The sequence below is a fragment of the Triticum urartu genome, chromosome 2A (genome assembly GCF_056163025.1).
Source record: "Triticum urartu cultivar PI428250 chromosome 2A, HENAU_Tu73, whole genome shotgun sequence".
Classification (NCBI taxonomy): domain Eukaryota; kingdom Viridiplantae; phylum Streptophyta; class Magnoliopsida; order Poales; family Poaceae; genus Triticum; species Triticum urartu.
Window position 1 is genome coordinate 8,514,569 of NC_141874.1, and position 72,089 is coordinate 8,586,657.

The 72,089-nt window shown below is 46.9% G+C and overlaps 1 protein-coding gene, 1 long non-coding RNA gene and 1 pseudogene across 3 annotated transcripts; all 3 read left to right on the plus strand.

The window, feature by feature from the left end:
- Positions 1-5,275: 5,275 nt before the first annotated feature.
- Positions 5,276-21,078, plus strand: LOC125534672 (uncharacterized; annotated as a pseudogene).
- Positions 21,079-30,388: 9,310 nt separating this feature from the next.
- Positions 30,389-32,826, plus strand: LOC147982796 (uncharacterized). 2 transcript variants are annotated; one of them, XM_087539350.1, is made up of 4 exons: positions 30,389-30,827; positions 32,216-32,293; positions 32,391-32,456; positions 32,624-32,826. In XM_087539350.1, exons 1-3 carry the CDS (start codon positions 30,463-30,465, stop codon positions 32,413-32,415), a joined length of 468 nt encoding a protein of 155 aa, XP_087395476.1. In that variant the 5' UTR covers positions 30,389-30,462; the 3' UTR covers positions 32,416-32,456; positions 32,624-32,826. The 2 variants fall into 2 exon arrangements, 1 of the variants encoding a protein (XP_087395476.1); XR_015614901.1 differs by lacking the exon at positions 30,389-30,827 and adding an exon at positions 31,419-31,989.
- Positions 32,827-34,959: 2,133 nt separating this feature from the next.
- LOC125540562 (uncharacterized) lies at positions 34,960-36,131 on the plus strand. The gene is made up of 3 exons (XR_007297341.2): positions 34,960-35,169; positions 35,250-35,408; positions 35,817-36,131. It is a non-coding gene; the product is annotated as an uncharacterized LOC125540562 (long non-coding RNA).
- The last annotated feature ends 35,958 nt before the right edge of the window (positions 36,132-72,089 follow it).

Below are 72,089 nucleotides of genomic sequence, written 5' to 3' on the forward strand. Positions count from 1 at the left end.
AACCCTAGAGGAAAATCATGCAAACAAGAAGAGGATTTCGTCATAATACAGGACTTTCATGGGAAATAAGAACTTGATGATGCAAACAAAGAAGCTGTTTCAGTTTCATCGACTAGTATTTGACAAATAACTGTGTTCATGGTGCAATCAGACCAATATACATTAGATTTGCACACCAAGAGATTCAGTAACAGTATTCTGTTCATCCAATTTGAATCACCATTAGTTTGAGGGCTACAATAGCTTTGTTTATCTCTTACCAGCTCAGTGCAAATACTGTATCCCAACAGATGTTGAATGAATTTTCCAAATAAAAGTTCGGTTGCTACAAACATATTCATTTTGAGATTTCAGATGAAAGGCAGCTTCGACGGCGTCTTGGCACTTCCTCAATAACGCTTCCTCGACCGGCCAGCGAAGACGGCGTCTTGCCGGTTTCCCGATCCGTCACTAGAGATGACATGACGGTGCGTCCTCGACCCGCTAGCGGTAACTGCGTCTTGCCGGTCTCCCGATCCGCCACCGGAGACAGCATGACGACACTTGCTTGACCCGCTAGCGGCGATGGCGCCTTGCCAGTTTCCCGACCCGCCACCGGAGACGGCATTACGGCGCTTCCTCGACCTGTTAGCGGAGACGGCATCTTGGCGGTTCCTCGATCCGCCAGCGGAGAGGGCAAGACGGGGCTTCCTGGACCCGCCAGCGGCGCCAGCCTCCGCATCCTCTGATTCTTCCGTCGATGAGGAATCGGTCAAAACGTGTGGGTTCTTCGCCGATCTGGCCGTCGTCGATCCGCCATCGGAGAGGCCTTGTTGGAGCTTCCATGATCCGGACCCATTTTTTGACATGTCCACCTCGACATTTCGTCAAACACGTAGCAGGTCGGCCGGTGCGCCCAACGAGTGCTGCCTATGCTCGGTCGCCGCTGCTCCCGCCCCGCAGCTCCGCCCTGCTACTCGCCCGGTAGCAGCAGCTCGGTTGAGAGAAGCCGCCCGCGCCCACCTCTGCGATGCTCTCAGTTCTCGCTGAAGCTCGTGCCCGCTCGTCGTGCTCTCGCTCACGCGGCCACTCCTCATGCTCCCGCTCGTGCCCGCCAGTGCTTGGGCCACCTAGTCCGGCTTTGGGTGTCAAGGTCACGTCCTGCTGCCCGGAGCTCCGAGCTCGCGTCACCGTGCCGCCGAGCCCAGCCACCATGCTCGTCGGCGCCCCGAGCGCAAGTAGCCGAGCGCCAGGCGCCGCCCCGTGCCCGCAGCTGCAACCGCACGCCCGATCTCGCGCTGACCTGCAGGAGCACCGATGTCGCATGGCGCCGGCGGTGCCAACGGCAGTGAGCGCAGGGAGCATAGCGGGGCGTCACGGCGAGCATGCTCATCGGCTGGGGATGTATGAGGCGCGGCATGGCGACGGCGGGGTTGAGCATGGCGCCGACGAGGATCTGTAAGGCGCGGACGGGGATGGGTAAGACGGTTTGGTTGTTTAATTTACATAGTTGAATCTCCATGGTTATCGTTTGAACAAAAGCGACATAATTACCTTGGACCTACTCTAGCTGGCGTGGACGAACCCTTCACGGATTGTCCGGTAAGATGAAAGATGCTGATCTCACCCCATCTCAAGATCGGAATGTGAGATCGAGACTGATATAGATCGAACGTCTCATCAACCCATACCATGAGTACTTATGTTTCGAGACAAGTGTATAACCTAATAGTTTTAAAGTGAGGGTCGCATGAGGTTTATGTGAGTTGTAGTTCAAAATTGGCCAAATTTTTGCTGCTTTGACCAACATTTGACCAAGGCACAAATATTTGACATATCCCAACCTAAGTGTAGATCCATGATGGAACAACAGTTCCTAACACAATAAATCTCAAAACTAAATTGGTTTGGTTGTTTAATTTACATATTTGAATCTCTATATGGCTATCATTTTAACAAACCCGACATAATTATGTTGGACCTACTCTGGCGTGGACAAACTCTCCAAGAATTGTCTGATAAAATGAAAGATGCTGAGATCAGCCCATCTCAAGATCGGAATATGAGATCGACACTAACATAGATCGACCGTCTCATCAACCCACCCCATCAGTATTTTTGCTGCTTTGACCAACGGTTGACCAAGGCATACATTTTTTTATATATCCCAACCCAAGTATAGATCGATGATGAAACAACACTTTTCTAATTGGCTGTGGGTGGTTGGCGGGTCGGGGTTGCGGCGGAGGGGTTGAAGCACCGTGGTACATCACCTACCCAGTCCGTGCACTGGTCGACGGCGACGACGTCCGTGGACGTCGTGTTCCTCCTTGCAGGCTCCGTTGTGGTGCTCCCACTCCTGCCGTCTTACTCCGAGTGAAAACTTGATATTCGGATCGGACGGTGGAAACGTTCATGGACGTGCCCTTCCTGAAGGCGTCGTCTTGGAGTCCTCGGTCCAGCGTGTCCGTCGCACATCTTCGCGGATAATCGCTCCTCGTGCTGGTGGTCTCCATCGGCTCTAAGCGGATTCATTTTTTGCACATCTTATAGGTGCTTGGTAGTCTTTGAGGTTGTGTGTCGGTGCCCGACATTCATGTATCCTGTCTTGGGTGTGTGTGTGGCATGTGTTTGTATCGGTTGCTTCGATGTATGTGATGGTTGCTTTATAATATAAAGCGGGGAAACTCTTTTTGGTTCGTTAATTGGCTTCCTCAAATGGCGATGACTATACAAATATCGACGATGAGAACGTTACGGGAGAGGGTGCCGGATCGCCCCTCCATAATTCTCGGATTTGGTGGGTTTTTAACCACGATATAACTTTTACAAACAAATTTTAGTATTTCCTCCGTCTCAAAATAGATTTACAAACTAGAACATTCCCTCAAAAAATAATCTATCTATCTATCTATCTATCTATCTATTATATAATTAAGATAGAAGACAAACAAGCTATCACGTTAGTCCACATATGCTAAAAATATTTAATCTGTCGATTTAGATAATAACGGTTGAGATTAAAAGACCTAGATGTTACGTATAACATTAATATGTTGCGTTTTGTAGCATCTGTCACGTTAACAGGAAGGAAAAGACCACGTACATGTTACAAAGCAAAGAGAAAAACTCGTATGTCTTGGTGCAAATCCAATCTGACAAAAAAAAAACAAATCCGTTGTATTCTGGCCGGACACTGATTGATAATTAAGGAAGATGCTATACCGCTGTACATGATGTAAAAAAGCATATAAAAACATTTAGTGGGCCTGGACATGAATACACGTTGGACACTTGGACTTGGAGTCCTTTACGGATCCAAAGGAAACCAGGCACATTCAAATAAGAAAGTATGCTCACATCCACTATTAAAAGATGAACGCTCGGCTCAACAATAAAAATAAAAGTTGAACACTCAGCTCAAAATAAAAATAAAAGGGAACACTTTCTCACAAAAAAAAGAGCGCAACACATGCATGCGTATTAAAGAGAAGGAAAGATGAAAGATAAGCTAGCTCAGTTTTAATCATATTTTGGATTATTTTTATTCGTACAAACAGATGCTCATTACACATATGTGCAGAGATTTATATAGAAGTACACTAAATAATTCATGATTTTTTTAGTACATACAGATGGTCATGCATGTGTTGTATTCTGGCCGGACACTGATTGATAATTAAGGAAGATGCTATACCGCTGTACATGATGTAAAAAAGCATATAAAAACATTTAGTGGGCCTGGACATGAATACACGTTGGACACTTGGACTTGGAGTCCTTTATGGATCCAAAGGAAACCTGGCACATTCAAATAAGAAAGTATGCTCACATCCACTATTAAAAGATGAACGCTCGGCTCAACAATAAAAATAAAAGTTGAACACTCAGCTCAAAATAAAAATAAAAGGGAACACTTTCTCACAAAAAAAGAGCGCAACACATGCATGCGTATTAAAGACAAGGAAAGATGAAAGATAAGCTAGCTCAGTTTTAATCATATTTTGGATTATTTTTATTCGTACAAACAGATTCTCATTACACATATGTGCAGAGATTTATATAGAAGTACACTAAATAATTCATGATTTTTTTAGTACATACAGATGGTCATTGCACGTTTGTGTAGTGGTTTATGAAAAAAAAAATATACAGACACAAGAGAGGCTAGACAACAGAGAGTTACAGTTTTTCTTATACTAAATTCATTTTTTTATAAAGATATTACGTTACATACCTAAAGTCATAAATTTATGTATATTGGACCGACACATGCAATATTCGTGAAAAAAGATAGAAAGAATAGAAGAGTTTGATTGCCATACACATATAGCATGTACAGGGAGCATCATGCAAAAAATAATAATGCTGCAGCTGTTCGCTATAGTTTTTTCCCTTTAGAGGGAAAACAAATCCTGATACATGTGTTTCAGCACATGTACGTGCACAGCACAAACCTGTTCCGACAAGTTCCAAAAAACAAATTGAGATCAGCCGATGGAGATCCGGACAACAACACCTATGTGACCGTGGAGCAGTCCGATTGGTATGGCAGACAGCCAATGGAGATAAACTGAGTTCCTATAGGAGATGGATTCAGGTAAAGTAATGATCTACCATATGCACACAGTGATATCATTGCTCATGTCATCTCCCAGTTAACAAAAGGGCACACGTATTTACTTTGTACATGATTCATTGCAAATTAGGCGAGTCAAATACATGGGTATTCGTATGTGGTCAACGTTTCAAAATCATGCCAAGTAGTCAAACATATAAATTACATCGACTGAACCTTCCATGACAATATTATCCTATCTATCCAGTAGTACATTACAAGAACAAAAATTTGGAAAAAATAGATAACAGCTAGACCAACAATGTAATAATATTTTTTAATAAAAAATAGTATACGGTATATGCTAAAATATGGATGAGTGAAATACCGCGTGCAATACATGCACATATTTTATTGTGATACACGTTCAGGTACATATTGTATGAATGACACTGAATTGTATTCCAGGTGTAACAATAAGGACTGATGGATTCTCGCAAAAAAAATGGTGGAAAGAAACAAAAGCGAGTGGAATAGAATTTATTGAAATTTACAATGATTACACATTGATAATCATTCTGATATTATTTTATCGGTGAAAAAAGGAAGTAGCATGTCATATGAATGAAACGAAATATTGTTGAAGCTGCAACAACAGTGAATATTGGAAGAAAGGAATCATGTGAAGTATGTAACCAGTGCCAGCTGACCGGTCGGCCATGACATGAGAGTCAGTGCATGGCGACAAAGGTGGAGGAGGATCCAGATAACATGGGATTGATAGGGAAGTGGAAGAGGAGGCTTGAATGGGTGATCGCGGCCAATCGAGCACAACTGATGATGTTGGAGATGGTGCATATCACGATCTGCATGATGCAGAGGAGATCACAAAAGGAAGGCTGTATATGTCGCATCTCCGCCATGACCCTGCTCTCTATAGATCAGAATAAAGAGGGCTTTTGGAGATGTTCATCGTGATGAACTATTTTTGTTCATTAAAAGGTGTTTCATTGATGCTAACACAATATGTTTCATATGATTGGATCAAGTGAAAGGGAATTTATAGCGCCAATTTATAATCGTTTCTTTATTAACTGAATAGGAGAGGCAACAACACAAATTTATAATTCAATGTAAAAAATGATTAGACATATAAATAAATCTAGCTGCCCAAATGCGCGGGTGACGATGCTAGTTAATTTTTTAAAATAAAAATAATTACTTCCCACCACCTAATTTAGGTGTACCGTTGTTTGCGCCAATATTTTTTAACCTCCCGCTAAAAGGTCCCAAATTAGCGTCTTTGTTCCCACCAAAAAATAGCTTATATTAACCTTCTCCCTAAATACCCTCCTAACAGAACCACTCCACGGCGTCTTCACGGGAGATTGGATCTGAGCTCTCGTCCGTGGTTCCTCTGTGCTGCCGACGTTATGATGGCGTCAACACGGCGAACCACACCCGAGTTAGCTGCACGGCGTCAGGTTATTCCTCCGGATCTCCTCCCTTCCTGGTCAGGATGTAAATGGACAGCTCGCTGGACATTGTGGGACTTGCCCGCTCTGAGCATCACTTCTTATGTGGGACTATGTCATAGTCCAATTAATTTTTTTGTGGCATATGTGGCGTCCACGTACTACCACATACTACTTGCAAAGAAAATTGACACCGATATACATACAATACAATGCCATTAGTACAGGCCTAACTAGTACCTCCTCCGATCATTCAGTACAGATCAAACATACAGGAAATTGGCAACTCTAAATCTCTAGATTCAACATTTATCTACAGCTTAGATTATCAAAGCTGAACCCGAAGGAGATGATTCTGGCTATTAAGTTGTAATGGAGAGTGACGAATCTGCATCAACGAGGTGTCTGATGTCTGAACCTTTCATCCACCTAGAAGGGAATGGCATGCAATGAGGTGTCTGAAGTCTGAACCTTGCTCCATATCATTCAGTTCTCATGTTGCTGCAACTTGAATGTGCATCAATCCTCACTGCTTACTACTCCGGCGACGTACGGCATCCACCGGTCCCATCTCCCATAGGCCGCATCACAGCAGCGGGGGAGAGGCAGCTGAGCGCCAAGGGGAGCAGAGCAAAGGTACCGTGAAGTCGTTGCCGAAGGCCTCATCCGCCGTCCCCAGCTACTCCTGCCGTCAAAGCCGACGTCGCCGCCGCCGGATCTGAAAACAGTATGGGCAGAATTGCAGAAAGAGTACCCCGCAAGGCTCGGCTCGGTCCCCGGCGCTTCCCGATGGCGGCCTCTTCGAGAAACATGGCAGCAACGACGGCGACATGGAAGAAAGGGGATGGAATTGGGAGGCGGTGCCGGTGGAGGCAGCGGTGACGCGAACGCAGTGCAGGTCGAGTGTTGTGGACTTGTGGGATGCCGCTGGCCTCACGGGCTTTTCTGGGCTGTCCATTTGTGCCATTTATTTTTTCTGGACGTCCACCAACGCCATTTAAACATGGGCGTGTCTAGTGGGCGGCCGGCTGTCCACTAGTGGAACCGAGCGGCCGGCTGAAAAAGGAAACCCCCTGTCCCCACGAAACAGAAAAGGAAGAGGCTCATCAAACAGACCGATCGACCGGCCACCAAACAAACCGATCGAGCCCCCACGTAGCCAGCTGTCCCCAGCTGGCACCCATGCCCCCGCTCGCCCCCACGCCTCAGCCCCTCCCACGCTGCCTTTTTCTTCTTCTCCACGCCAGAAGCAGATCCAACAGAAAATCGCCCCCAACCCTTCTTCCTCCTCCTACACAGCCGCCATGGGAGCCCCGAAGTAGAAGGAGCTGCTTCAAGATCTAAAAGGCAGGGTGGTCAGAGCCATACCAGGCAGTAAGATCAAGCAGGTAAGCCCCCTCTGCACCTCTTCACTTCCCCCTTTCTTCTACTGCATAGGCATATGTAAACCCCCTTCTCCATGGATCCATGGAGAATCTGTTTCAAAAAAGAGGTGAATCTGGCACATCACACCAGCCTACTTGATGTTACTGCTGGATGTGTTAAACATGCCAAAAACTACTTGATGCATGCCAGACAAGTTTCTACCACCTGGATGTGTTAAACAAGCCAACTAAAAACAAGTTCTCTGGCCAATTAAAACATGATTAAAACCAACTCAACAAAGCATTGTAGCCAAAAACTAAACATGCATTCTACCAACTTGTAGTTATTGTTTGCAAAATGAACAAAAAATTGACTGCCCAATAGATATGTGCAATGAAAAATTCATAAATGTGCAACTGAACATGCATCCCAGCCAACTGAACCTATATTCTGGCAACTCGGCATGCATGCTAGCCAAAACTAAAACATGCATTGTACCCCACGTGTTATCTGACCAACTAAAAAACATGTATCCTGGCCAACTAAACATGTATCCTGACCAAGTAAACATGTATATTTCGCAATACATGTTTGTGAGTGAACACTTTGGGAAAACTGTAGTATATGTGCAAATAAAAACATGTTTTCTGGCCAACTAAACATGCATGTTGGCAAAAAACTGAGAAAATGTATCCTGACCAACTGAGATATCTATTCTAGCCAACTGAATGCATTAACTGTCCAACCGAACATGCATGTTGGCCAAAAACTGGAATAAATGCAACCTGGCCAGCTGAGGCATCTATTCTAGCCAACTAAAAACATTGAATGTCTAACTAGATATGTATGCTGGCCAAGTGCAAAGATGCATCTTGGCAATTGAGACGTCTATTCTAGCGAAAACCAGAAATCTGTAGTGCAACAGGAAAAGCACAAGAACTTTTGTCCATGGCTAATGAAGCCACAAACCATATTAACATATTCACACATATAATCTTGTCCCACGCATATATTCTGGTCCCACACCTATTTCAAACCATATTAATATGTTCAAATATACCAGAACTAGAAACATAAACGACGATGAAAAACATATAACTATAATCTGTCCTCCAATTCTTCTTTCTTCTTTCACCTGGATTTTCCTTCTCAAATGTAGCATCCAATTATGTGCAGAAAAATCTGAAAAGAGCTCCTTGCGAAACGGAAACCTACAGATCATTACAACAAAACAAAAAAGGGGAAAGTCAGAAAAACTCTAGCAAAAAGAAGTCATGCTTTTGCCAGTTATTTACTGCAAACTGTGCAACTAACATAACAAATCTGTGCAAACAAAAAATTTCATAACTGTTATAATAAAAGATTATGCTACGGTCATGTTGTTTTTGGAACTAAGATTATCACAAAATGGTGTGCAACTGCCTATTTACTAAGTTTTTAGGTTGTTTGAAACACTCTTTTTCTGTGGTTACCAACTGATGACATCAATTTCTTCTTTTTATATATGTGCAGGGAATGTGTGGCAGCATCCAAGAACAACGAAAAAAATGCTTGATCTCAATGAGTTGCCTCCAGATCTCAATGAGCTTCCTCGTGATATGGATCAGCAGCAACCCAGCATACAACAAGGAAATTGGACAGAAAATGGTCGATCTGTTTACTACACGCAGGCAAGTCGTGATGGTAACCCTACAGGCCATGACAATGTGGCAGGCCAGTCATCAGCCCGTGGTGCACCTGTAGTGGTGTCTTTGCAGTCAGAGATCCATACTCTTGATGACACAGGAACCGAGGCAAATGTTCCTGGTCCAACCAGGACTGAGCTAGAAGCTGGGGCTGTTGACAGAGCTGTGCAAGTAGAAGAAGGAGAGGATGAGGCTGGTTCTCAACCTATGGAACCCTATGTTGGCATGAGGTTTGACAGCCTTCAAATTGCTAAGGATCACTACAACAACTACGGATGGGTTTCTCTATCAAGATGAACACCTCTAGACGGACAGCCCGCACCAATGAATTGATAAAACAACAGTTTTGCTGCAACAAGTTCAAGAAGCCCAAAGCTGATGATGGAGGAGCTGAGGCTCCTCCTGTCCTGGACCCTATTCCAGATCCAAAATCTGTTAACAGTGATGAGGAGATGGAAGAAGAACCTCCAATATTTGCTGAAGAGGAGCCTGGTACTAGTAAGAAGAAGAAGAAGCGCAAACGCGAGACAATAAAGCAGACTGAATGCAAGGCGAAAATGTTGGTGAAGCTGATAGATGGGCGATGGGAGGTGACGCACTTTGTTCGTGACCACAATCATCCGCTTGTGAACAAACCATCATTGTCCAAATACTTGTGATCCCACCAAGGCATCTCACCTGATGAAAAGGAGTTTTTGCGCATCTTGTATAACTGCAACTTGACTACAGGTGTGGTGTTTTTCTATATCCCTTGAAGAATTAAGTTTCCCTCTAGGCAGTCCAGTGTGCAACTGTTATGGTACTACTGTGCAACTAAAATGGCTTAACTGTGCAACCGGTGTCCAACTTCCCATGCTTTTTGTATATCACTTTTGGTGCTTCTTGTGCACCTAGATTGTCTTTACTATGCAACTACACAATGTCCTGTATGCAAAAACTGCAAAGTGTTTTTAAAAAGGTGCAGCTAGGTGTCCATTTTCTGCGATTATCTTCTGTGCCAACACGTGTCCTATTACTGTGCAGCTGGATGTGCCATTTGCGCAACTAAAAAAGGATATATTGTTTGTTTTTGTATTATGCAGGACGAATGATGCATGTAATGGCAGAGTTCTATGGATCTGAGATGATGGTGCCGTTCGGACCAAAGGCAATAATAAATCTTTGTACAAGTTTCCGTAGAGATGACACAAAGGAGGGTGATCTGATTGATACAATTGCGCACTTCAAGGATATACAAAAAACCGATCCAGACTTCTTCTATAAGGTGAAATATGATGAAGATGATAGAGTTGTCAACATATTTTGGGTGGACGGCTTAGCTCGAAAAGCTTATGTGGAGGCGTACCACGATTGCATATCGTTTGACACCACCTACATGACCAACTTGTACAATATGCCGTTCGCGCCCTTCATAGGAATAAACCGACATGGCCAATCTTTCATGCTGGGTTGCGCGTTTGTGAGGCAGGAGTTGGCATCGAGCTTTGATTGGGTCTTTGGAGCATTCCTAGAGGCTATGGATGGCAAACCTCCTGACAACTTCATCACCGATCAGGATGGTGCGATGAGGCAGTCAATACAGAGCATCTTTCCAACCACCGTGCACCGCTGTTGTCGATGGCACGTCATGAAAAAGGCTCAGGAAAAGGTTGGTTGGCTGCTGTGCCGGAATCCAGGACTCTCTGATGATTTCAACAAGTGTGTTGACTTCAGCTTCACTATAGACGAGTTTGAGCAGAATTGGGCTGGCTTAATGATGAAGTATGAGGCTATGACACACACGCACTTTGAGAAGTTGTACGAATACAGGTCAACTTGGGTGCCGTGCTACTTCAAACACAGGTTCTTCCCCTTCCTCCAGTCTACACAGCGTAGTGAGGGGTTCAATGCCGTCCTGAAAAGATATGTGAACCCACACAACTCAATGCTGAACTTCGTCAAGCAATATGAAAAAATCCAGAACCACATCCTTGCCAAGGAAGGCTGCAATGATTACAGGACAGAACACCTTGATATTGAGTTGTGGTCCAACTTCCCAATAGAGAAGCAAGCTTACAAAACCTATACTAGAGACCTTTACCGCAAGTTCAGAGAAGAGTTTGAGCTGATTGGACGTTATAATGCATTCCAAGTTGGTGCTGATGTGTTTGAGCTCAGACCGAACCAGGAATTTGTTGCGAAATATGGTTCTCGAAACTACTTGGTGCAGGCAAGGGTGGAGGATGGTTCCTATTTGTGTGAGTGTTGTAAAATGGACAAGGGCGGCATCCTCTATTGCCACATCCTCAAGGTGTTCACCCATGTTGGCGTTGATGTCATACCGGAAAGGTACCTGCTAAGATGGTGGACACCTACTGCTGTACCTAGTGCGCCAGGGACTGGTTATGAGCAACCGGATAAAATGCCTCCTCAATCAAAGAAGCAGATAAGGGAGAGGAACATGATATACGATTTTGGGAAACTAGCAAAGTTTGCGAGTGGTTCTAATCCAGCACAAGCTATTGTATACAAGCATATGCGTGCAGCACGTACCGAGATCGGCCACCTGAACAAGTCCAAGAAAAAGAAAAAACCGACTGCTGCAACGGGGCCATTAGATGATGGAAACCCTCGAGGACCTCCTCCACCTCCAGGCAGCAATCAGGGGGCTCATCATCCAGGTAATTACCTGCCCCAACTCCTGATCTAACTAGGTGTGTAACTTCAGTTGCACACATTATTGTGCCAAGTTGCACACACCATGGTAGCCACTTGGACAGAACTGTTGGGGAACGTTGCAGAAAACAAAAATTTTCCTACGGTTTCACCAAGATCCATCTATGAGTTCATCTAGCAACGAGTGATCGGATTGCATCTACATACCTTTGTAGATCACGCGCGGAAGCGTTCAAAGAACGGGGATGAGGAAGGCGTACTCGACGTGATCCAAATCACCGGAGATCCTAGCGCCGAACGGACGGCACCTCCGCGTTCAACACACGTACGGTCAGCGTAACGTCTCCTCCTTCTTGATCCAGCAAGGGGGGAGGAGAGGTTGAGGAAGATGGCTCCAGCAGCAGCACGACGGCGTGGTGGTGATGGAGCTGCAGTACTCCGGCAGGGCTTCGCCAAGCTCTATGGAGGAGGAGGATGTGATGGAGAGGAAGAGGGAGGCACCAAAGGCATGGGGTGAGAGGCCCTCCTTCCCCCACTATATATAGGGAGCCTAGGGGGGGCGCCGGCCCTAGGAGATGCAATCTCCTAGGGGGGCGGCGGCTAAGGGAGGAGTCCATCCTCCCCAAGGCACCTAGGAGGTGCCTTCCCCTTTTAGGACTCTTGCCTTATCTCTTGGCGCATGGGCCTCTTAGGGCTGGTGCCCTTGGCCCATATAGGCCAAGGCGCACACCCCTACAGCCCATGTGGCCCCCCGGGGCAGGTGGCCCCACCCGGTGGACCCCCGGGACCCTTCCGGTGGTCCCGGTACAATACCGGTGACCCCGAAACTTGTCCCGACGGCCGAAATAGCACTTCCTATATATAATTCTTTACCTCCGGACCATTCCGGAACTCCTCGTGACGTCCGGGATCTCATCCGGGACTCCGAACAACATTTGGGTTACTGCATATACATATCCCTACAACCCTAGCATCACTGAACCTTAAGTGTGTAGACCCTACGGGTTCGGGAGACATGTAGACATGACCGAGATCGCTCTCCGGTCAATAACCAACAGCGGGATCTGGATACCCATGTTGAATCCCACATGCTCCTCGATGATCTCATCGGATGAACCACGATGTCGAGGATTCAAGCAACCCCGTATACAATTCCCTTCGTCAATCGGTATGTTACTTGCCCGAGATTCGATCGTCGGTATCCCAATACCTCGTTCAATCTCGTTACCGGCAAGTCACTTTACTCGTACCGTATTGCATGATACCGTGACCAGACACTTGGTCACTTTGAGCTCATTATGATGATGCATTACCGAGTGGGCCCAGTGATACCTCTCCGTCATACGGAGTGACAAATCCCAGTCTTGATCCGTGTCAACCCAACAGACACTTTCGGAGATACCCGTAGTATACCTTTATAGTCACCCAGTTACGTTGTGACGTTTGGTGCACCCAAAGCACTCCTACGGTATCCGGGAGTTACACGATCTCATGGTCTAAGGAAAGGATACTTGACATTGGAAAAACTCTAGCAAACGAACTATACGATCTTATGCTATGTTTAGGATTGGGTCTTGTCCATCACATCATTCTCCTAATGATGTGATCTCGTTATCAATGACATCCAATGTCAATAGTCAGGAAACCATGACTATCTGTTGATCAACGAGCTAGTCAACTAGAGGCTTACTAGGGACATGTTGGTGTCTATTATTCACACATGTATTACGATTTCTGGATAACACAATTATAGCATGAATAAAGACAATTATCATGAACAAGGAAATATAATAATAATGCTTTTATTATTGCCTCTAGGGCATATTTCCAACAGTCTCCCACTTGCACTAGAGTCAATAATCTAGTTACATTGTGATGAATCGAACACCCATCGAATTCTGGTGTTGATCATGTTTTGCTCTAGGGAGAGGTTTAGTCAACGGATCTGCTACATTCAGGTCCGTATGTACTTTACAAATATCTATGTCTCCATCTTGAACATTTTCATGAATGGAGTTGAAGCGACGCTTGATGTGCCTGGTCTTCTTGTGAAACCTGGGCTCCTTGGCAAGTGCAATAGCTCCAGTGTTGTCACAGAAGAGTTTGATTGGCCCCGACGCATTGGGTATGACTCCTAGGTCGGTGATGAACTCCTTCACCCAAATTGCTTCATGTGCTACCTCCGAGGCTGCCATGTACTCCGCTTCACATGTAGATCCCGCCACGACGCTCTGCTTGCAACTGCACCAGCTTACTGCCCCACCATTCAAAATATACACGTATCCGGTTTGTGACTTTGAGTCATCCAGATCTGTGTCGAAGCTAGCGTCGACGTAACCCTTTACGACGAGCTCTTCGTCACCTCCATATACGAGAAACATTTCCTTGGTCCTTTTCAAGTACTTCAGGATATTCTTGACCGCTGTCCAGTGTTCCTTGCCGGGATTACTTTGGTACCTACCAACCAAACTTACGGCAAGGTTTACATCAGGTCTGGTACACAGCATGGCATACATAATAGAACCTATGGCTGAGGCATAGGGGATGACACTCATCTCTTCTATATCTTCTGCCGTGGTCGGACATTGAGCTGAGCTCAATTTCACACCTTGCAACACAGGCAAGAACCCCTTCTTAGACTGATCCATATTGAACTTCTTCAATATCTTATCAAGGTATGTGCTTTGTGAAAGACCTATGAGGCGTCTTGATCTGTCTCTATAGATCTTGATGCCTAATATATAAGCAGCTTCTCCAAGGTCCTTCATTGAAAAACTCTTATTCAAGTAGGCCTTAGTGTCGTCCAAGAGTTCTATATCATTTCCCATCAAAAGTATGTCATCTACATATAATATGAGAAATGCTACAGAGCTCCCACTCACTTTCTTGTAAGCGCAGGCTTCTCCATAAGTCTGCGTAAACACAAACGCTTTGATCATCTCATCAAAGCGAATGTTCCAACTCCGAGATGCTTGCACCGGCCCATAAATCGAGCGTTGGAGCTTGCACACCTTGTTAGCATTCTTAGGATCGACAAAACCTTCCGGCTGCATCATATACAATTCTTCCTTAAGGAAACCATTAAGGAATGCCGTTTTGACGTCCATTTGCCATATCTCATAATCATAGAATGCGGCAATTTCTAACATGATTCGGACAGACTTTAGCTTCGCTACCGGTGAGAAAGTCTCATCGTAGTCAACCCCTTGAACTTGTCGATAACCCTTAGCGACAAGGCGAGCTTTATAGATGGTTACATTACCATCCGCGGCTGTCTTCTTCTTAAAGATCCATTTATTTTCTATGGCTCGCCGCTCAACAGGCAAGTCAGTCAAAGTCCATACTTCGTTTTCATACATGGATCCTATCTCGGATTTCATGGCTTCTAGCCATTTGTTGGAATCCGGGCCCGCCATCGCTTCTTCATAGTTCGAAGGTTCACCGTTGTCTAACAACATGATTTCCAAGACAGGGTTGCCGTACCACTCTGATGCGGAACGTGTCCTTGTGGACCTACGAAGTTCAGTAGCAACTTGATCTGAAGTTTCATGATCATCATCATTAACTTCCTCTCTAGTCGGTGCAGGCACCTCAGGAACATTTTCTTGAGTTGCGCCATTTTCCGGTTCAAGAGGTAATACTTCATCAAGTTCTACTTTCCTCCCACTTACTTCTTTTGAGAGAAACTCTTTCTCTAGAAAGGACCCATTCCTGGCAACAAAGATCTTGCCTTCGGATCTGAGGTAGAAGGTATACCCAATAGTTTCTTTAGGGTATCCTATGAAGACGCATTTTTCCGATTTGGGTTCGAGCTTTTCAGGTTGAAGTTTCTTGACATAAGCATCGCATCCCCAAACTTTTAGAAACGACAGCTTAGGTTTCTTCCCAAACCATAATTCATACGGTGTCGTCTCAACGGATTTCGGCGAAGCCCTATTTAAAGTGAATGCGGCAGTCTCTAAAGCATACCCCCAAAAAGATAGCGGTAAATCGGTAAGAGACATCATAGATCGCACCATATCTAATACAGTGCGATTACGACGTTCGGACACACCATTACGCTGAGGTGTTCCAGGCGGCGTGAGCTATGAAACTATTCCACATTTTCTTAAGTGTGTGCCAAACTCATGAGTCAAGTATTCTCCTCCACGATCTGATCGCAGGAACTTGATTTTCCTGTCATGTTGATTCTCAACCTCACTCTGAAATTCCTTGAACTTTTCAAAGGTCTCAGACTTGTGTTTCATTAAGTAGACATACCCATATCTACTCAAGTCATCAGTGAGGGTGAGAACATAACGATAGCCACCGCGAGCCTCAACACTCATTGGACCGCACACATCAGTATGTATGATTTCCAATAAGTTGGTTGCTCGCTCCATTGTTCCTGAGAACGGAGTCTTGGTCATTTTACCCATGAGGCATGGTTCGCACGTGTCAAATGATTCGTAATCAAGAGACTCTAAAAGTCCATCAGCATGGAGCTTCTTCATGCGTTTGACACCTATGTGACCAAGGCGGAAGTGCCACAAGTATGTGGGACTATCATTATCAATCTTACATCTTTTGGTACTCACACTATGAACATGTGTAGCATTATGCTCGAGATTCATTAAGAATAAACCATTCACCATCGAAGCATGACCATAAAACATATCTCTCATATAAATAGAACAACCATTATTCTCGGATTTAAATGAGTAGCCATCTCATATTAAACGAGATCCTGATACAATGTTCATGCTCAAACTTGGCACTAAATAACAATTATTGAGGTTCAAAACTAATCCCGTAGGTAAATGTAGAGGTAGCGTGCCGACGGCGATCACATCGACCTTGGAACCATTCCCGACGCGCATCGTCACCTCGTCCTTCGCCAGTCTCCGCTTATTCCGCAGCTCCTGCTTTGAGTTACAAATGTGAGCAACTGCACCGGTATCAAATACCCAGGAGCTACTACGAGTACTGGTAAGGTACACATCAATTACATGTATATCACATATACCTTTCGTTTTGCCGGCCTTCTTGTCCGCTAAGTATTTGGGGCAGTTCCGCTTCCAGTGACCACTTTCCTTGCAATAAAAGCACTCAGTCTCGGGCTTGGGTCCATTCTTTGGCTTCTTCCCGGCAGCTTGCTTGCCGGGCGCGACAACTCCCTTGCCGTCCTTCTTGAAGGTTTTCTTACCCTTGACTTTCTTGAACTTAGTGGTTTTATTCACCATCAACACTTGATGTTCCTTTTTGACTTCTACCTCTGCTGATTTCAGCATTGCAAATACTTCAGGAATGGTCTTTTCCATCCCCAGCATATTGAAGTTCATCACAAAGCTCTTGTAGCTCGGTGGAAGCGACTGAAGGATTCTGTCAATGACCGCGTCATCCGGGAGATTAACTCCCAGCTGAGTCAAGCGGTTATGCAACCCAGACATAGTGAGTATGTGCTCACTGACAGAACTGTTTTCCTCCATCTTACAGCTGAAGAACTTGTCGGAGACTTGATATCTCTCGACCCAGGCATGAGCTTGGAAAACCATTTTCAGCTCTTCGAACATTTCATATGCTCCGTGTTTCTCAAAACGCTTTTGGAGCCCCGGATCTAAGCTGTAAAGCATGCCGCACTGAACGAGGGAATAGTCATCGGTACGTGCCTGCCAAGCGTTCATAACGTCTTGTTCTGCAGGGAGAACAGGTGCGTCACTCAGCGGTGCTTGTAGGACATAATCTTTCTTGGCAGCTATGAGGATGATCCTCAGGTTCCGGACCCAGTCCGTGTAGTTGCTGCCATCGTCTTTCATCTTGGTTTTCTCTAGGAACGCGTTGAAGTTGAGGACTACGTTGGCCATTTGATCTACAATACATATTGTAAATATTTTAGACTAAGTTCATGATAATTAAGTTCATCTAATCAAATTATTCAATGAACTCCCACTTAGATAGACATCCCTCCTGTAATCTAAGTATAACATGATCCGAGTTAACTAGGCCATGTCCGATCATCACGTGAGACGGACTAGTCAACATCGGTGAACATCTTAATGTTGATCGTATCTTCTATACGACTCATGCTCGACCTTTCAGTCTTCTGTGTTCCGAGGCCATGTCTGTACATGCTAGGCTCATCAAGTCAACCTAAGTGTTTGCATGTGTAAATCTGTCTTACACCCGTTGTATGTGAACGTTGGAATCTATCACACCCGATCATCACGTGGTGCTTCGAAACAACGAACTGTCGCAACGGTGCACAGTTAGGGGGAACACTTTCTTGAAATTATTATGAGGGATCATCTTATTTACTACCGTCGTTCTAAGCAAACAAGATGTACAAAACATGATAAACATCACATGCAATCAAATAATAAAAAGTGACATGATATGGCCAATATCACATAGCTCCTTTGATCTCCATCTTGGGGCTCCATGATCATCTTGTCACCGGCATGACACCATGATCTCCATCATCATGATCACCATCATCATGTCTCCATGAAGTTGCTCGCCAACTATTACTTCTACTACTATGGCTAACGCGTTTAGCAATAAAGTAAAGTAATTTACATGGCGTTTCTCAATGACACGCAGGTCATACAAAAAATAAAGACAACTCCTATGGCTCCTGCCGGTTGTCATACTCATCGACATGCAAGTCGTGATTCCTATTACAATAGCATGAACATCTCATACATCACATATATATCATTCATCATTCATCACAACTTTGGCCATATCACATCACAGAACACTTGCTGCAAAAACAAGTTAGACGTCCTCTAATTGTTGTTGCAAGTTTTACGTGGCTACAAAAGGGTTCTAGCAAGAATGTTTTCTTACCTATGTGAAAGCCACAATGTGATTTGTCAACTTCTATTTACCCTTCATAAGGACCCTTTTCATCGAATCCGCTCCAACTAAAGTGGGAGAGACAGACACCCGCCAGCCACCTTATGCAACTTGTGCATGTTAGTTGGTGGAACCGGTCTCACGTAAGCGTACGTGTAAGGTTGGTCCGGGCTGCTTCATCCCACAATACCGTTGAAGCAAGACAAGACTAGTAGCGGCAAGAAAGTTGACAACATCAACGCCCACAACAAATTTGTGTTCTACTCATGCAAGAGAACTACGCATAGACCTAGCTCATGATGCCACTGTTGGGGAACGTTGCAGAAAACAAAAAAATTCCTACGGTTTCACCAAGATCCATCTATGAGTTCATCTAGAAACGAGTGATCGGATTGCATCTACATACCTTTGTAGATCACGCGCGGAAGCGTTCAAAGAACGGGGATGAGGAAGGCGTACTCGACGTGATCCAAATCACCGGAGATCCTAGCGCCGAACGGACGGCACCTCCGCGTTCAACACACGTACGGTCAGCGTAACGTCTCCTCCTTCTTGATCCAGCAAGGGGGGGAGGAGAGGTTGAGGAATATGGCTCCAGCAGCAGCACGACGCCGTGGTGGTGATGGAGCTGTAGTACTCCGGCAGGGCTTCGCCAAGCTCTATGGAGGAGGAGGATGTGTTGGAGAGGGAGAGGGAGGCACCAAAGGCGTGGGTTGAGAGGCCCTCCTTCCCCCACTATATATAGGGAGCCTAGGGGGGCGGCGGCTAAGGGAGGAGTCCATCCTCCCCAAGGCACCTAGGAGGTGCCTTCCCCTTTTAGGACTCTTGCTTTCCTTATCTCTTGGCACATGGGCCTCTTGGGGCTGGTGCCCTTGGCCCATATAGGCCAAGGCGCACACCCCTACAGCCCATGTGCCCCCCCGGGGCAGGTGGCCCCACCCGGTGGACCCCCGGGACCCTTCCGGTGGTCCCGGTACAATATCGGTGACCCCGAAACTTGTCCCGACGGCCGAAATAGCACTTCCTATAGATAATTCTTTACCTCCGGACCATTCCGGAACTCCTCGTGACGTCCGGGATCTCATCCGGGACTCCGAGCAATATTCGGGTTACTGCATATACATATCCCTACAACCCTAGCATCACCGAAGCTTAAGTGTGTAGACCCTACGGGTTCGAGAGACATGTAGACATGACCGAGATCGCTCTCCGGTCAATAACCAACAGCGGGATCTGGATACCCATGTTGGCTCCCACATGCTCCTCGATGATCTCATCGGATGAACCATGATGTCGAGGATTCAAGCAACCCCGTATACAATTCCCTTCGTCAATCGGTATGTTACTTGCCCGAGATTCGATCGTCGGTATCCCAATACCTCGTTCAATCTCGTTACCGGCAAGTCACTTTACTCGTACCGTAATGCATGATCCCGTGACCAGACACTTGGTCACTTTGAGCTCATTATGATGATGCATTACCGAGTGGGCCCAGTGATACCTCTCCGTCATACGGAGTGACAAATCCCAGTCTTGATCCGTGTCAACCCAACAGACACTTTCGGAGATACCCGTAGTATACCTTTATAGTCCCCCAGTTACGTTGTGACGTTTGGTGCACCCAAAGCACTCCTACGGTATCCGGGAGTTACACGATCTCATGGTCTAAGGAAAGGATACTTGACATTGGAAAAACTCTAGCAAACGAACTATACGATCTTACGCTATGTTTAGGATTGGGTCTTGTCCGTCACATCATTCTCCTAATGATGTGATCTCGTTATCAATGACATCCAATGTCCATAGTCAGGAAACCATGACTATCTGTTGATCAACGAGCTAGTCAACTAGAGGCTTACTAGGGACATGTTGGTGTCTATTATTCACACATGTATTATGATTTCCGGATAACACAATTATAGCATGAATAAAGACAATTATCATGAACAAGGAAATATAATAATAATGCTTTTATTATTGCCTCTAGTGCATATTTCCAACAAGAACATACTGCCTAGTTGCGCACGCTGTGTTAGTTCAAGCATCAAGATAACACAGCTAACTTATTTTTCCAGTTCTGGATATAGGTGATGTCAACCCTCAAGGACCTCCTCCCCCTCCTGGCTATACACGGCATCCTCCGCCACCTCCTCCCCCGCGTGCTCCTCCCAATGGCCCTACAGGCAGCACTCAGGGGGCTCGTCGTCAATGGCCCTACAAAATGTACTGTGTGGTTGCACAGAACATCAGTGCTGGTTGCACAATAACAAAAATACTAAACTTTTTATATGATTATTACACAGGTGATCGTGACGGTCCTACTGCCCCGTTGGAGGCTGCATCCCTTGCACAAGCTTCTGATGATTTTGTGCCTGGCGACCCTCCAAGGTCTACTACAAAGGGTAGGGAAAAGAGTCGACGGTACAAATCGGCGCTGGAGCTACACCCAAAGAAGAAAAACAAATGCAGCCAGTGCCAATCTACAGAGCACACTGCTGGTGTGTGTCCACAGAGGCTCCTGTGATTCTGTTTCCTCATTTGTAACTTTGGAACAAAAAAGGAAAATAATGACATCTTTTTAGCAATGTTGAGACCAAGTGGACACATTCAGCATCTATGATTCCTCTTTATCTAATTTATGCTGCTTGAATTAGTTCATGCACTGTGTAAAAAAAAGTTGCTATTTGTGCCTTTGTTGGCAACTGGTTAAATATTTAGTTGTTGAACAATTGTATATCCAGTGCTCCTAATGTATCAACAAAAGTGATGATATTGAGTTGCAAACGCAATTACTAGTAGTGTGCAACTACAAAATCTGCTTAATAAAATTGTACAAACCAGCAACTTCCTCCATGGAGCAGAAAAAAAGAAAAAATAGTACTGACCTACTCCTTGTCGTATCTCAGCAACTTCCTCCATGGGCCGGTGTTGTGCACGCTGGTGACCCAATCATATGCCAGCTTCTTCCTGATGTTGAGTACTTCCTTGGGGTCGTAGTTGGGCAGTTGGCTACCATTCCACTCGGTGGCGTTAAGCAGTGCGAACAACCCACACTCATTACTGCAAAATGGGCAAAAAAGAAATTTGACACATAAAATTAAAACCAAATAAAGGTAATGCACTCTGTGGAACTGCTTATGTCCTACTGTGCAACTGCTTCTGTTCTACTATGCAACTGCTTATGTCCTACTGTGCAACTGCTTGTGTTCTACTGCAACTCATTATGTGCCACTGTGCAACTGCTTACGTGCCAGTGTGCAACTACTTATGCGCCACTCTGCAACTAGGTAGATAATCCATTAGAAACTCATAAAAATGATAAAACAGATTGAAGACTAGTACTATGTCTTAAAAATACTAAAGATTGCACATGTAGAAAAATTTAAAAACTACAAAATGATGGTATATGATTGAGAAGGAATGAAATGCTTATTGTCTTGCTTGCCGAGCTGCTTCGGTACGTCAATGTCAATAATCTGGAGGTGCTCGATGCTGAACTTTGGGTAATGCTTCCTCCATAGCTGGCGTACTGCCCCCGCGATGGTAGAGGCGGTGTTCATCAGCTCAATGTTGTCCAGTGTCCTGCTTGAATCAAGAACTTCGAAGCGTCCGTCCCTCAAGTTGACACTGAAGACCCAATAATGCCTCCCTCCGTCCTTATCGGTTACATCTGCGCACTCGAGCACTGGCAGCATGACCTGCAAGCGTGAACGATTTCAGACACAAATACAAGCTGTAGCTAAGAAAAACTGTAAAAGACTTAGTCAAGTTAAAAACAGGTTGCAACAAGTATCTGCCAACTAACAGATGTGTCATGTGCAACTGGACATGCTGTGGGTCCCAACTAAAAAAAGATTGATCATGTGGGCACAACACTCACCAAGTCTTTCTTGTGGAGACGGTTCTTGTAATCAAACTTCTTGTTTATCTCATTCACATTGTGGATCCCTTGCTGTAATTTTATCTGCAGAGATTATAAAACATGGCTCAAAACTCCTTAGTAGGTGAAAGGCCTCCCTTAAATGGTCAACGAAAAAAGTGCTATAGAAGAAAGATGAGGGTAAAAAGAAGGTTTTGGAAAAACTTACAGAAAACCTCAGTGGCATAACAACCTTCTTTGACCCTTCTGGTAAGTTATCCATGATGTGTAAGATTCCAGTCTCAATAACAATTTTTGACAACCATTGAACCGGCTTCATCGAATCAACTAACTCCTTTAAAGAAATGTAGAAAGCACCATACCTGATTATCTCAGGGCTGATTATTTTTTGAAAGCAATAAAAAGACAAGTTAGCTCGAAGGGTCACAGCAGCAAAAAAAATGTGCATGAAATTGAAAACAGAACAGTGTGCAACTGAAAGCCCTATTCTGTGCAACATGCTATGCTTTCTGTGCAACTAAGTGGCTGGTCCTATGCAACTAAGAAGATATGTATGTAGGTTGTGGGGAGTTAGTTTACCTGGTAGCTCCATCATCTGCTCCTTTGTGATGCCTGACCCAATACAAGAGGGCAGCGTAAAGCTTGTTCACTACCTCATTGGTGCTGAAAGTCTTCTTCTTGTTGTAGTCGATGAATGGAGACCTTTGAGATGCTGCGGGCCTTATTACCCTCCTCTGTCTTCGTGCAATAGGTGGTCCCGAAGAACTGCTCGTGTCAGCTTCTGGTTCTGCGCATATCGGGGTGTGGCAATTCTCTAGTGAACCAACATCTAGCTCTTGAGCTATTGCCTTGCCAGCATCAGCAGCATCACATCCTTCATTCACAGCTGCTGGGTCCAACTCACACTCATCAATGCAAATCACACCGGCTTCCACTATTTCTGTTGCTGGAGCAGGTGCTGGAGCATCACCATCTATGCCGAGGTCAAAAGATGGTGCATCGCAGAACCCGTCACCATGATAAGACTTTGATCTTCGTAAGGGTTCAAGGACCAGGGCATCTCCTTGCGGCACAAACACGGGTGCATCGTTCACTGACTTGGTTCGCAATAGTGTTGTAGTTGGCGGCCTTTGAGGCTTGCACCTACTTATAATGTTGAACACCTCCTCTTGTGTTAATGGTTGCTGAAAGTCAGCTCTTTGGGACGGCACTTTGATAGTTGGATCACCTCCTTTTGTGTTTGGCATTGAAGCATCTCTATGAGTAGGCACCTTGGGGCTTGCAGTTGCAGTGGTGCCTTCCTGACCAGCTGTGGTGGTTTTGACTGTGACCATGCTGCTAACTGACACATCTGTTGGCACACTGGTATCTGTAGTTGGCATCTTTCCAGTCTGAGTTGGCAGCAACCTAGCAGAACTTGGCACCCCTGCATCAATGGCTGCGGCTCGCAGTTCTCTCTCGTCTCTGAACCCCAAACCTTTTGTGGCATGTTCCCCCTTTGTGCTCCTGGCAAACTTGACAATCTTCTCCTTAGGTGGTTTTGGTGGAACTGTTGAAAGGGGAGTCTTCCCCTTGATCTGTTGAACTTCTGTGACATTGATTGGCTCTCTGCTCACTACAGTTGGCATATCAGTTTGAAGCACAGCTTCCTTGACCATATTTACTTCAGCATCTGCACTCACCATCTTCTCCTTGGTTTGAGGCAACTGCAGATTCTTCTTCATTGAAACTGCTTTACGCTTCTGGACCACGTAAGGGTTTGCCATGGATGCTGCCTTGCTCTTGCTGGAGCTTAGGTCTGGGAGCTGCTTTAAATATTCCTTGTATTTTTTCTTTGAATGAACCTAGTCAAGACCCTTTCCTGCTTCCTCCATGTCAATTTGATTCTTTTCAGCATCACTTGATAAGAATAGGCTCTTGTCAATGGTAAAGTTGATCTTCTCACACATATCTTTGTCGCTGAAATCTAGCACGGGAAAGGTGGTTGGCAAAGCTGGCTTCAAGTTGCAGAGCTTGAACATATCAATGCTGCCCTGAGACTCTGCTTTGTCATTTTTCTTTGACTTCGGCAAATCCTTGTCTTTCCAGCAAGTTTTGTCAATCAACATCTGTAGTGTGCTCCTGCTACTCAATGAATTGCTGCTGCTCGCAGGGGTGGCATAAGTGCTAGTCCTCCTGCATATGTTGCCACCTGTACCACCAGAACCAGGGGCGTTGTCATCATCATTGTCATCGCTGTTGTCGCTGCCTCCATTGGATCCCCCTTTATCATCACCATAACCATCCTCGTCTTCTTCATCATCGTCTTCTTCCCTCTCACTGCCATCAGCTGCTGCGCCTTTGTCTTCTCCCCTCTCACTGCCATCAACTGCTACCCCTTTGTCCCCGTCCCCCTCTTTGGCCTCACCTTCTTCCTCCTCCTCCGCTGCATCACTATCTTCTTCCTTGTCCTCCTCCTCTCCTTTGTCCTCTTCTTGTTTGTCCTCCTCCTCCTCCTCCTCCTCCCCCTCTTCCTCTTCCTCCTCATCCTCCTCCTCCTCTGCATCTTCTTCATTGTCATCCTCATCCTTGTCCTCCTCCTCTGATTCATCCGCATCTGTGTCCTCATCGTCGTCAGCATCTATCGCTGCTTCCATTTCCTCATCTTCTTCTGACTCATCCTCAACAAACTCTTCTTCTTCTTGTATAGTTGACCGCCTTCTCTTTCTTTTTGGAGCACGGCGTGACGCCCCAGTTTGCATTGATGGCCGCTGTACGTAAGGATCAATATCTGGTTCCTCGTCATCGATATTGGCAACTGCTTCAATGAAGGTGCCAACCTGTTCAGTTACAGCCTTGCACAGCTCATTGACCACTTTCGCAATCTTTGCCTTTTTCTGCATCAACACAAAAAAGATTCGGTACTGATTCTGTTAGAAAAAATAATAAAAAGTAAAAATGTCTGTAACTGACCATGATGTGATAAGCAAAAACGACTAATACACACTTTCTGGCCAACTAAAAACATGATTCTAGCCAACTACACATGCACTGTGGCACAAACTAAAAAACGTGCATTCTGCCAAGAGTTGATGACAATGGTTGTAAATGAACACTTTGACTGTCCAAAAGAACATGTGCAACTACAAAAGCTTATATGTGCAACTAAACATACATCACAGCCAACTAAATTCTGTATTCTTGCAACTACAAAAGTTATACATGTCCATCTGAACATACATCCCAGCCAATAGAAAAATATTGGTAAGTGATACAAGTTTCTGTATGCAAAACACTAACCTGCGGATTGTATGTTATTGGTAACTTGGATGCCACGAATGCTTCAGCTTGCAAAATTCCACTAAATAGTGGTGTCTGCTCCGTGCCTCTATACTCCTCTTTAAGCTGATGTGAAAAAAAGAGAAACAGAAAATAACAAGTTTATCAAAATAGATTTGTGTGTTGAATGAAACCACACATTACAACCTGTGCAACTACAACAAAATACTGGGGTAGAAAAATTCAACTATACATATATGCAACTGAACAAAGACACAAAAACTGTGCAACACACATGGCACCTAAAAAAAGTTTCTACCAACTGATGCAACACATCCGTGCAACAAGATTAGTAAAACTGTGCAACTTAAAAAAGATGGTGTGCCAATTTAAAATGAACACGTGTGCAAATTGCCAAACTGAAAGCTACAATCTGTGCAACTACATGCATTGTTGTGCCAGCTGATGTTAGTTTTCTGTGCAATTTCCAAAAAGAGTGACCAGACATCAAAAGAACATAGAAGGAAGACACTGTTGGAAAAAAAACAAAAAAGAACTCACTTGTAATTTGCCGAACACACCAGGAGAGATAGTATCCTTCTTGATCACCTTGGCAATTAGAGTACTATCCCATGCATTCGATCGTATCGCGCAGTTGCTTACTGGGATGTCATGTATGAGCGCATCAAGGTATAGTATCTGCACCGGACCCAAACAAAAGAAAAGGCCAAGTTCAGTTATTGTTATGAGAATTTCAGCAAACTATAACTGCAAAGAAAAAACGGGAACAGATGGAAAAAAGTGGTCGTTTTCACTAACCATCAAGTGATACAAGCAGCAGCAGACAGTTTGCTTCTCCTGGTCCATGTTCCGGAAAGCTTCGTTAATGTGTTCTGCTACAAAGAGGAAGATGTTTGTATTCTTTAGCATTTGATGATCTAGCACAAGTCCATAACACTTTGGGCTGAGCTTCAAGGCCGTGGTTGGTGCTAGAAAAGTGCTGAAGGCAACCGCAAGCCAGGCCATAAAGAATGTGTCATCCGTTCTTCCAGCCATATCCTGAATCATCTTGAGCCATGTAGTGATCTGGGGATGAGAATTTCCAGTTATGTTGAAAGCCTGTCTGAATCTCCTAGTGGCATCCTTGTCAACTAAATATCTGACTTTTGGACCCTTGTTTAGGAGATCAAATACCCTCTGAACACTGTCAGCATCGACACGGATCCTTCCCCTTCCTGGGAAAACCATTTCAGAGGTCTGTGGCTGGTAGGACTGCACCAGGAACTTAGTGAGGTCCGCTGGAAGTGTGTCTGATAAGTTCAATAGCCCCCCGACCGACCTCGAAACTAGCTCTGATTTATGTAGTGGGGTTAGAGAGGCGTTGAAATTTGCAAAGCGCGCTGGTGATGCCCACATCTTCCCCTGGAGCCACCTCAACTCCTTCACCGCTGCCCTGTTGATTAGAAAATGAAAGCATTACACAAACATTAAACACAAGAGAAAAAACAAGAATGAAAAAAAACTAGCAATCATAACTTGGATCAGTATTAGAATGAGCTATATATTCATAAAATGGATCATGCCAACTAATATGATGTATTTGTGCAACTAATAAAGCTCATGAGGACAACTGCAAGACTGCCAGTGTGCAACTGAATGTGCAACAATAAAACAGTAAATAAAAAAAGAACGAGACCTGACAGCTACAAAAAGTTCTAGTGGATGTGCAACAATAAGAAATGATACTGCAACACAAGAAAAACAGTAACTAAAAAAAGGTTTGCAAAGAACTATTCAAATAGCTCATAAACACACACAAAAAACCCACATACCTCAGCATCTGCTGCGGAAGATGCGACAGCTTCTCCAGCAAGTGCTGCCTGCACAAAAAAATGACCACTGATGTCAACTATGAAAAGATGCCCACTAGTGAACTACAAGATGCCAACTAATGCCAACTAATGTCAACTGTATTTAAATCAATATGACTAGAGATGTCAACTACAAAAGGTTGTTATTGATAGACTAAAAACAAAAATAGTGGTCCGAACTGCTGCATAATTTCAACACTATCTAAAAAAGGCGAGAAAACCACTTATATTTGAGATTTTACTTACCCTAGAAGATGACTCAGATCCCTTGCCAAGTGCTGCACGTCTAGTCCGCTTTACAACACGGAACTGATCAGCATCCTAAGAAAAAAAATAAAAAACATGAGCATGGGAAAAAACAAAAAAAATGTTATATGACCCAAACAAAACCAAAAAAATGGACTTGTGTCATCAGCATGCCACTTACCTCAACATCCTCTCCCTGCTCAACACTCTGCGCAGGTCGTGGCTGGCGATTAGCAGGACGCTTCGAGTTCCGGCGAAGCGGCTGACTTCCAGAACGCTGATTAAGCAACCAAAAGAAAAAAATGAAAAAAAGACATTAGCATACATGCATAAGTTGAAAACAACTCAAAAACAAAAGAGAAAAAGTGAAAAAATACATCTCCTTCATTGCCATCCGCATCTCCTCCTATTATAACCATTTTTGCCCTGCGGCAGGAAATACAACAAAAAAACATAGTTAGAAGATGTGGACAACCAACTACTACAACAAAAACTAACTTTTTTCTGCCTAGTTATTACTTGCCAACTGTGATAAGTAATACCTAGGCAGAAAAAAGTTAAGTAAAGGCAACAAGCTCAGTGAGATAACTTATTCTGAAAAAAGCATCCCTAGTTGAACATGAGGGGAGACACATGAAAACAACCATATCCACAACAAAAAGACTTGCACATTGAGAAAAATTAAAAATGGAAAATTGGCAAGCATTGGTACTAATTTGCACAAATCAAGGGGTCCTAGTTGCACAAAGCACGAGAATAACACATAAACCACCACAGCCACCACAACGCTGGTGGATTGGATAGATTATATTGGAAAACTGGCAAGCATTGGTGCTAAAATTGTACAAACAAGAGTCCCTAGTTGCACACAGCAGAGGGGAAAACAGCCAACTCATGCGCAAAATGAGTTAGAAGATGCGCAAAATGAAGTACAGAAACAACTAGTACATGGATGCAGCCAACTAATCAGGCAACTTGTGCAACTGAATGACGCGTAGACAGACAACCTAGCACAAAATAGCAAGCAAACTAAGCAGGGCAACTAGTGTCCATTGTAAAACACATGGACAACCAACTTGACCACGAAAGCAGAGCAACTTGTGCAACACAAAAACAGTATACATATATATACAGCCAATTAGTATATGGATGCATCCATCTAATTGTGCAAATGAACAACATATAGACGGTCGACCTAGTGCAAAACAGCAAACCAATTAAGCGGGACAAACTAGTGCAGGTGTAGAACATATGGACAGCCAACTAGTAAAAGGGATGTAGCCAACTGAGCAGGCAACTTGTGCAACTGAATAGTATGTAGACACCCAACTAGCAAAAAATTGGTGCAACTGCAGAACATAGGGACAGCCAACTACTATATGAATGAAGCCAACTGGATAGAATTTTATGCAACTGGAACACAAGTGTCTACCAACTAAAAAGTGGCCGTGATACAAGTTTCACCCTCTTAGTTGATTTGCACAGGTAATGATCCCTAATTTGCACAGGTACTAATTTGCATAGGTAATGGTCCCTAATTGCAAACAAGAGGAGAAAAACACATGACCCACGAGAACCACCATAAGGCTAGCAGATTGGCTATATTATCTCAAAAATTGTCTACTACTGCTCCTAATTTGCACGCAAGGGGCGACAGAGTTGCACACCGCGGGGGAAAAACACTCATCAAAAACACCAGATCCACCGCGAGGCTTCAATCCATAGAAGAGGCTCTATCGCCGCGAACCACTCATCCTCCCTGAACCACTCGTACCGTACGTATATGCACGAGCTCACCCCCTACTGCAACGCAAAAACAACGAGATGAGCACAACCCTAACCCACCCCTGCCAATCTGGCGGTTTCCCAAATGAAGTAGTCCGCTGGGGTGACCTCAACCTCGCCAGAAAATGAGTTCGACCTCCCTAACCCCGACCGCGATCTCGACCTCTACCTCGACCTCCCTGACAACGACGGCGACCTCACCGGAAAATGAGCGACCTCACCAGAAAAAGGAGGACGGGCGAGTGGGGAAACAAGCAGGGACGAAGACGTGGAGCGCGCGTAGGAGCAGTACCTGTGCCGCCACGGACGACGACCCTCACGGCGCGCCCCGCCGTCGACCACAACCCGGCGGATTTGGAACTGCCTCCGAGCACCAACCAACGGCGAAAGCAAAGGGGGAAAGTGGAGGAATGGGCGGCGAGAGGTGGGGGTGGACGGGGTAATGGCACGAAATTCGAAACCGCCGCCCACTACGCACGACGGCTAAAACGCTGGAGAACTACCTAATCCTCGATGACATGTGGGTCCCACGGACGATTTATCTCGCGCGGCGCGGCGCAACCGGACCAGGCGACTGGTCCACACGCGGGTCTGAGCGGCGCGGCCCCACCTCCCGACCAGGGGACACCTAGACACCGTGCAGCGTCGATCGGGACGAGATCGAGCGGCTCTCGTTCGGCCGCTCGTTCTGTCTGTTTAGCGCACGACCACTTTTTAGATTTTAGGTTTAAACATTTTTTGGTGGGTGGCATATGTGGGACCCAACGCCACTTACATCCTGACTTCCTGGAACCTCCGCTCCTCGATCTCGCCCTCCTCCCTCTCCTCTGCGCCCGCCGACGTGGGCCGCGTCTCCGTGTCCTCGGCCATGCCAGCGGCAGCAGCGATGCGGTCTGGCGTCGGCGCCGACGGAGTTCCCGTCTCATCCCCTTGCCCATTAATCCCGTGTCTGGACCAAGCACGACACCACCTCGGTGTTGCACGCCGCGACAATGCCCGCCCGGGCTCAAACCCCCCTCCCCCACGAGCTCTTCCTCGATGTGCCGCTCTTTTCGTCCCTTCTCTCCTCCGCTCGCCGCTTGGTCGTGGAACTAGTCAGGGCAGGGGACAACATGGCCGCCGCTATACATTGCCGTCGCCGACGACCGCCAGAGGAGCACCTTCCCCTGCACGCGCCCCATCCTGCAGAGCGCGCTCCAGCTCATGGGCTGCAAGCCACGCCACACCTTCAAGGTCTGTCTTCCCCCATCTTGCTTGTCCCACAATCTGTCAGCTCACTTCTTTTCCCTTGGGTTCAGTCTGAATCTTTAGATTAGATTCAGTATCCTACCATCTCTGCCGCATCCCTGAACCTCCATAGCAAGCGATGTAGATCAGTTTTTTTTTGGTATTCCATACTCCTCATATCCTACTTCAATTGGCTGATGGGATCAGTCTCATAGTGTTTTCGTTACAATTAGCGAGCGCTGTACATCTGCGTCATATCCTGCTTCAATTGGCTGAACCTACAGAGTGTATTTAATTAGTATGATGTTCACAGCAGGGGTGGAGCTACTAGGAGCCTCTGATGCACAGGCATCAGGGTCGATGTTGATTTCTTCAAGCGATTGTGTAGAGTTGTTTGGCCGTGCACCAGGTTAGGCTGAGAGAGCTGCATCAGGTACAGAGACAATCCCACGGCGGCCTTGTTCGGAACTGGTTCATGGGTAGGCCAGGTCATGTTCAGACGTGGCCAGGCCTTGGCGTAGCCTTGTGGGCTATAGCCTTTTGGGTACGTTTGGTGTGGCTGGGCATCAAGGCGTGAATGCCCTTAGGTGTTGTAGGGTCACGCCGACACGCGATCACTCGACGAACCACATCGGATGGGCGACGCTGCGCTAGGCTCGGTCTTTACACCTAGCATCATCCATGCTAATCCCATCAGTCACTGACCTCAGCTCCAGCTCAAAGGTAGAGTATGACATATAGATGTAGTAAATCTTAAATCTCGGGTTAACCATTGCAAAAATTGTGCTTTTAGGCGGTATCTTCTTTAGATTTTTTTTAGTTCTATGTACAGGGGTATTCTGAAGTTGAGAATTCAGTTCATTTACTTGACTTTATCAAATGTGGATAGCCACAAGACTGGAGACGCGAGACTTTGTGTATAGTCTAATAATGTTGCAATAAGTCGCTCCATGGTCGTATTTTCCCTCCTTTTTTGCAATAATTGTTCATTCACATTTTTTCAGAAACTATTGCCAATGTACTAAGTCTTATTCAGAGATTGTCAATATTGTTGGGCGTGTCCTGCTCTCCCTCTTTTATATTTGGTTGTTTGGTCTCACACTGAAGGTGCTAGATGTAATGTGGACTCAGGGCCAGAACAGAGAAGAACCAGAGCAGCTAGACTCGGGTGTGTGTTCAAGGCAGCAAATGCCCTCTTTTCCACTGAACCACCAACACATGCTAGCTCTGCTCTTTTGATGTTCACTTACACAAAAAAGACCACACTGTATCCATACCCGTGCATACACAAGCCCACACTGTACTACACTATTTGGGTACACACTCAGTACAATATCTTCAGCTTCTACAATGGCGTGTCTGACTGGTTATATTTGGTTTCAATAAATTGATAGGAACGCAGCCAAAAGAACGCTGATAACCGTAAGAAACGGAAGACAAAACATAAAATTGGATCAAAATCTTACTCGCAAGTAAGCTTTGAGAAGGTATGAGTCTAACTAAATATGTATGCCTCGCTGCTAAATATGGTTTCGTGTTTCAAGCATCTCATTGTTATATTACTTGCAGAGAAACTTGGAACTCACCCACATGAACGACGGAACATGGTCTAACACAGAGTCCTAAAAAGTTTGCGTAAGTACACTGACTTTTGGTTATTCTATAGGTATTCAATGATGTGCATTCGGTGTGTTTCATCATCAGCTAGGATTATTCATGCGTTGGATCGTGCTATTCTTGTTTCATCTTTTATATAGTGTCAATATTGATGCCGTACCTATAATTGTTATTTTCATTTTTAGAACAAAGCACGTCAAGAGGTTCAAAACAAAGAAACTGAAACGGAAGGTCCACTTTCAAGTGAGCAGAAAGACAATATTTTCCAGACCGCATAGAAAGAGACTCCGAAATGCAAGTCATCGCAGCCTTGTGGGTACAGATACATGGCCAAACCTTCAACTGGTTCTCAAAGGTTTCGTATCCAGGTTGAAGAGCAAGCTCGTGCTACAGCAGCCACCCAGCTAGGGCTGGACACGGGCCGAGCCGAGCCAAGCTTGATCCGAGCCTGTCTTTGGCTCGCTTTGAAGCGGCTCGGCTTGGCTCGGCTCGCTCAGCCAACGAACCTACTTCAAGTGGCTCGGCTCGTTTTTGGTATGGCTCGGTTCAGACCGAGCTGGCTCGAAAGCCAGCTGCCGCCAATCTTCATTTTTACTTACAGAAGACAGAACCTATGTATATAGTCCACAGTCTTGATTGTTTTGCAGCAATTAAACCTATATTTTGAAAATAAAACAGTTTATACTGCTTAAAATGAAACATCCAGCAGTATATTGTTTTAAGAAATGGTCATAGTAATTAAAAATAAGCTTAATTCTATGATTTCTTCTACAAAAATTGTAACAATGGAACAGATATGAGAGGAAGAATTGGGCATCATTTCTATTGAATTTTGGACAGCACATCCTTTGAAATTTGCACAACAAAACATCAAATATTGACAGCGAAACAAAGAAACTTTCACTATCCGCAAACTCATCTGAATCTGATTTGTCACCAACCCCGGAGGGCACCTCAAACAAAGTATCTTGCTCTTCCTCGTCCTCGTCCTCATCCTCTTCCACCTCTTAATGATCCTCCTCCACTTGTTTATCATGCTCCATTGCCTAACACACAAAAACAACACACACATGAGCTTGGGCACACATATATTTGGCTTTTGGATAGCAAAAACAGCACACACATTAGCTTGCACAAACATATATTTGAGATTTGGACACCAAAAAAAGCACACACACATGAGCTTGCACAAACATATATTTGACATTTGAATACCAAAAACAGCACATATGAGCTTGGGCACACATAAATTTGACTTTCAAAAAGCAAAAACAGCACGTACATGAGCTTGCACAAATATATTTTTTGCACGGACATACCTGGGAAGATGTAGCCTCCCTCTCATAGTCGTTTGTGGAGCCGGAGGCAGCGGCGATTTCGGCATGCACGCCAGCGCTAGTGGGGTCAGGGGGACATCGAGGCGGTGGTCCCCGAGACCGGCAACTTACTCTTCATAATGGAGTCCAAGGTCCTCTCTTCCTCCTTCTCCTTAACATTCTCCTTCCCATTTTCCTTGTCTATTGTGCCGACGATTGGCCTCTGCACATATCAGCAAACAACAAATGGTCAGTCATCAACAACAGTAAACTAATTACACATGGAATCAATGTAATTTCCCAACAAGTAGATTTTTTTTCAAGCTGCTATGCTACAGCAAGTAGATCATCAACAATAGAAAACTAATTACACATGGAATCAACGAAAATTTCCATCTACCAATCCATTCTACCCTATAACTTCATCCATCTATGATCCATCCATCCGGCTCTTCTAGATCTAGCCCTACAGGCTACAATACATCCATCCACGATCCATCCATCTAGCCCTACATCTACCTGACTGCGTCCATCGATCCATCCATCCATCCATCAGATGTGTACTAGTGCAGACACCTACGGCTAGGGTTTGGGAAGTTCATCCATCGATCCATCCATCCATTGATCCATCACATGCGTACTACTAAAGTTCAGAGAGCTGTGGCTAGGGACTGGGACGGAAGGAGGTACCTGCTCCGGCTCATCACGTTCCGCGAGAAAGCAGGGGAGGCGCGTCCGTCTACGTCCGGTATGGTGAGGAACGGTCGCGCCGCCCGTCGCCGTCGGTGCCAAGTCCATTGCTGTCAGTGTCGCGAGGAAACGCGGCATCGCTCGTCGCCGTGGATCCAGATTTGCAGCGTGGCGAGAGAGGGGCGAGGCGGCGCAGAGCAGAGAAAGGGAGAGACGAGAGACTGGCTGTGGTTGCTCGTGCCGTAATGCGCTAGCCATTGTGATGGACGGTGGAATTGGGTTGGGCCGCAAGCGAGCCACCGAGCTGGACCGGCCGAAACTCGGCTCGGCTCGGTCGCGAAACGGTCCTGTTTTCAGACCTCGGCCCGCTCGCTAATCCTATCGAGCCGAGCTGTATCGGGCCGAGCTGTATAGGGCTGAGCTGGAGCGAGCTTCGGGCCGAGCCGAAAAGCTCGCTCGTACATCCAGTCCTACACCCAGCAGCAAAACTCTGAGCTCAGCCAACAGGTCAACGAATTACAACATCAACTACAAGCTGAACATGCAAACACACAAGAGAGGATTAACTTGGAGTGTACTGAGAGAGAACAACTTGAGGAGAGGTTAAAAGAAGAGCATGCTGAAAGGGAAAGATTGTTGGAAGAGGAGCAAACATCAAGACCGGAATTTGAAAAAACATGATGACAAAGTTTGTAGCATTGAGCCAACAGATGGGAACCCAACAGGTGATTACAGTCATATGCTTGCGACCTTTGAAGATTTATGTTGCTTACTTGCATTGCTAAAAGTGCACTTATATTTACAGGTGCCTAAGGATTGACAAAGAAAATAGTAACCCAAACTTGCAAAATACACTTTTATAGAGATCTAGTCCTAATAAGACTCCAGTTCAAGGCCAATTATTATTTCTTCAAATGCGCTCATACAAGCTGCAACAAGGAATTCTCGAATGTTTAAAGCAATGGTAAGTCACAACCTTACTTTCTCTTCATGTTCACTTACATTTTATACGTCATTGGCATTCATAACTAGCTAGTTGTTTCTTCTCTTTCACCATGTGTTGTTGCTGCATCGAGTCACAACTTAAACAAAAAATGAATATGTGCTAGCTAGGGACATGAACTTAACTGAAACTATACATCGGGTCACAACTTAAATCAGTAACAGAACCTTTTAGTAGATGTACTTGTGCTTATGCTTTAGACATTTACACTTGTATGATTGTTCTAATCCCTTAGTTACATGCTTGCTGACACAGTATTAGTCTAGTTAGTCTTGCGATAGTTCCTTTTAACTATGGGGCTGGAATAATTGTATGGCATATGTTATGTTGGACTCATTAACTAGAACTTTTTTTATTTCTTGATTGCAGGATCCAAAGAACTAGCTGGCCTGGACTCTAGATCACGGACCGTTTAGTCTTTGCAATTAATTAGGATGGCTAAATTATATCTGAGTTTCATTTGATGGATATTTTCTACGAGAATTATGAACTTTATGAATCTACATATTATACGTATGGTTTTGAATATTGTAATTGAATGCATGTATTTTTTTACGGTTGCAATATGCTACAACCCACTTTCGGTTGCCACATGTTAGCACCACCAAAAAAAGTGTTGCGTCATATCTCAGTCGATATGCCTACTATTTTGTTGCACTAGGATGTTGTAACGGATCACTTCATATTGTCTCGCACCACTAATTTTTTCATGACGCGATAACTGTTCGGCGCCACCAAAGTAATTTTTGTTGAAATAGAGTATCACCATGGAAATTTTAAATTGTCGCAATAGTTTCTCGCTACAAACATTTCAACTGTTGTGATACCTATTTATCACCACCAAAACAAGTATGTTACAATTTCTTATTACGACGACAGGAATATTTGTTGCCATAAGTTAATGCGACAAGTGTAGTGGGTCGTGGCAACATGCCTAATGCTACGAAAACAAGGATTGTTGCCATAGTTTTTTGCCACAAGTGTAGTGGGTCGTGGCAACATGCCTAATGCCACGAAAATAGGGGTTGTTGCCATAGTTTATTGCCACAGTTGACTACTGCCACGGAAGAGTAATGCGCCACGAAACGGGCGTCGTTGGCATAGGTTGTTGCCACAAATGTCTATCACCACGAGATATTAGGCACCACGATTCGTTGCATGTTGCATTAAAGCTATCTCCACAAATATAATTGTGGCATCAAGTGAGTGTTGCCACGGGAAAACATGTGGCAACTTCCAACATGGATGTTGCAATAGCACACTTTATTGCCACGGTTGCTTTTTCGTGGCAATAACCTATTACCATGTGCCAGTCGGAACAGCTGCCAACGAATGCCGTTTCGTGGCAATATGTACTTATCGCCACGAAATGACATGTGTTGCAATAAACGATTTTGTTGCAATAGACCCGGATCCTTGTAGTGCAATAATCGCACCAACCGTTCAAAGGAAAGGTCTACCAAGAATAATAGGGCAAGAAGGATTGCAATCTATATCAAGAACAATGAAATCTACGGGCACATAATTCCTATTTGCAACAATAAGAACATCATTAATTCTTCCCATAGGTTTCTTAATAGTGGAATCCGCAAGATGCAAGTTTAGGGAGCAATCATCAAAATTACGGAAATCTAGTAAATCACACAAAGTATTGGGAATAGTAGAGACACTAGCACCCAAATCACACAAAGCATAAAACTCATGATCTTTAATTTTAATTTTAATAGTTGGTTCCCACTCACCATAGAGTTTTCTAGGGATAGAAACTTCCAACTCAAGTTTTTCTTCATAAGATTGCATCAAGGCATCAACAATATGTTCGGTGAAGGCTTTATTTCGACTATAAGCATGTGGAGAATTTAGCACGGATTGCAGCAAGGAAATACAATGAATCAAAGAGCAATTTTCATAATTAAATTCCTTGAAATCCAATGTAGTGGGTTTAGCAACATCTAGATTTTTATTTCTTTCAATCCCACTTTTGTCAATTTCATCTTTTAGATCTAAACACTCTGAATTTTTAGAACGCCTTCTAGGTAAAGGAAGATCATATTCAGTTTCATCAAGATTCATATTGCAAAATAAAGATTTGATTGGAGAGACATCAATAACTTTTAGATCTTCATCTTGATTTTCATAGATATTCGGTTTAGTGGCCATCTTATTGACTAAGGTGGCTTGCATATCCGAAATTTCAGCAGTCATCTTCTCTAGACGAGCAATCTGGGATCTTACACCCTCAAATTCTTTAGACATATCATCAAGCTCTTTATTTATATAACTCATAAAACTTTTTTGTTCTTTAAGCTCGTTTCTAAAGAAATTATTATGCTCAAATTGCAAAACCATAAACTTCCTAACGTTGTTTTCGATCTCCTCTAACCTTTTAAGGTGAAGATCACCAAATCTAGGTTGAGCCATTGCGACAAACAAGCAATCTAACACACGGGTGAGGGAGTCCTGGATTAGGGGGTGTTCGGGTAGCCGGACTATACCTTCAGCCGGACTCCTGGACTATGAAGATACAAGATTGAAGACTTCGTCCCGTGTTCGGATGGGACTTTCCTTGGCGTGGAAGGCAAGCTCGGCGATGCGGATATTCAAGATCTCCTACCATTGTAACCGACTCTATGTAACCCTAACCCTATCCGATGTCTTTATAAACCGGAGGGTTTTAGTCCGTAGGACAACATCATCGACTCCATAGACAACAATCATACCATAGGCTAGCTTCTAGGGTTTAGCCTCCTTGATCTCGTGGTACATCCACTCTTGTACTACCCATATCATCAATATTAATCAAGCAGGATGTAGGGTTTTACCTCCATCAAGAGGGACCGAACCTGGGTAAAACATCGTGTTCCCTGCCTCCTGTTACCATCCGGCCTAGACGCACAGTTCGGGACCCCCTACCCGAGATCCGCCGGTTTTGACACCGACATTGGTGCTTTCATTGAGAGTTCCTCTGTGCCGTCGCAATCAGGAAGGATGCCTTCTCCCGTCTTCAAAGACGGCGCCGTTGCTAAGGGAGCCTTGGCTGTTGGCCAAACCCTCCGGCTAGGTGGTTTCCTCATGACCGCCTGTTCGGCTGTTGCGCCGACGGTGACCTCTCGGGTCATCAAAAGTAATCTACACGTCAGCTCGGAGCTCGTCGAGCAGTTAGATCCAATGGAGCTCTCTTCCGTAAACGAGCTCTTGGATCGCATCGCCGCCCTAGGGGTCGCCACGGATTACGACCAGGTTGGGCTTAAACCCGATCTAAGAGAAATTAACTCTCCCCAAGTCACCCACCACGTTGACGTGGTAGAGGCGCGGTGCGGCGACCCTTCATCTATTTTAAGGACTAGTTACGTCCGAATTCCCGATCCCTCCAAGCCGGATACCCGCGGAGGGGAGGATGTAACTCAAGACCTGAGCTTAGAATCAGGCAACGGGCCGGATTCGTTGGATAACGTCCAGGAATCCGAACTTCAGAATTCGGAAACTCTTCGGCCTCCGAATCTTGGATTAGGTGAGGTCTCAGATTCAACGACACCCACCCACCCGAACATAAGCGATCTCTCCCAAGTCAGGCAGAGGCCCGACGAAATAGTACATCATTACTGGGCTCAGGTAGGGGGTAGCGAGCCAATGTTATTGTACATCGCATCAACACACCAAGTTGTCAGCGCAGTGCTCGTTGTCGAGCGGGAAACGGACGGACACAAATTCCCCCTTGAAAGGCCGGTCTACTACGTGTCCACTGTCCTCACTCCATGCAAATCACGGTACCCGCATTACCAAAAGATTGCATACGCGGTATTCATGGCATCCAGGAAGCTACGACACTACTTTCAAGAGTGTTCCATAACAGTAGCCTCGGAAGTACCACTCAACGATATTATCAACAACCGCGATGCAACGGGCCGGATTGCAAAATGGGCCATCGAGCTTCTCTCGTTCGATATAACTTATAAGCCACGGTGAGCTATTAAATCGCAAGGTTTGGCTGACTTCGTCGCAGAATGGATGGAGGCTGAGCTCCCTAAAGTGTACGGCACATATTCAAACTGGATCATGCACTTCGACGGCTCCAAAATGTTGGCCGGACTGGGGGCTGGCATCGTCCTGACGTCCCCCACAGGAGACACAGTCCAATATGTGCTCCAGATCATGTACACGTATTCCAACAACGCAGCCGAATATGAGGCCCTCCTACATGGCCTCCGGATAGCAGTATCCATGGGTATCCAGCGCCTAGAGGTACGCGGGGATTCAAACCTCGCGATATCCCAAATAAATGGAGACTTCGACGCCAAGGACCCAAAAATGGCAGCTTACCGCAACGCCATCCTAAAAATGTCAGCTCGGTTCGAAGGGCTGGAGTTTCACCATATAGCCCGAGAAAACAATCAAGCGGCGGACGTCCTAGCACGCATCGGAGCAAAACGCGATGCAGTCCCCCCCAACATATTTTTGGAAAGATTGTTCAAGCCATCCGTAGCATGGGAGGGGGAACCTGCAATCAACAGCCCGAACCCAGCCGCACCACTCGACGCCGAACAATCTGACACAATTGGAGGCTCTACCAACGAAATTACACCTTCAGCCCACGTAATAATGGCGGTTATCGCCCCGTGCACAGAACCATTCCTAGCCTACCTTATTAGGCAGGAACTCCCGGAGGACCAAAACGAGGCCCGCAGCATAGTACGACGATCTAAAGCCTACAGAGTCCATGAGGGAGAGCTTTATAAGAAAAGCACTACCGGAGTCCTTCAAAGGTGCATCTCCGAAGAGGAAGGGCGGAACCTTCTGGCTGAAATTCATGCCGGACTCGGTGGTCACCACGCCGCTGCTCGGTCCCTTGTTAGCAAGGCTTTCCGTACAGGCTTTTATTGGCTGGCGGCCCAGGCAGACGCTCAGGACCTAGTCCAACGATGCGCTGGTTGCCAACTTTTTGCCAACTAAAGCCATAAGCCACCCACCGCACTCCAAACTATACCCATCACCTGGCCTTTTGCGGTCTGGGGGCTTGACATGGTCGGACCCCTCAAAGGTGGAACCCATAAGAAAAAATACTTACTGGTCATGGTGGATAAGTTCACCAAATGGATAGAAGCCAAGCCTATTAAAACGGCCGAATCCGGACCTGATAGACTTCATATCCGAGGTTGTACACCGTTATGGCGTCCCCCACAGCATCATAACCGATAACGATACAAACTTTACCGCCAACGAGGTAAAACTCTGGTGCAAAAACATGGGCATCAAGCTCGATTATGCTTCCGTCTATCACCCACAAACCAACGGCCAGGTTGAACGTGCAAATGGTCTTGTCATGAGCGGCATTAAACCCAGACTAGTGCGGTCCCTCAAGGAATCTAACACGCACTGGGTAGAGGAGCTCGACTCCGTGCTATGGGGGCTGCGGACCACGCCAAATCGCACCACCGGATACACACTATTTTTTATGGTGTGCGGCGCAGAAACAGTTTTGCCCTGCGACATAATTCATGACTCACCTAGAGTGCGCATGTACGAAGAAAGAGAAGCCGAGCTCGATCGGCAGGACAACTTGGACGCCTTGGAGGAGGAGCGTGACGTGGCAAAAGCCCGTTCCGCATTTTATCAACAGCAGGCCCGAAGATATCAAAGCAGAGAGGTACGGTCCAAAAATTACAATGTCGGTGAACTAGTTCTACGCCTGCCGGATAAGAAAAAGGACAAACTCAAGCCCAAGTGGGAAGGTCCATTCATAATCGACCAAGTCCTGACTGGTGGGGCGTACCGCCTGCGAGATGCGTCGAACAACTGACTCGAGCCGAACCCGTGGAACGCCGCCCGTCTCCGAAGATTCTATGCCTCGCGCCGGACTCTGTGTTCGTCTCCTTCCTCTGTCCATTCCTTTTTTAATTTTTCTGTCTTACATTTCTCTCCTTCCCATTCTTTATTCTATAGCCCTTAAAGGCTCATATAATGACGCGCCACTCGCGCTCATTAAACCTGGGGGCTTCTTTAACAAAAGCTTATTTATACGGGCTTCACGCCCAGCACATGCGTCAAACTTCCGCATGTACCTTTTTCTTCACCATTATATGCATCGATATGACTTAAGTTTTGGCCAAGCTGGGTTGCCTGGCTCCTGTGCTTACCCCTACGTTCTCGATTGTTCGGCTAGGCGGTAAAGGGAGCACCTCTGTGATTGTTACTGCCGGGTCAGTCGGACGTGTACCTCAGACTGGGTGAAGCCGAAAGCTAGCGTTCTTAAGGGAATATTCGGTCGGTGAAATAAAAGATGATCTTTTTTACTCATTTTATGCGCCCCCGGATGCTTTTTCTGCGTCTCTTCACGCAGTCCGGACATGCACATTATGGCATGCCTCCCAGCGAAAGGAACCCTTAACGGAACTATTCTCTCTGGAAGATGTTTCTTACTAACCATGTAATATAACATAACTAGTTGGGCACTTGTCTGATAAAGCACCGATGACCCCTACGCCTGGTCTCCACGCATACCCCAGTTCTTATATAACTGCTAGGGTATTCGGACACACTCCGGACCGTCAGGTCCCGAGGTTGAAGCGAAAAGGTCGGCAATGACAAACGATCTACAATCCGGCTGGAAGGCATTACACATGTCAATTCAAAATTACACAGTCATTCCAACTGATTGCATTCCTCTTCTATACCATCTAACAGGCTATCTAATTTACAGTCCTGCTGGGAATACTTCGCGGCCAACTCTACTTGGCTGTACACTAAGCTTACAGGGATCTCCTTCCCGTCAGGCCCCACTGGTCCGACCTCAGCCATGTGGTTTGGGTCAGACTTCGTAAAACGGGTCTTCACCATAGCCCAGGCCTCCCTAGCGCCTTGTCGGCAGGCCGATATCTTCCACAACCGGAAGCGCCGCCGAGCTCCCTTCAGCTTCTCCGCAAGCTCTCCAAGGCCCTCGGGCACGGAGTGGGCAGGCCATAAGGCTTGGGCAACACCTCGCATTGCCTGCCAAATTCGCTTGTGCAGTTGCAAGAGTTCGGGAAGAAGGTCACCCGTAGAACCGGGCATCTCCTCTGCAGGACGACCTGTGAGCATACCTACAGACACTACTCTGTTAGTCGACTTCCTCGCCGAACTTTTTTTTCAAAGCTCGTTCAAGCACTTACTAAATATGCCGCTCGAAGCCGCTGATTCTCCTTCGTGGAGTCCGACAGCTGGCCACGAACATCTTTAAGTTCGACGTCCAGCTTGGTGTTGGCATCCTGAAGATCATTCTTCTCCAGCCTCACCCTTGTCAACATACTCTCACCGGCCTTTAACCGGCGTAAGAGTTGTTGTTTGTCCGGATCTAGTCCGGCGCCATCTGCAATATGATCTGTCAGATTTGCACCCACACCGCACAATACTAATCTTTCGAAGTGTATCTTACCTCAGGGAGTCTCTTTGGGCGCCCCTGCTGCGGCTAGTGCGGCCTCTAGTTGGGCCTTGCACTTTTCCAGCTCCTGGGACAGTACGGTATTCTTCTCTGTAAGAACCTGCATATTAAATGATCCTTAAATCAGTTTCTCTAACTGCTTCAAGTCTCGGGGGCTACTGGCATATATATATATTTAACCAAAATTTTCTTACCCGTATGTCTTTTACATACTGCTCCGTGGCTTTGGCTAAACCATTTTGAGTGGCACGGAGGTACACATCTCCCGAATTAAAGGCATCTAAAGCCTCTTGGGAGAAACAACCGTCGCGTAGAACGGTCCAGCGACGCCTGTGGTTCATGGCACTCTCCACTTCGGAATTTGTGGCAGACAGCCTATCCTCATCCTCTGTCAGAGGAGCGTCCGGTGCGCGCCTTGTGCTCGCCTCCGCTTCCTGGCCAGACGTTGGAGCCTGGCTGGTGGAGACGCGATTGGCAACCTCTCCGGATGTAGTCCGGCGAGGTGTCTTCGTTCTGAAGATAGCATGAACGTTAATATACCCTAACAGAATAACTCCATGGAAACAGAGGGCGCGCTATACCTTTGCGCCGGCATCTCAGTCCGGACTACATTCCTTTTTGCCCCACGGGGCCCTGCGACCCCTCGTTGGCTAGCCGCCGCAGGTTCGGCCTCCTTCCTTGGAAATCTCCCCTGCAAAACACGATTATCGTTAGAAACACATGAATACGTGAGAATGGAATCTCTTTCAAGGGAATGGGATTCCGGTTTCCTTCACCTGGGAGGCCGGGATTAACCCTGGGTAATCCGCCGTAATGGCCACCAAGGTATCGTCCTTGCTTAGCTGATAGAACACCCCGTCAATAAGCTCCACTGATATGTCCGGATCTTCTTCGGAGTCCGGATTGAGGGACCGTTCTGGGTCCTCGGGTTGTGGAGGACGGCTGTTTATGTCCTTTACCTCCTGTCGCAGTTCCTGCATTGAAATCATTAGACTACGTATCTAACCGTGGGAGTATAAAGCAAACGGGCAAGCGCAATTGTTCACTTACCCAACTTGGAGGATCGTACATACTGAATCCGGCCTGCGGATTGACGTGGAGGAATTCCTCCTTTTCTCCCTTGTACAAAGAGGATAAGATCTTTACTAAGGCGGCGGCTGAGGCCGGCCCCTTACGACCGTAACGGGTGGCGTCGTCCTCCCCGTTGAAATCCCACATGGGGTGGCCTCTATATTGAAGTGGCTGCACCCCCCGCATAATGCATGCGGCCATGACTCCAATCATGGTTAGTCCGGAATGAGCCAACAGTCTTATCCGGCCCATCAAGTAAAGGATGTCTCTGTCGCTTTCTCTCTGAGAGCTCCATGGACGCCAGCTCAAGCGTTTCTTCAACGGGGCATTGTTGAACTCAGGGAGACCGACCCGGATAGGGTCCGGTAGCGGGACGTCATCCATGTAAAACCATTCCGAAGGCCAGTCCTCGGACGCCTTCTTCGGGGTTCCGGATAGGTATCCGGTCGCGGCGATGCGCCATACTTTGGCTCCGCCCACTTGATAGATAGACCCCTCTTGAGAACGGGACACCAGGCAGAATAACCTCTTCCACAGCGCGAAATGAGCCTCAACGCCTAAAAATAGCTCGCAAAGGGCGACGAAACCCGCGATATGTAATATGGAAGCGGGCGTGAGATTGTGCAGCTGGAGACCGTAAAACTTCAGAAGCCCGCGGAGAAATGGATGAATTAGAAATCCCAGTCCCCTTATTAGATAGGGGACGAGGCACACCCGCTCTCCTTTAGAAGGATTGGGGGTGCTCTCCGCCTGTTTTCCGCCATTGTAGGTGGCGAGACCGGCTCGTACCGGGACCATGTATGCCGGGGGAAGAAATCCCTTGGCCTGAAGCGACACTAACTCGCTGTGCGGGATGGTGCAACTCTCCCAGTCCCCGGGTTTGGGATCAGAGGGGCGAGGGGAGGAGCTGCGACGGCTGGACATGTTGGAATAGACCTTTGCTGGAAGCGCTCTGATGATAACTCGCGGAGAGGAGAAGATGTGGTTTGAACCTGAATTCCCATCCAGTTAAGTAGGCGGCTCATTTATATGGCTAGGGGTGTGGTAAAAACGCCCCGGCTTTTCGCATTCGTTTGACACGTGGATGACGGCCGTTATTGGGCGTAGAAGCCAAGGAGCGCAACATTTACAAGAAACCGGACTTTATTCAACAGGTACATGGAATTTAGAGGAGAACCCGCCTTGCAATGACAATCTGCGCGCCGGACTCATCGTCATTGAAGCCTGGTTCGGGGGCTACTGAGGGAGTCCTGGATTAGGGGGTGTTCGGGTAGCCGGACTATACCTTCAGCCGGACTCCTGGACTATGAAGATAGAAGATTGAAGACTTCGTCCCGTGTTCGGATGGGACTTTTCTTGGCGTGGAAGGCAAGCTTGGCGATGCGGATATTCAAGATCTGCTACCATTGTAACCGACTCTATGTAACCCTAACCCTATCCGGTGTCTATATAAACCAGAGGGTTTTAGTCCGTAGGACAACATCATCGACTCCATAGACAACAATCATACCATAGGCTAGCTTCTATGGTTTAGCCTCCTTGATCTCGTGGTAAATCCACTCTTGTACTACCCATATCATCAATATTAATCAAGCAGGACGTAGGATTTTACCTCCATCAAGAGGGCCCGAACCTGGGTAAAACATCGTGTTCCCTGCCTCCTGTTACCATCCGGCCTAGACGCACAGTTCTGGACCCCCTACCCGAGATCCGCCCGTTTTGACACCGACAACGGGCAAACAAAAAGCAAGCAGACAAAAGAGGCAAACAGAGAGGGAGGATAGAGAGAGAGGGCGAATAAAACGGCGAGGGTGAATTGGGGGGAGAAGAAAACGAGAGGCAAATGGCAAATAATGCAATGCGAGAGATAGGGATTGTGATGGGTACTTGGTATGTTGAATTTTTGCGTAGACTCCCCGGCAACGGCGCCAGAAATCCTTCTTGCTACGTCTTGAGCTTGCGTTGGTTTTCCCCGAAGAGGAAGGGATGATGCAGCAGAGTAGTGTAAGTATTTACCTCAGTTTTTGAGAACCAAGGTATCAATCCAGTAGGAGCCCACGCTCAAGTCCCTCGTACCTACACAAAGCGATAGCTACTCGCAACCAATGCGATTAGGGGTTGTCAAGCCCTTCACGGTCACTTACGAGAGTGAGATCTGATAGATAGAATATTTTTGGTATTTTTGATATAAAGATGCAAAGTAAAAAGTAAATAGCAAAGCAATATAAAAGTGATGGAGATTGATATGATGAGAATAGACTTGGGGGCCATAGGTTTCACTAGTGGCTTCTCTCAAGAGCATAAGTATTCTACGGTGGGTGAACAAATTACTGTTGAGCAATTGATAGAATTGTGCATAATTATGAGAATATCTAGGCATGATCATGTATATAGGCATCACGTCCATGACTAGTAGATCGAAACGATTCTACATCTACTACTATTACTCCACCCATCGACCGCTATCCAGCATGCATCTAGGGTATTAAATTAAAAATAGAGTAACGCCTTAAGCAAGATGACATGATGTAGAGAGATAAAGTCATGCAATATGAAATAAACCCCATCTTGTTATCCTCGATGGCAACGATACAATACGTGCCTTGTTGCCCCTTCTATCACTGGGTAAGGACACCGCAAGATCGAACCCAAAGCTAAGCACTTCTCCCATGGCAAGAACTACCAATCTAGTTGGCCAAACCAAACGGATAATTCAAAGAGACTTGCAAAGATAACCAATCATGCATAAAAGAATTCAGAGAAGATTGAAATATTATTCATAGATAGACTTGATCATAAACCCACAATTCATCGTTCTCAACAAACAGATCGCAAAAAGAAGATTACATCGAATAGATCTCCACAAGAGAGGGGGAGAACTTTGTATTGAGATTCAAAGAGAGAGAAGAAGCCATCTAGCTACTAACTATGGTCCCGAAGGTCTGAGGTAAACTACTCACACTTCATCGGAGGGGCTAGGATGATGTAGAAGCCCTCCGTGATGATGGCCCTCTTCCGACAGAGCTCCAGAACAGGCCCCAAGATGGGATGTCGTGGATGCAGAAAGTTGCGGAGGTGGAATTAGGTTTTTGGCTCTTCTTCTGATCGTTTGGGGGTACGTTTGTATATATAGGAGGAAGGAGTACATTGGTTTAGCACAGAGGGGCCCACGAGGTAGGGGGGCGCGCCCTAGGGGGGGCACCCTCATGACCACCTCTTTGATCCCTTGCAGTATGGTACAAGTCTCCTGGATCACGTTCGATGAGAAAATCACGTTCCCGAAGATTTTATTCCGTTTGGACTCCGTTTGATATTCCGTTTATCCGAAACACTGAAATAGGCAAAAAAACAACAATTCTGGGCTGGGCCTCCAGTTAATAGGTTAGTCCCAAAAATAATATAGAAGTGTAAAATACAACCCAATATAGTCCAAAACAGTAGATAATATAGCATCGAGCAATCAAAAATTCTAGATACGTTGGAGACGTATCAATGAGGTAGAACCTATTACCTGTTTTATTATCAAACCCCTGGGAGTTACTTCTACGTTACGCTTATATTGCCATGCTATGCTCGTAGACGTGGTTTGGGTTTGAGTGTATCCATGACAGATGTGAGATTATTATTTCATGGTTAACTTAAGGTGGCTACTTTAATACACATCTGGGTGGAATGGTAGGGGCACCCTGGAGCACCCAGTGGTTTTCCCGGGCACCTGGAGAACCCAGTGCTTGCCCAAGGGGATCCCGTAGGACTCGTGTGATCGCCCTATGAAATGCCACCCAGGCTCAAAGGGGCCATAAGATTATTCATGCTAGAAACTTCCGTGTGCAGCCACAAGCCATTATGGGCTCTGGCATAGTTGAGTAAGTTGCATGAGCTCTTGAAGAGGTGGACTAGCAGATGTAGGGAAAACGTAGGTCTACCGGTCTGCCCGGAGTAGAGAGTAAATGCATCTGAAAGATTGTGTCTCAGTCATCCGTTTCTCAAACACCCTGTAGTGCGAGAAATCCAACGGAGGAGATCAGTCTTGTGGGGAAAAGTGCGCAAACCTCTGCAGAGTGTACAAACTAATCATGATTAGCAGTGTCCCCGGTTATGGACATCCTGAGTATCTGGTTCTTGAATTATCATGTTGATCTCAACACTTTATTTAATTAATTTGATTGGCTTAATGATTATTATTTTGGGATTGAGTTGGAGGAACCTTCTCAATATTTATCAAACCAACTTTGTAGTTAAATAAAATATATTCCTTTGCAGTAGGGAAAATTGGCTTTTCGCAAAAACATTATAACCATTGAGCCTCCACCAGCCACATATGCATGTAGTGATAGTTATTATTCATCATTATCCTATGGTGTGAATTTGCCAGTACATTCAATGTACTGACCCTTTGTGGCTGCAACGTCTCATGTTGCAGGATTCTTACGAGTAAGTGACACGTTAGGGTTACGATTTCTACACTCAACTTTGTCATTGGTGTTGATGGGAATCCACAACCTTGTTGTTACTTCCGCTATTTGGATTGAGGTAATGGTATTTACGTTACTTTATACATGTGATTTACCTCTGTTATAAATCCTCGAGTACTGTGTATGTAAGCATACCGATCCAGGGATGACACTTAAGCACAGAGACTTGACCGTCTGAGGTCGGGTCGTTAGAAGATGGTATCAGAGCACATGTTAACTGTAGGACGTAACCCCTAGAAACTGGCAAGCCCATAGGAAAAGATTTTTCTCTACAACTTCATTTTTTCAAAAAGATCTTTTACCTCTCTTCTCTTCCGAGATTATTCAAATATTCCCTTTTAGTGAGACCATACCCCCCACCTTTCCCCTTTTGACCACGCGAAGATTCAGCTAATGAGACCACTCCGAGAGGGACAAGATATCGGAAAAGTAAGATCATTTCGGAATGAAGACGATTTTACCGTGCATTATAATAATGCAAACTACAACGGTTGAAGACTACGAAGACTAGGAGAATTTGAAGGCCCTGTAGAATTTTCCATATTTGTATGACCTAGGAAGATTACCCTTATGGAACTTGGGAGACCATTGGAGCTGTCAATACCTAAAATCAAGGTGTGTCGGAGAAAGACCGGAACATAGAGCATTAGAACTCAAAGATTTTGTCAAGAAAACCCTAAGGCGGGAGATATCAACTATGGAATGATAGCTCATGGAAATGATAAGAGCAGAAACACGGCTAACCATGGTGTTATCGGGCGCTTATGCTATTGCCACCGTGCTGAGTTAAGCATGCATTTCTTTGGAAGGATTGGATGACAAGAAGGCTGATGGGGCATCTGTCAGCAAAGGATGCAGTTTTATCCTTAGCTGGTGTATCGCCAGGATCTTGAGTATTACATGAAGAAATTTTTGATGGACCTTCAGGAAGCCGTATTTTGACAAAGAAGTGTTTCGTGAAAAACTCGGGACCGAGAAAGCTGAAAGTAGCCAAGCTGGAGGAGCAAAACCTCAAGATACCGGAGATTCGTCAGGAACTGAAGGACAACAGGACCATGGTTAATGCCAAGGATGTTGAAACCTAGAAGTTTGGAACGCAACTCCAGGAATATTAAAGGACGTCATGAGAAACTTCGCATCAACAAAGATGATCTGGCAAAAGAACTTGAGAAGGACAAGCACGATCAGAAGAAGTCATCGGAGACATGAGCAAGACATGGAGAGTTTGGCGACGTTGAAGATTTATTGACCTTTAGAAGACCAAACCCTTGTTTTATACCGACGTTAGATGCGACGTTCGTGAGCTGTCATTTGTTGGATGTTTTTTCGACAGCCACAAATAAAAATATGTCTTTTCAAAACTATTGTTCGTATTGTGTGCATCCCTCTCTATCTCTCTTATCTCACCCCAAACCCACATGGACCCAATAGAGGATGAATGGATATGAGCTTGTATTTTCTGGACCGATGAGTCAGTTGGAGATAGACCGATGGATTCAGAACATGGAGGATCACATGGAGAGCAACCCTATAGCCGAAAATGGTATGACCAAGCATGCTATTCAGTGCTTTGAAACAGGTGCTGCTACTTGGTGGAGGATGTACCAAAACATCAATGGATGGCAAAGAGTAACCACTTGGAAAGAATTTAAGTTGACTTTGCTAAAGTCTCGGGTTGTGTCCCATAAATTGAAGCCTTATGGAAGTAATATGAAGAAACCTTGTGCATGCAAGCTTTGTGGAGAAATAGGACACAACCATAAAGAACACAAGGATGAATGCCCTAATTGTGAAGGAAGTCACCCAGCTGAAGAATGCCCAACTAGGCAGATCACTTGTTTCTTATGTGAAGGGACTACCCACTACCCTGCTCAGTGTCACATTTACCCCATGGTACAACGAACAACCCAACAGAAGAAAGAAGCAATGAAAGGAGCCCTCGTGGAAATTTTAGAAGAAACAATGATGAAGGAAGAGGTGGAGGACACACCCAAAGCAGACCCAATTAAACCCTGCACCAAGTCGTGCTATTCATGTGGAGAAGAAGGACACATCTCCCAGAATTGTATGAATGGGGATCTAGTAGAATTCCCGATAGAGGAAGTAGATTATGACCCACAAGAAATAGAAGCCCTGATTGGAACGGAAAAGTCCAGGAAGAGAGGCTGATTGGATTCCAGGAAGGACCTGAGTCATATCACCTGTTACAGGTGCAAGGAGTTAGGGCACTACTTCAGCGATTTCCCAAAAAAGGAAACCTTGAGATTTTTCAGAAGTAATATGTTTTCGGTATAATGAAGCAGGGCACTTTGCCAGAGATTGTCCCAAGGAGAAGGAGACTTGTGATAATTAGATGAGTTTGCAACAGAAGAAATATAGTAGTAGAAGTGGGAACAACTTTTATTATTGAGGTGTTGAGTTGAGGCATGTAATGGAAATGCAGGAGATGGTAATAATTTGAGAATCAATAAAGTTAGTATCGTGGGTATTGATTTCGAATTTATGAGTGTTACTCTATGAAGAAAGATTTTGACCATTTTCGGGGATATGAGAAATATGGTCTATGGATGAGTTTGTGCATTTCAAGGGTGGTAGTAACTGTGAGGACCCTTGACCCGTGGAAAAAGATAATGATATACCACGGAGTGGATTTTGGACAAAATAAGTATGAGTTTTGTCTCGATATGTGGGATACCCCACGAGTATGAAGGGATGAAGTACTACTGGATATACAGGAGGTTGAATGTTGGTAATATGGAGCAATAGTAAACCCATGATGAGTATGAGTAATCACGTCTTAGTTTGGTACCAATAGAAGGAAGAAAGACAATACAATTGGATGGATTTTAAGTATGCTAGGAAGCTGGATGTTGGAATAATGATCAGTTGCCCCGATGATGAGTTCAAGGTTTGCAAGTGATGAGATGGGCCATAACCCACAGGCCCCAGGACCTGCCAAGAAGCAAGCACACTCTTCATGAAGGAAAAACCCTGAAAGAGATTACGACCTTACCCACCGACGATCTTATAGGAGTAACGCAAAACCTGAGAGTTGTGAAGGAACGATAAATGTTTGTTTGGCTTGCAGAATCAATGGATTTTTTCAAACTTGGTTCGTCGACAAGAGGAATTCTGCAAAGCTTGTGAGGATGAGCGGGTGTTAGAATGCGAGATTCGATAAACCGGCTACCAGGTAATGATTTGGGTGAGGGATGGATTGAACACCATACTGACTTACTCTTATTATTTGCCTTGCTATATGGGATGGTAAATCTGAGTGACTTGCCTATAGTCGAGAGACGACGATCAAAACCTTGTTTAAACCGTAGAATGGTATAGCAATTTTTGCCCTTGTACACGACAGTTGTTGCCAACCGTAGGTTATACGGTAAGGTTCAACCCAGACCCATTCCCTGCAGGAAAAACCATAATTGTTGACCACCATGACATATCGATAGGTTTTTTTAGTATTGGCGCCAAACCCGTCAGCTATGAAGACCCAATCTCGGAATAACCTTACCAAGATGAAAGGATAGAAGAACTGCAGTAAAGGTTATGCCACTACCGGAAGAGCCCAGGGAAGGAATTTTCCCGAGAATCTGAGAAGACCGGTCCTGTCAAGAATGAGGATGGAGTATATGAGTATTGATGGGACCGTAATGATGTTTCTAAGGGTGGTAGCACCCCATACCCCCTGTGATGATCGATGGATTTTGAGAAGACCCCCGACCCTAACCTATTTCTTGCTAGCCTCTCTGAATATCGAGGACGAGATTCATTTTAAGGGTGGTAGGTTTGTAACATCCCAAAATTCTAAATTTTGGAATGTTATAATAAATAGATAGTTTTGATTTTTGTGTGATTGATTGACTGAAAGTGAGTGAAACTTGAAAATTTTGAAAGTTAAATGAGAGGGAATAAAAGGACTTTCCCAAACTTTCAACGTTGCTTTCTGATCTCCACGAATTCAAATTCTTTTTTCAAATACAAAACCCTAGAGAGAAGATGATATGACTTCTTCCATTTAATTAAATGAAAAGGGTTTTTGAAAAGATTTGAATTCCATTTGGAAATATTTCAAATTCAGAAAGTCTAAGCAACTCAATGATTTTCATGAGAGAGGATAAAATGACTTCTTCAAAACATATGAAATATGAGTTGGGAGTTCCAAAGAATCGATTTAAAACTCCCGTAGAAATTATTATTTTCAATTTGGAGTTATTTGGGTTGTATTCAAATTATTTTTCTCCAAAAATACAATATATGTAAATTAGGGTAAAATGATTCCCTACATCAGAAAATTGGAGAGAAATAAATTTGAAATCATTTTGGTATTTTTAAAATGATATTTATTGGGTTTTATTGCATCAGTAGCACTCTTTGCTTTATTTGAAAGTTTGTGGATTTTATTTGACTCCACTAAAATGTTCATATCGTAGAAAATCTTTTTCTGAAAATTCTGATATATAATATGACTATATAAATTTTAATTTATTTTTGTTATTTGGTTTTCCTTCTGTTTCTATTTAAAAAAACTGAACGTACAGCCCATAATTATTTGTCGGCCACACGCGTAGCATGGTGGCAACGGATGCCTCGTCTTTTTTTTCTCCTAAATGGGCCAGGCCCAGCCATCCATAATCCTTTCTAGTCTTTTCTTTCTTTTCTTCTTTAGCCAAAATTCAAAAAAAAACTGCAGCGCCGTGTACGCGCGCCTGGCCGGCCTATGGTGATTTTTTTAGCCTATGCAGTTCCCCGTTTATTTTATTTGTTCGTCTACGTTTAGTCCCACATTGCCTAGCCTTTGACCCTTAAACCTATTTTCCATCTATAAATATAGACCCATAGAGCCTCCAAAAATCATCTGATTCGGGTTAAATCAATATTTTGGTTTGACTAGATTCATTTAAAAAAAATTCTCCTCTCCGGCGCGATTTCTGGAAGTTGTCTTATTTCTCTCTGAAGTCGTCTTTTCCCTACCTTATAAAGGTATCTTTCTTTGTTTTTTTATACTTCCGTAGTTTATTATTTCTAGACTAGTATGATAGAATAATTAGATTATCAATTAGTCTATATATTTATACATTAGACCTAGAATTCTTTTAGCGTAGCTATTTTTTTTTCTTCCGTAAAACAGGTTGGCCCTGATTTTTCAAATAGCCATAACTTTTTACTCGTTCATCCAAATTAGATGAAACCAACACCTCTATTTTTGTCTTGTTTTCTCCTATCTAGTGAACATGTCACATCAAGTTTTTGAAAATTTTAGATTTCAAAATTTGTTCAGATTCATATTCCAACTTCTTTTGATCATAACTTGAGTTTTATAACTCTGATTTAATTGATTCTTTTTGCAAATCGAAACTCTTGACCTAAACTTTCTGATAAGGCCAAATTCACATAATTTTGATACAATTAGAAATTGTTCCATGTTGCAAGAGTTATTCGCTTAGTTTTAATGTTTTCCGAACTATCTTCTTCGTTCTTCCTGATCTTTTGAGTGATTGCTTATGTGTGGTTACTATTGCTTGCTCACGATAGATTGAACGGAGTGTGACGAGTAGAACTATTAGGAGTCATGAGTGCGAATCATCTTATTCAACTGTACAAGGCAAGTTCACACTTTGATCATACTTTTCATCACCCATTTTTTATGCATTAGTTCCCATCCTCAAACATTGCATGATTAGGAAGTGTTTAACATGTGGGTATTGGGAAGTAGATGATGAGGTAGAACCTATTACCTATTTTATTATCAAACCCCTGGGAGTTACTTCTACGTTACGCTTATATTGCCATGCTATGCTCGTAGACGTGGTTTGGGTTTGAGTGTATCCATGACAGATGTGAGATTATTATTTAATGGGTAACTTAACGTGGCTACTTTAATACACATCTAGGTGGAATGGTAGGGGCACCCTGGAGCACCCAGTGGATTGCCCGGGCACCTGGAGAACCCAATGCTTGCCCAAGGGGATCCCGGAGGACCCGTGTGACCACCCTATGGAATGCCACCCAGGTTCAAAGGGATCATAAGATTATTCATGCTAGAAACTTCCGTGTGCAGCCTAAAGCCATTATGGGCTCTGGCATAGTTGAGTAAGTGGCGTGAGCTCTTGAAGAGGTGAACTAGCAGATGTAGGGGAAATGTAGGTGTACCGGTCTAGAGTAAATGCTTCTGAAAGATTGTGTCTCGGTCATCCGTTTCTCAAACACCCTGTAGTGCGAGAAATCCAACGGAGGAGATCAGTCTTGTGGGGAAAAGTGCGCAGACCTCTGCAGAGTGTACAAACTAATCATGATTAGCAGTGTCCCCGGTTATGGACATCTTGAGTATCTGGTTCTTGAATTATCATGTTGATCTCAACACTTTATTTAATTAATTTGATTGGCTTAATGATTATTATTTTGGGATTGAGTTGGAGGAACCTTCTCAATATTTATCAAACCAACTTTGTAGTTAAATAAAATATATTCCTTTAGAGTAGGGAAAATTGGCTTTTCGCAAAAACATTATAACCATTGAGCCTCCACCAGCCATATATGCATGTAGTGATAGTTATTATTCATCATTATCCTATGGTGTGAATTTGCCAGTACATTCAATGTACTGACCCTTTGTGGCTGCAACGTCTCATGTTGCAGGATTCTTATGAGTAAGTGACACGTTAGGGTTACGATTTCTACACTCAACTTTGTCGTTGGTGTTGATGGGAATCCACAACCTTGTTGTTACTTCCGCAATTTGGATTGAGGTAATGGTATTTACGTTACTTTATACATGTGATTTACCTCTGTTATAAATCCTCGAGTACTGTGTATGTCAGCATACCGATCCAGGGATGACACTTAAGCACAGAGACATGACCGTCTGAGGTCGGGTCGCTACTTCAGTCTATGCTTCCTTTTGAGCATGCTTTGGTTTTCCCTTGAAGAGGAAAGGGTGATGCAGCAATGTAGCGTAAGTATTTCCCTCAGTTTTTGAGAACCAAGGTATCAATCCAGTAGGAGACAACGTACAAGTCACCTAGTACCTGCACAAACAAGCAAGAACCTTGCAACGAACGCGATAAAGGGGTTCTCAATACCTTCATGGTCACTCGCAAAAGTGACATCTAATAAAGATAGTAAGGTAAATGTTTTTGGTATTTTTGTTGTATATATTGGAAAGTAAAGATTGCAAAATAGTAAACGAGATGCGATGTAAATAAAAGAGATGCAAATATAATAAGAAAGGGATCCAGGGGCTATAGGTTTCACTAGTGGCTTCTCTCAACATAGCATGTATCATGGTGGGTGAACAAATCACTACCGAGCAATTGATAGAAAATCGCATAGTTATGAAGATATCTAAGGCAATAATCATGAAGATAGGCATCACGTCTGTGTCAAGTAGACCGAAATGATTCTGCACCTACTACTATTACTCCACACATCGACCGTTATCCAGCATGCATCTAGAGTATTAAGTTCATAAGAACGGAGTAACACGTTGAGCAAAATGACATGTTGCTGAGGGATAAACTCGAGCAATGTGATATAAACCCCATCTTTTTATCCTCAATGGCAACATTAAAATACGTGCCTTGCTACCCATACTGTCACTGGGAAAGGACACCGCAAGATTGAACCCAAAGCTAAGCACTTCTCCCATTGCAAGAAAGATCAATCTAGTAGGCCAGACTAAACCGATAATTCGAAGAGACTTGCAAAGATATCAAGCATATAAGAATTCAGAGAAGAACCAAATAATATTCATAGATAATCCAGTTCATAAATCCACAATTCATCGGATCTCAGCAAACACACCGCAAAAGAGTCTTACATCAAATAGATCTCCAAAAACATCAAGGAGAACTTTGTATTGAGAATCAAAGAGAGAGAAGAAGCCATCGAGCTAATAAATATGGACCCGAAGGTCTGTGGTGAACTACTCACGCTTCATCGGAGAGGCTATGGTGTTGATGAAGAAGCCCTCCGTGATCGATTCCCCCTCCGGCAGATCACCGGGAAAGGCCCCAAGATGGGATCTCACGGGTACAGAAGGTTGCGACAGTGGAAAAGTGGTTTCGTGGCTCTCCCTCATCGATCCAGGGTAAAAGAGTATATATAGGTGGAAGAAGTACGTCAGTGGAGGTACGAGGGGCCCACGAGGGTGGGGGCGCCTACCCCCCTGGGTGCGCCTTCCTGCCTCGTGTCGTTCCAGACTTCAACTCCAAGTCTTCTGGTTTGCTTTTGGTCCAAGAAAGATCATCGTGAAGGTTCCATTCTATTTGGACTCCATTTGGTATTCCTTTTCTGCGAAACTCTAAAATAGGCCAAAAAAAACAGAAACTGGCACTGAGCCTCCGGTTAATAGGTTAGTCCCAAAAATAATATAAAATAGCATATTAAAGCCCATTTAAAATCCAAAACAGATAATATAATAGCATGGAACAATCAAAAATTATAGATACGTTGGAGACTGTCGGTGTACTAGAGTAGGGGTACCCTAGTATCCCGAACTTGTGCACGGGCAGTCGCAGCACCCCGCGGCAAGACTTGCCAGGTGACCGCCAAGGTCCTCCGTGGTTCCTTTGGAGCCATTCAAGGACAAAGTATCCAAGCCATGGAGACAAGACCCCGGCAAGAGGAGCTTGCCGGGAAGGCCAACAAAAGCATCTCAAGACCCCGGCAAGAGGAGCTTGCCGGGAAGGCCAACCAAGGCACTTCAAGGAACTTGCCGCGACGCACCACGCGTCCCGGCAAGTCCCGGTGAGCGACAAGTTCCCGGACGCGACAAGACAACGACCGCGGCAAGGCGCTTGCCGCGGCAAGCCACCACTCTGTGACCGCGCTCCAGCACATCCACCAACGTGTCGCTCTGGGACCCTTCCAGGCGTACGTGGCGGGGGGCTGTGCAGCCAGCGGTGCACGGTGGCGAGCGGCGCTGACAAGATTGCCATCGTGGCGAGCGGTGGCGTCCATGACGGTCCCTTTTGCACTGTTTAGGCGACACAGACGGGCATTTAATGCCCTTGTCCCCTGCCGTCAGGGTTAGGTATGATACACTGTAGCAGGTAGCTGTACCTACCACAGCACCTTTCCATTTTTACCCTTGTCTACGTTGCCACCTGTCGGTGACCCCTTGAGCATATAAAAGGAGGCCTGTGCGCAACGTAGATTGGAGGAGGAGAACACTCACGCTCGGTCTCGTTAGCTGCCGGTGTGTACTGTAGCATTCGGCGCTCCCAAGCAAGAACCCAATACAAACCACAAAGCAGGAGTAGGGTTTTACGCATCCGTGCGGCCCAAACCTGGATAAACTGCTCGTGTGCTTCGCCTCGATCCGCTCTTCGTGCGACCTCCGCCCCCGCCGAACCGAAAGGGACTCGGCCCGCCGGTCCCATAGGTGTTCGTGGATCAGTACCCCGGCATCTTTGGCGCGCCAGGTAGGGGGCGTCGAGGTTGTGTGAACCAGATCCGGCATTCACGCGATCTAGATCTTCATCATCTTCATCGACATGCCGCCGAAGAAGAAGGCTTCGGAGGTGGCTGCTCCGTCTGCCCCGCTACCACAGAAGCAAACGGCTGATGGGGCGGACGCCGGCGGAAGAACGGGCGTCGACGAGGGAGCTCACGGTGCTGCCAGGCCCAAGGACAAGGCTGCGCTGCCCATCGGTGGCGTAGCCGGCTCCCACAACGACCGAGCGCACTCCAAGACCTCGGCGTCCGTACATGCACCGCGCCCATCTCAGGAGGCGCGGGACCGGCAGCGTCATGGTACTCACGGTACCATGCGTTTGCTGGACCAATATCGAGCTGGTGGATCTCGGAGTGCTCAAGACCAGCATGCACGCCAACATTCTAGCACGAGCGAGGCATGGTCGCCTGGACGGGATACTGCTCCTTCTAACATAGTTAGAAGTCCGAGCATATCCTGCTCCTCGCACCGTTCGCCACCACCACCCGCCACTGCAGCAGAAGCTTTGGCGCGAGCTCAACTGCTCCTGGACTACCCTCCAACAGCAGACAAGATCGACGACTGGAGGGCCACCATTCAGAGTCTCATCGGCTTCGCCAACGGCGACACTCAACGGCAGCCGAGCACGTCGCAGCCGCGGCAAGTCAGCCAGGCACGAGCCGGTGGCGACAAGATCGGTGGGGGTGCAACCACTGTGCACTCTCCGCCCCGAAGGCCAAGATCGCCGACTCACCGGATCCACCTCGACAGCGACTCCACCGCGTCATCAGATCCACGAGCTCGTCGCGATCAACGCCAAGTTCTTCACGAACGACAGCAAGAAGACGCTCGTACTCGCATCGAGCGCCGAAGAGAAGCGCGACTTCAATCAGACCAGCGCGCTGGGCCCTCTGTCGACATGCATGCGCCAGGGGAACCAGGCGACTTGCCGTACGCGGTAGGTTGCCCTGCGTTTACTCGTGAGCTGCGGCAAGTCCAGTGGCCCAGCATGAAGAATTTCAAGCCTGACATACCAGAGAAGTACGACGGCAAGTCGCATCCGTCGGAGTTCCTCAGCATCTACACCATCACGGTGCAGGCTGCCGGGGGGCGGGACGACAAGATCCTTGCCAACTACTTCCCGCTGGTGCTCAAGCCCAACGTCAGGTCCTGGCTCATGCACTTGCCGGACAACTCCATATCCTCCTGGGCAGACCTTTGCCATCAGTTTGTCGGCGCCTTTACAGGTGGCCACAAACCTTATGGCCAAGAGAGTGACCTTCATTTGCTCGCCAGAAGGAAGGAGAGCCCCTGCGCAAGTACATTCAGAGATTCAGCCGTGTACAGCACAACATCCCAGATGTCCACCCTGCCGCGGTCATCAGCGCGTTCCATCAGAACGTGCGTAACCGCAGGATGCGGGAGGAGATGGCGATGTGCAAGATCAGAGACGTCAGTGAGCTATGTGCCCTGGCCGACAAGTGTGCACGCGCTGAGGAAGGGAGGAAACTCCCCGGACAGGATACAGGAGCAGGAGGATCTGACAGCGAGGATGCTGCCCCGGCAAAGAAAAACCGGCGGCGGAACAGGAAGAAGAAAGGCAAAGATGTGCTAGTCGTTGAGGAGTCCAGCAACGAAGGTGGCGCCAAGAAAACCAAAGTTGGTAGCTCCAGCAAGGAGATTGCCGCATGCACCAACTGCCAGGCTGTGGCGGTCGCCGACAAGCAGGACGGCACCGACAAGCAGTACTGCAAGATCCACCGCACCAAGGGCCATGACCTCCAGAGCTGCAAGAAGGTCGAGCAGCTTGTCCAGCAACAAAAGGCTGAGTACGAGCGACGAGACAAGGAGAGGGCCCAAGGAGGCGCTGGAGAATCTGGCAAGAAGCGCGCCGGCCGGGGAGGACGCCGCGGCAAGGCCAAGCAGCGGCAAAGAGAAAGACCTCCCCACGGCCGCGATAAGGATGAAGATGACGACGACGACGAAGACATGGATGATGTCGAGACCAGTGAGCAGGAGTTCCAGAAAGCCACAGAGGTCTTGTGCGTTGACGGTGGTGCTTCTCTGCATACTTCACACCACCAGCTCAAGCAGTGGGTGCAGGAAGTCAATGCGGCGGAACCACCTGTCGAGTCACGCAAGCTTCTGAAATGGTCCAGCACGCCTATCATCTTTGACATCGAGGACCACCCTGATCGCACAACTGCGGTCGGGTGCTTGCCGATGTTGGTTTCACCAACTATCCTCAACCTCAAGGTCACTAAGATGTTAGTTGACGGCGGGGAGTTGAACTTCAGGACTGAGAGAGTCACTTTTGACGTTGCCGATATTCCATTGCCTTACAATGGGATACTTGGCCGTCCAGCACTCGCCAAGTTCAAGGCAGCCTCTCACTACGCATACAACATGCTGAAGATGCCAGGCCCGATAAGCGTCATCTCTGTCCCTGGCGACAAGAAGGATGCCCTTATCTGCGCCGACAAGATCTACCGGGAAGCAGCAGCCGCAACAGATCGCAAGTCACTTGCCGTTGAAGCTCCCGGGGGGAAGAAGAAGACCAAGTCCGGCAAGAGTTCTGATGCCCACTCCGGCAAGCGCACCTCTTCAGAGTGCTGCGCTGCCGTCGAGGACGCACCATCGAGCTCCATCGGCAAGTGTAAGAAGACAATGGCAGCTCCGCCAGAGACCAAGAAGGTGTCCGCCAAGGAGGACGGCACTGGTGGCACATTCACCATCAGTGCCACTCTCGACCCTAAATAGGAAAGCACGCTCATTGCTTTCCTGCGGGCGAATGTCGACGTGTTTGCGTGGCAACCGTCTGACATCCCCGGTGTTCCCAGGAAAGTAATTGAGCACCGTCTTGCCATTTGTCCTCATGCGCGGCCCGTCAAGCAGAAGGTCAGGAAGCAAGCAGTGGAGCGCCAAGAATTCATCACAGAAGAGATCAAGAAGTTGGAAGCAGCAGGCCTTGTCAGAGGAGTGCTCCATCCTACGTGGTTGGCCAATCCTGTAGTCGTGCGCAAGGCAAACGGGAAATGGAGACTTTGTATCGACTTTACCGATGTTAACAAAGCTTGTCCCAAAGACCCATTTCCTTTGCCGCGCATTGACCAGATTGTTGACTCCACGGCCGGATGTGACTTGCTTTCATTTCTTGACGCATACTCAGGATACCATCAGATCTTCATGGCAGAAGAGGATGAGGAGAAGACCGCATTCATTACTCCATGTGGCACGTACTGTTTCATATGGATGCCTTTCGGTTTGAAAAATGCTGGTTCAACATTTGCAAGGGTAGTCCATGTCGCTCTTGATCCGCAAATACACTGAAATGTGGAAGCCTGCATGGATGACATAGTGGTCAAGAGCAAGGACAAGGCAACTCTGATTCAAGATTTAGATGAGACCTTTGCAAATCTGCGCAAGATCAACCTCAAGCTCAACCCCGAGAAGTGTGTGTTTGGAGTCCCCTCCGGCAAGCTTCTCGGGTTCTTCGTGTCTCAGCGCGGAATCGAAGCCAATCCCGACAAGATCAAGGCCATTGAGCAGATTGAAGCACCAAAGCGCGTCAAGGATGTACGAAGACTTGCCGGTTGCGTGGCTGCTCTCAGCAGGTTTATCTCTAGGTCTGCTGAGCGCGCCCTGCCGTTTTTCAAAATATTGAAAAAGGCAGGTCCAATGAAATGGACTCCGGAAGCGGAGGCTGCGCTGCGAGACTTGAAGAGATACCTGTCCTCCACTCCAATACTTGTCGCACCTAAGCCACAAGAGAAGTTACTGCTGTATATAGCGGCAACCAATCAAGTGGTTAGTGCTGCGTTAGTAGCAGAGAGGGAGGCAGATGACGAGCCAGAAACCACGGCAGGCGCATCCAGTGACAAGCAGGGGGCTTCCCCGGCACGCTCTGGTCCCGACAAGGATGGATCTGCGCAGACGCACGAGGAGATACAGAAGAGAATGGTGCAGCGCCCAGTTTACTTTGTCAGTTCCCTTCTGCAGGGGGCTAGATCAAGGTACTCTGGCGTGCAGAAATTGCTTTTCGGCCTTCTCATGGCCTCGAGAAAGCTGCGCCATTACTTCCAAGCACATGAGATCACAGTTGTCACTCGCTTTCCGCTGAAGAGGATACTACAGAATCCAGAAGCGACAGGCAGGATTGTTGAGTGGGCACTAGAACTGTCAAGCTTTGGCCTCAAGTTTGAAAGTACTTCAACTATCCAAAGCAGAGCATTGGCAGAATTCATAGCAGAATGGACGCCAACACCAGATGAAGAAATTCCAGAAACGAGCATCCCCGTTGAGGAAGCAAGCAAAGAGTGGCTGATGTACTTTGATGGTGCCTTTTCGCTGCAAGGCGCCGGCGCTGGCATGCTGCTTGTCGCACCCACCAGAGAGCACCTCAAGTACGTAGTCCAGATGCACTTTCCCAAGGAGCAAGCAACAAACAATACTGCAGAGTATGAAGGCTTGCTTGCCGGTCTCAGGATCGCGGTAGACCTTGGGATCAAGAAGCTCATTGTCAGGGGTGACTCGCAGCTTGTCGTCCGCCAAGTGAACAAGAGTTATCAGAGTCCGTTGATGGAAGCCTACGTTGACGAAGTGAGAAAGCTAGAAGAGCACTTTGACGGTCTACAGATGGAGCATGTTCCAAGAGCTCAGAACGCCATTGCCGATGGCCTATCAAAGTGCGCCGCACTTAAGTTACCTGTGGAACCAGGGATCTTTGTGCTCACGCTGACTCAACCGTCTGTAACGCCATCAACTGGACAGAGCAAGAAGAGGAAGTTGATTTCTGGTGAATATTTTCCGGCAGAGCTTCCCGAAGCCACCGCTAAGAAGGTCCCCAAGATCAACGCCAAAGGCGCTGAGGAGCAGTCTGCTCCGGCAAGCCCTAGGGTTTGTTCCGTTGAAGCAGAAGCTCCCGACAAGTTTTTCTCCGACAAGCTTGCCGGGGAACGTCAAGCTCCGGCAGAGCCGCAGGTTCTCGCCGTAGAAGCGGATGTTCCCGCAGCAGCAGATTTGCCTTTAGTCCTTGTTGTCGAGCCACAAGCTCCAGCATGGGCACAGCAGATTGTCCGTTTCCTTCAGACAGGAGAACTTCCCGAAGAGCAAGAAGAAGCGGAAAGAGTAGCCCGGCAGTCAAGTATGTACCAGTTTGTTGACAAGACACTATACAGAAGAAGACTCAACGGTGTGAAATTGAAGTGTATTCACCGGGAAGACGGACAAAAGCTGTTGGCAGAGATACATGGAGGCATATGTGGACATCACATTGGCGCAAGAGCACTTGTCGGCAAAGCATTCCGGCAAGGTTTCTTTTGGCCGACATCCCTCCAGGATGCAACTACACAAGTAACCAAGTGTGAAGCGTGCTAGTTCCATTCCAAGCAGATACACCAACCAGCTCAAGCTCTCCAGACGATCCCTTTATCCTGGCCATTTTTGGTCTGGGGGCTCGACATCCTCGGCCCCTTTCCCCGAGCAGTCGGGGGCTTTGAGTACTTGTACGTTGCAATCGACATGTTCACTAAGTGGCCGGAAGTGGAACCAGTGAGGAAGGTGACAGCACAGTCAGCAGTCAAGTTCTTCAGGTCGATTGTTTGCTGCTTCGGGATCCCTAACAGGATGATCACCGACAACGGTACACAATTCACGAGCCGCACCTTCATGCAGTACGTCCAAGATCTTGGCGCCAAGGTCTGCTTCGCTTCTGTTGCTCACCCGAGAAGCAACGGTCAAGCGGAGAGGGAAAATGCTGAAGTGCTGCGTGGGCTCATGACCAGAACTTTCGACAGGCTGCACAAGTGCGGAAGAAACTGGATCGAGGAGCTGCCGGTGGTTCTTTGGTCGATCAGGACGACGCCAAATCGAGCCACTGGCCAGACACCTTTCGCTCTAGTATATGGAGCAGAGGCAGTTCTCCCCATGGAACTCGTATACGGGTCACCTCGAGTGCTCGCCTATGATGAGCTTGAGCAAGAGCAGCTGCGACAAGATGACGCGCTACTCCTTGAGGAAGACCGTCTTCAGGCTGCTGTGCGAGCTGCTCGCTACCAGCAAGCTTTGCACCGCTAGCATAGCCGCAAAGTTAATGCCAGAAGTCTCGAGGAAGGCGACCTTGTTCTTCGGCGTGTTCAGTCCGCCAAGAATTCCAACAAGTTGACGCCGAAGTGGGAAGGCCCTTACCGGGTGAAACGAGTCACTAGGCCTGGCGCTGTCCGCCTTGAGACCGAAGATGCCATTCTGGTGAGCAACTCCTGGAATATTGAGCATCTTCGTAAGTTTTACCCGTAAGGCGCGGTTACCGGAACCTGTTCCGGCAACCACCTTTTGTACAAATCTTGCCGCTGTTGCATGTAATCCTTTGTACAAAGCCGGGCGCAGACCCCGTGCATAAGTAAAGCTCATGTGCACCGCACATCTTGTCAATTTCATGCTTTCTATTTTTTGCATGTGTTATCTGACACTTTGTGCAGCACCTACTCCCCGGTAAGCAATAACGAGCCGTAAGGCTCCATATCTTTATTTTCTCTTCTTTCTTTTTTCTCAAGGAAAGGAAGGTTCCCTCGCCCACAAGTTTGCCGGGGGGAAAGGAGAAGATAATGGTATGGACCAGGCGTCGTTCAAGAAAGTTTCACCTTGAGAAGATAATGGTATGGATCAGGCGTCGTTCAAGAAAGTTTCGCCTTGCCGGGAAGCAAACAACAGAAAAGCTAAGTTGCCAAAATTTGAGCAATCAGAATTTTTTTAAAAAAAATTAAGTTATCTCCCTTGAACGACCGCACTTTGTATGGAAAACCTGTGCGCGGAGGAATCAACTCGTAGCTAGTTGCGCCCTTATTTTGTTTCGAGTGTGCTCAACAACTTAAGTGAGCTGCAACTAGTTGCGACAAGGTTTCTTGTCGGTAGCGGCACCGCCAGCAGGCTGCTGACGTCCCGCACTCAGCGCTCGCGGCTCAGGTGCCTGCACCGGCAAGTTCCCTAAAAGCGTAGGGTAAAAAAAACATACAAAGGGAGGAATCAAGTAAAAGGAATAACATTGCAATCATTACCCGGAATAGACTTATATTACAAAGATAGCTTGTCGCAGCTCTAACAGATTGTTTTCATAACATGACAAACAGCGACAAGAAAAGAAGAAACGGGCGGCCTAGTCTACGCGATCGCCCTCGATCCTCTTGATCCCGCTCACCTTGTCCACAATGGGTGCGAAAAGGGTCTTGAGCGCCTCCAGATCAGCATCCGGCGGCAGGGTCTTGAGGACGTTGGTGAGGTTGAGGCCCGGATTGCGGAAGGCCACCTTCACCAACACTTTCTGAAGAGCTCCCGCGTAGATCTTGCGCGACTCGTCGGCCAGCTGCTTTGGGATCTTCTCCCGGAGCCGCTGAAGGGCCGTCGCCACGCCTTTGAAGAACAAGGTGAGCTTGGCGCTGGCTTGGAGGTTCTCATCAGAGGGATACCCAAGATCCTCCACCCCCAGCTGCGCCAGCTCCCTGTCAATATCTGCGGCAGCACTCACGAGGCTCTCCGTCCAGTGCTCCACATTTTCCCTGAAAGCATTCTGGGCGGCGGCAGCACTCTCCAGCAGCGCCTTGTCGGCCCTGATCTCCTCCTATAAGGCCACCTCCTGCTCCTTGGCGCCGTCCAGAGTCTTGGTCAAAGTGGTCAGCTTCAACTCAAGATCCGCGTTGGAGTCCTTGGCGGCGCTAAGCTCTTTGCCCTTCTCGGCGAGATCGGCCTCCAGCTGCGCCACCTTCGTCTCCAGCTCCTTCTTGGCGGCCTCGCCGGCTGCGGCAGCATCCTCCGCTTGCTTGAGGGCTCCGCCAAATTTTTCCTCACGCGCGGCAAGCTCCTCCTCGTGGGCGTCAAGGTTGACCTTCCGCTGCGCCAGCTCGCCCTCCTGCGCAGACAGCTTCTCAGCGGCAAGCCGCTGTTGCTTCTGACTTCAGCCTTCTCAAGGAAGAAGGCCTTCTGCTCTTCGGCAAGTTGCTCCCGCTCCTCCGCCAGGGACCGGAGAGCTTCCTGGTGGAGACCCCGGAGCTCCTCCGCGCGCTTCTCGATGTCTGCTCCCGCCTTTGCGACAAGCGCCTCGCGGGATTCCAGCTTGGCTTGCCGCGCGCGGTAGAGCGACAACAACTTCCGCAGCAGCCGCTCTTCCTCAGGCTCGTTGCTGCTGCTGCTCGGCGCGTCAACCAGCGTCAGTCCAGCGGAGGCGAGCACCTCCCGTCGAAGATCTCTCCCTCGACCGGCGCCCTGGAGCTTGACGCCCAGGGGAGGTTGATGAAGACGCCATCGCCAGCCTTCAAGTAGACGCCTGGCTGGGGCTCTTCGGAGCCTGGCGCTGCGGCAGCGGCGGGCGGGTCGGCGGTCGACATAGCGCCTGGCACTCCTGCGGCCTCAGGGCTGTCAGTGCGATCGCCAGACCCCTCGCCAGTTGCTGCGGCGGCAGCCTTGGCGGCCTCTGCGCCGGCGGGATCGTTAGCACCGGCTGCTCCCTCGGTGGCAGCGGCGTCGTCGGCGGCAACCTCGGTCTCCATCTGCTCCGCAGCGGATGGGTCTGACAGCCGGAAAAGGGAGAAGAGTCAAGCAAATATTCAACAAGAAGAAGATCAAAAGAAGAAGAACCCAGGGGAAGTTTTGAAGCAAAAGGATTACCTGTACCGGGTTCTGCAGACGTGATCACCGCCGTCGGGGGGCCGCTGGTGCTGTCCCTTGCCGGAGAACTCTCCCTTGCCGGAGACTTCTCCCTCACCGGAAAGCTCTCCCTTGCCGGAGGACTCTCCCTTGGCTCCTGGTGGGGCTGCTCTGCTCCTACACAAACCAACAGTCAGATATCAGCAAAGACAGAGTATCCATGCGCACCTCACAGCGGAAAGCAAACCATATACTTACGCTGGGGGCTGCTCTGGAGAAAAGTTGCCGGGTCCGGCAAGGTTGTCTCGGGCGCACCCCCTGCTGTCGCAGTGGGTTCGTCCTCGATGACGATCACCGGGACCTTGGCTCTCTTCGCTGCTCTCTGGGCTAGAGTCCTAAAGAGGAACAAGTTCAGAGTAAAGCAAATGAGATACAAGATAAAACAGCAAGAATTGAAGAACTACAAGTACAACAAGAGAATCTTACTCCTCTTCTTCTTCCTCGTCGGAGCTTAACGCGGAGAAGTCGAAATCCGGCTCACGCCCGGCGCGATGAGGCGGAGGAGTAGTTTCCCTTGGCTGCTTGGCGGGAACGGTGGCGGTGGTCTGAGACGACCCCGCTCCGGTTGCCGTCGCGGCGTGAGAAGCGGCAGGAGCAGAAGCGGTGGTCCGGCTAGACCCCGCTTTAGTTGCCGTTGCAGCATGAGGTGCTCCCGCGGCAACGGTGTTTGCCGCAGTGGAGCGTGTCACGCGGCGCGGCGACTGTTGACCCGCCTACCCCTCCGCTACGTCACCGGCCTTGCGGAGACGCCTTCTTGGTGGGGATGGAGGCTCTACTTGCGGCGAGCTGCCCGAAGATGAGGAGGAGGAGGAGTTGATTTCCAGCGAGCCGCTCGTATCCTTGGCGTGCTCGCTCGACTCGACGCCACGACCGGCCAGCTCTTTCTCGCCGGCGGGCTCCCCTCGCTCGGCACGGCTTGCCGCCTCTGCTGCCTCTGCCTCCTCCACGGTGAATCCAAATTCGCCCGCGGCTGCGGCTGCCGCCGCCTCTTCCAGCCTAGTGGCGATGCGTGTCATCTCCGCATCGGTGGTGTCGCGGGTGAGGCTATCTTTCTCGTCGGAGCGGATCGGCACTTCTACCAAGCCATCGAAGAATTGCTGCACGACGTCGTCTGCAGGCTCTTGCCAAGTTGGGACAATTCCATGCGAGTCGCACAGCGGCATCATTGCACGGATGCGGTCGAGCGCGGAGTTGTTGCACAGCGGAACGACACCCCCCGGCAACCTGAACACGTCGGGATGTTGGGGGTCATACTTGAACAGCTCCTGGAGCATCGCGTTGAGCTCCAGAACAGTGAAGTTGAAGTTGAGGCCCGGCCGCAGCCTCATGATATCCGCCGCATTCTTGAACTCCCAGGCGGATCTCCCTCGTTCCTGCAGGGGGGCGATGCGGCGGCGAAGAAAATCTGCGCCAACAGCTCCTACAGTGAGCCCGGCAAGCCTGAGGCGTAGGATCCGGGTGACAGCAATCTTCAGCCTGTCGTCTTCCGAGGCCACGTCACTCCAGTCGCTACCGCGTGCTACTGGGGCTTGGCGCCGGGCGGTGAATGGCTGCGGGTTCTCCTCGTCAATCCAGCACCAATCTGCTCTCCATTCCTCCCACTTGCTGCGGAACTCTCCCTCCAGATAAGTGTCCTTCTTGCCGGCCCTTGAGATCCAGGCGATCCCGCCGGATAAAGGCTCTCCTCTCTCTACTCGGGGCATAAAGAAGTGGCGAAAAAGGGCTACATTGGGATGGACTCCGACAAAATTTTCGCAGAGATGTGCGAAAACTGCCATGGTCAGAACGGCATTGGGGGTGAAGTCAAGGAGATGGAACCCGTAGGTGTTCATGATATCACAGAAGAACTCGGAGAAGGGTGGGCAGAGCCCGCAGTAGAAGAACAAGGCGAAGAAAGGATATCCGTTTGGAGCCCTCTTCCAAGCGGCGGCTGGAAGTACCTTCGTGCGCGGATGCGCTCGCGTCTCCGTCGACCAGAAGAGGTAGTAGTTCTCCCTTAGCTCCCTCGCGGCGAGCTTGGGGGGGAAGACCGCCCGCTCCTTTCGCAGCGCCGCAAGCCGCTGCGCCTCGGTCGACTTCACAACCTTCCCCTTGTCGGCTTTTGGAGCCATGGCGGAAGTGGTGGAGGAGGGCGACGGCGTTGGTGGTGCTGGTGGCGATGGGGGGCGGAGCGCTGCTCTCTTTTGACTTTGGGAAGACAAGGGAGCGGCGGAGATTTCCGAGATTGAAGCAGCAACTGGCGAATGGGCGAACTACCCCTGTTTCCTCTGCTTATAAAGAGGGAGGGGGCGGACGTTCCGCATTTCCGAATAAAGAAACCCCCCACGATCTCTCCCACGATGCCGCATTCAACGCGTGCCGTTCGGGGAGGGCGCGGTGGATGCGGAGAGAGATACGGCATAACCTAGGCCGCGCGTGCCCGTGCCCTGTTTTGGGCCTGGCCCAACAGCGCTCGGCACCGTGTATGGCCCAGGCCCGGGGGCTCCTGTCGGTGTACTAGAGTAGGGGTACCCTAGTATCCCGAACTTGTGCACGGGCAGTCGCAGCACCCCGCGGCAAGACTTGCCAGGTGACCGCCAAGGTCCTCCGTGGTTCCTTTGGAGCCATTCAAGGACAAAGTATCCAAGCCAAGGAGACAAGACCCCGGCAAGAGGAGCTTGCCGGGAAGGCCAACAAAAGCATCTCAAGACCCCGGCAAGAGGGCTTGTCGGGAAGGCCAACCAAGGAACTTCAAGGAACTTGCCGCGACGCACCACGCGTCCCGGCAAGGCCCGGTGAGCGACAAGTTCCCGGACGCGACAAGACAACGACCGCGGCAAGGCGCTTGCCGCGGAAAGCCACCACTCTGTGACCGCGCTCCAGCACATCCACCAACGTGTCGCTCTGGGACCCTTCCAGGCGTACGTGGCGGGGGGCTGTGCAGCCAGCGGTGCACGGTGGCGAGCAGCGCTGACAAGATTGCCATCATGGCGAGCGGTGGCGTCCCTGACGGTCCCTTTTGCACTGTTTAGGCGAAACAGACGGGCATTTAATGCCCTTGTCCCCTGCCGTCAGGGTTAAGTATGATACACTGTAGCAGGTAGCTGTACCTACCATAGCACCTTTCCATTTTTACCCTTGTCTACGTTGCCACCTGTCGGTGACCCCTTGAGCATATAAAAGGAGGCCCGTGGGCAACGTAGAGGGGAGGAGGAGAACACTCACGCTCGGTCTCGTTAGCTGCCGGTGTGTACTGTAGCATTCGGCGCTCCCGAGAAAGAACCCAATACAAACCACAAAGCAGGAGTAGGGTTTTACGCATCCGTGCGGCCCGAACCTGGATAAACTGCTCGTGTGCTTCGCCTCGATCCGCTCTTCGTGCAACCTCCGCCCCCGCCGAACCGAAAGGGACTCGGCCCGCCGGTCCCATAGGTGTTCGTGGATCAGTACCCCGGCAGAGACGTATCAAGCATCCCCAAGCTTAATTCCTGCTCGTCCTTGAGTAGGTAAATGCTAAAAACAGAATTTTTGAAGTGGAATGCTACCTAACATAATTATCAATGTAATTTTCTTTATTGTGGCATGAATGTTGAGATCCGGATGATTCAAAACAAAAGTTTAATATTGACATGAAAATAGTCATGCTTCAAGCATGCTAACAAAGTAATCATGTCTTCTCAAAATAACATGGCCAAAGAAAGTTCATCCCTACAAAATCATATAGTTTGGTTATGCTGCATCTTCGTCACACAAAATATCCAAATCATGCACAACCCCGATGACAAGCCAAGCAATTGTTTCATACTTTAGAATTTTCAAACTTTTTCAACTTTCACGCAGTACATGAGCACAAGCCATGGGCATAGCACTATAGGTGGAATAGAATGGTGGTTGTGGAGAAGACAAAAAAGGAGGAAGATGGTCTGACATCAACTAGGCGTATTAATGGGCTATGGAGATGCCCATTAATAGATATCAATGTGAGTGAGTAGGGATTGCCATGCAACGGATGCACTAGAGCTATAAATGTATGAAAGCTCAACAAAAGAAACTAAGTGGGTGTGCATCCAACTTGCTTGCTCATGAAGAACTAGGGCATTTTTAGGAAGCCCATTATTGGAATATACAAGCCAAGTTCTATAAAAAAAATTCCCACTAGTATATGAAAGTGACAAAACAAGAGACTCTCTATCATGAAGATCATGGTGCTACTATGAAGCACAAGTGTGGAAAAAGGATAGTAGCATTGTCCCTCCTCTCTTTTTCTCTTTTTTATATATTTTTTTTTATTTGGGCCTTTCTCTTCTTTTATGGCCTCTTTTTTTCGTCCGGATACACATCCCGACTTGTGGGGGAAACAAAGTCTCCATCATCCTTCCCTCACTGGGACAATGCTCTAATAATGATGATCATCACACTTTTATTTACTTACAACTCAAGAATTACAACTCGATACTTAGAACAAAATATGACTCTATGTGAATGCCTCTGGCGGTGTACCGGGATGTGCAATGAATCAAGAGCGACATGTATTAAAGAATTATGAAGGTGGCTTTTCCACAAATACGATGTCAACTACATGATTATGCAAGGGAATATGACAATAATGGAGCGTGTCATAATGAGCAGAACGGTGGAAAGTTGCATGCCAATATATCTCGGAATGGCTATGGAAATGCCATGATAGGTAGGTATGGTGGCTGTTTTGGGGAACGAAAATGGTGGGTTTATGGTACTGGCGAAAGTTGTGCGGCACAAGAGAGGCTAGCAATGGTGGCAGGTGAGAGTGCGTATAATCCATGGACTCGACATTAGTCATAAAGAACTCACATACTTATTGCAAAAATCTACAAGTCATCAAAACCAAGCACTACGCGCGTGCTCCTAGGGGGGATAGATTGGTAGGAAAAGACCATCGCTGGTCCCCGACCGCCACTCATAAGGAAGACAATTAAAGAAATACCTCATGCTTCAAATTTGTTACACAACGGTTACCATACGTGCATGCTCCGGGACATGCAAACCTCAACACAAGTATTTCTCAAATTCACAATTAATCTACTAGCATGACTCTAATATCACCATCCTCATATCTCAAAACAATCATAAAGAATCAAACTTCTCATAATATCCAATGCACTTTATATGAAAGTTTTTATGATACCTATCTTGGATGCCCATCATATTAGGACTAGTTTTATAACCAAAGCAAATTACCATGCTGTTCTAAAAGACTCTCAAAATAATATAAGTGAAGCATGAGAGATCAATAATTTCTATAAAATAAAACCACCACCGTGCTCTAAAAAGATATAAGTGAAGCACTAGAGCAAAAATATATAGCTCAAAAGATATAAGTGAAGCACAAAGAGTATTCTAATAAATTTTGATTCATGCGTGTCTCTCCCAAAAGGTGTTTACAGCAAGGATTATTGTGGTAAACTAAAAAGCAAAGACTCAAATCATACAAGACGCTCCAAGAAAAACACATATCATGTGGTGAATAAAAATATAGCCTCAAGTAAAGTTAACGATAGACGAAGACGAAAGAGGGGGCTTAGGCTTTT

Coding starts and splice junctions, on each gene's coding strand:
- LOC147982796 (XM_087539350.1), top strand. CDS start 30,463: ATGCCAGCGGCAGCAGCGATGCGGTCTGGCGTCGGCGCCGACGGAGTT. Junction 30,828..32,215: donor AGCCACGCCACACCTTCAAG/GTCTGTCTTCCC, acceptor ATAAATTGATAG/GAACGCAGCCAAAAGAACGC. Junction 32,294..32,390: donor GATCAAAATCTTACTCGCAA/GTAAGCTTTGAG, acceptor TATTACTTGCAG/AGAAACTTGGAACTCACCCA.